Consider the following 67,541-nt stretch of genomic DNA (forward strand, 5'->3'; position numbering starts at 1 on the left):
GAACAATAAATCCCCCTGAAGGCTCCAACAGTTCTGCTGCTGACAACAATCAGAACACCAAATCCCCTCAAAGGCTCAAACAGTTCTCCTATGAGAACACGAAATCCCCTCAAAGGCTCAAACAGTTCTCTTATGAGAACACTAAATCCCCTCGAAGGCTCAAACAGTTCTCTTATGAGAACACTAAATCCCCTCGAAGGCTCAAACAGTTCTACTATGAGAACACCAAATCCCCTTAAAAGCTCAAACAGTTCTTGACGATACCAGCAGAGGTCGCAATCGATCGTTGCGATCGGTTTGACGTTTCAATTTCACGAAAATTCCTGAAACAACAACAACGTCGGTTGCATCTGCGCTTGTTAAAACAAGTGAAAAAACGTTTAAATTAGTGAAAAAGTGTAGTGTAAAATAAGTGAAACAGTAGTGTACCATCGTAGTAAGCTGAGGTAAGTGTAGTTCACCGAAAATACGTGTTTGTTTTTTGTCCGCCGCAGCATCCGCAGCATCGTGATCGTGACGCAGTTACTGATATTATGAAGGAACACCGGATGATAAGAAAGGCTATGGGATGAGGTAAGTACGCCGGTACCGGATCGTATCAATCCACGGTGACACTAACACGGATTCTCCCTTCCCCACAGGATGCCCATAATTCCATATTAAACTTTGACGAGAATGTGTCGTGTCGTGCCGAGTTGCCAAGTACTGTAACCTGCATCTGCCGACCTTTCTGCGCTCGGTGACCCGTACGGGGGGGGGGGGGGGGGGAGAAGAGCTTCGAGCAGGCACTGAAGGATGCGCTTAACTTTCGAACAAAGATGCTCCGTTGCCAGCCCGTACGCCATACGTGAATGGTGCCGGTGGTGTGCCGAAGGAAATCGCCGGTCGTGAGTGGAGTGCGGAGACGATAGAGGACGTCAATGCGACTACAGCGGTGCTTGCCCTGAAGCATGGACCGAAAATTGTCATCGAAAACTCCTTCCGTAATGGGTAAGTGGCGTCGGCGCCAAGGAAGTGCGAACAGGGTTTTTACATACAAAGGATAACAATGATCTCTACCCCGTAATGAATGATAACAATGATCTCTAACCCGTAGCACGCCACCGGCTATCACATCACCGCAGCGCGGGAGACCGATCGGCTACGGCCCTGATCGTCAATGAGGGGTCCCCTCTGCTGATCGGGAATGGTAGCAGCTGCTGCTCGTCATCCGACGAACGGATCCACAATGAATTGCTGCGGCATGCACTGACGCATCCGCCGCAGCATCCGCAGCATCGTGATCGTGACGCAGTTACTGCCCAAGCAACCATAGGCAGCCTTCAGTTCTCATGTGGAGAACAATAAATCCCCCTGAAGGCTCCAACAGTTCTGCTGCTGACAACAATCAGAACACCAAATCCCCTCAAAGGCTCAAACAGTTCTCCTATGAGAACACGAAATCCCCTCAAAGGCTCAAACAGTTCTCTTATGAGAACACTAAATCCCCTCGAAGGCTCAAACAGTTCTCTTATGAGAACACTAAATCCCCTCGAAGGCTCAAACAGTTCTACTATGAGAACACCAAATCCCCTTAAAAGCTCAAACAGTTCTTGACGATACCAGCAGAGGTCGCAATCGATCGTTGCGATCGGTTTGACGTTTCAATTTCACGAAAATTCCTGAAACAACAACAACGTCGGTTGCATCTGCGCTTGTTAAAACAAGTGAAAAAACGTTTAAATTAGTGAAAAAGTGTAGTGTAAAATAAGTGAAACAGTAGTGTACCATCGTAGTAAGCTGAGGTAAGTGTAGTTCACCGAAAATACGTGTTTGTTTTTTGTCCGCCGCAGCATCCGCAGCATCGTGATCGTGACGCAGTTACTGATATTATGAAGGAACACCGGATGATAAGAAAGGCTATGGGATGAGGTAAGTACGCCGGTACCGGATCGTATCAATCCACGGTGACACTAACACGGATTCTCCCTTCCCCACAGGATGCCCATAATTCCATATTAAACTTTGACGAGAATGTGTCGTGTCGTGCCGAGTTGCCAAGTACTGTAACCTGCATCTGCCGACCTTTCTGCGCTCGGTGACCCGTACGGGGGGGGGGGGGGGGGGGGGGGACCCGTACGGGAATCGGGAATGGTAGCAGCTGCTGCTCGTCATCCGACGAACGGATCCACAAAGAATTGCTGCGGCATGCACTGACGCATCATCCGCTCCATCACCACCACCATTCTAATCAGCATCACAGTGAGGTTCAGCAACGGTACCTCATCGGATGCTGCTTACGAAAACAGCGAGTAAAGGTAAGTCTTTATACCGGTGATCTGCTTCATTCTCATTCTCTTTCCCCCTTTCTCTTTTTGACAGCCTCCATCCACATCATGCATCGGCCAAGGATATGTGCTCTCCTCCCCAGCCTCGTTGAACGGTTCGTTAAAGCGATCAGAACTGAACGATTCGTACAGTGGGACCCCGACCGATTACCATCATCACCATCACCACCGTAATCGACAGCAACTCGTTGCATCACCGGATTAACGGACAATGCGGATAGCAAACGGTGCCGGCACTCCTCGACCCTACCATCCGCACAACCTCGGCACGGAGTACGGTGGCCAAGCACCACTGTCACTGCCAGGTACGGGTACCACGGTGACCCCATACTAATACCAAAGCCCGCTCCGGAAAGGGGCGCACGGCATCGCGGAGATAAGAGGGTGATTTTTATGGGTAAATTAGTGTAATTTATTTATAATTTAAAAAAATCATAATTTTTTCAAATAAAATTTGGTGTTATACATATATTTGTAGAAAATAAATATATATATCACATGTACACAATATATACCGTGCCTGCGCACCCTGCGGACAAAATGTGAACTATTTTGGGGGATTCAGCATTCTCATCAGACGTTCTGATGGGCATGCTGAATCCCCCAATTTTGTATGGAGAAATTGCTGCAAATTTTGGGGGATTCAGAATGCTGATGAGACCAGAGTTCTGATCAGAATTCTGAGTTCTGATCAGAATTCTGAATCCCCCAAAATTTGTTCTCCATGGTTGCTTGGGATTGATCTTAAATAGAGAGATGAATCATTTAAACATTCGAAAAAGAGTGAAATCAGGTACTTTCCCTGATAAAACCACCAAACTTGCCCATATCTTCTTTTTCTTCTTCTTGAAACTCACGTGGTTTTGTTGATAAAAAGCGCCCTGCTACCAATGCCAAACAAATTCAAAATGGTGACCTGTCAAAGCGGTTAAGAAGCTACCTGTCTTTTTAAAGTACCTTGGGTACCGGTAAACAGGAGTAAACAAACACAACATGACAGGATAGGCGGCTGCTTGCGGGCCAAAGTACGAGACGTCAGTTAAGCAGCGTCTACATCAAGGTACTTTAAAAAGACAGGTAGCATCTTAACCGCTTTGACAGGTCACCATTTTGAATTTGTTTGACATTCATAGGAGGGCGCTTTTATAAACAAAACCACGTGAGTTTCAAGAAGAAGAAGAAGAAGATGTGGGCAAGTTTGGTGGTTTTATCAGGGAAAGTACTTGATTTCACTCTTTTTCGAATGTTTAAATGATTCATCTCTCGATTTAAGATCATTCGAGCGACCGAGTTGTGTTTTACAGCGAGTGAGCACGGTCCAGGAACGCTAGCTAGCTCTTGTTCTAGGCCGGGTGGCAAGACCTACGGACCGATACCATATTGAAACTATTGAAAGAATTTTGGGAATATTTGCATAAACTTCAACTTTCGTGCCACTTTTCGTGAATTTGAACTGTCGTAATACCACGGAAAAGCGAAAACAGCTCCGAAAAGAGCGTTCCCGAAGTAAACATCCCACCATCCCGTGAATGTCAAACTCTGAAGTTTTTTCTAAAATAAAATCGGTGCGACCTCCGGCAGCACCGCAAGGCTGCACACGCAGAACTTAAGCGCAGTCTTTAAAAAATGATAGGAAATGAGCAGTCCGGCGGTTTCTGGATAGGGATGGCATTGCGTGATAAGAAGAGGTGTGGAAAGCAAGAGGGCGAGCTAGGCAGAGCCTAGGTGGAGAGTAGGGCCTATGCAAAGCCCCACAAAGGGGACTTAAAGGCTCTTATGGGCCTCTAGAAGCCGCCAGGTGGAGGTAATGCCAGGTTAGGAGGGAGGCCTCGAGCGACAACCGTTTTCCTTGTTCTAGTTTAAGTAACAAATGATCTGATTTAGAATAACAAATCGAAGATGTTGCTGGCAACAACCACCATGGTAATCAATTTTGTGAACGCAGTGCCGTCTACGAAGCATTTAAGATCGGAAGGTCTGTCGCATATATGCAGCTTTAGCATCCTGATCGATCGATGTAATCTTTCAGCGTTCAAGGCGTGCAGCGTGCCCTGCTGTGCTGTGGTCAAGCCGTGATAGTAAACTACGTGGTTTTGATTCATGGCATGTGCGATCGCTGCTACCTGCAGCATTGCAAGGTGTGACTGCCTCGAAAAGAACATTTCAGTTAGTGCGTTCCTTGCAAGATCACATACACCACCGCGATTTGCTCCCGATCGCGGCCTTGTCGTAGGCCTAAAGGCGGGCCGGCGCTTTTGTGGTGCTTTTCTCCGCCGCCACTGATGCTGCCGCTGCCGATAGTAATTGCACCTGAGCAGCATGCAGCACGGCCCTTCCTATCGCGGCGACAAGCACGGCAAATTGCGTTGCACGCATCTCTTTGTGGGAGGGAACAGCGTGGAGCGCGAGTTGATGATCGAACTTATTTGTCTGAAAGAGCGCAAAGTGCAAAACAATTGATACGGTGTGCATTGCACTCCCAGTTTTGCATACATTTATTGATAGCCATACTTATTGATTTCAAGTTGGTGAAGTTGTGCATCGTGTTATTGTGCGTTTAAAGTGCTCCGCAACAAAGTTCGCTTCCCATCGCATCGACGAAATACATCCACATCGGTAGGTAAGTATAATTCTCCCAATCAATAAAAGCCATGCATTAATCGTTCTCCTTGATATTCCAGCACCACGAACAGACTTGCAACATCGAACACTACTACCACACACATACCCGACTACGAACTTGACCAAGGAAACAGCTGGAGTTCCCAGCACCCCAGCACTGAGCGAGAGGGAGAAAGGGAGAACAGAACACAGAGAGAAACAGAGGGGAGTGTAAGAGAGATAGAGATCCCCAATACCTCGGTAGAAGATCAGTACCACCAAGAACGATCGAAGACGAGAGAGGAGAGAGAGCGCGAGAACTGCGCATGTCCAATTTTTTTGCTCTCCAGAAACCGACCAATCCTGAGCAAGCTCTAATTGGAATTCCCAAGTAACCAAAATTTCCGCTCTTGTGAGAAGTTGTGAACCTCACTTTCCTTGGTGAGAAGGCTCGCCCTTGTGAGAATTTGTGAACACCACTTTCCTTGGCGAGGTGGCTCTATAGCGGCCCTAAAAGGGTGCCACTATGCAGCCCTATAGTGAGCACATTTCTCACTATGGGGAAAAATCTCAGTATCCCCATAGTGAATGGTCGGGTGGGTCTCCTTGATATTCCAGCACCACGAACAGACTTGCAACATTGAACACTACTACCACACACATACCCGACTACGAACTTGACCAAGAAAACAGCTGGAGTTCCCAGCAGCACCCCAGCACTGAGCGAGAGGGAGAAAGGGAGAACAGAACACAGAGAGAAACAGAGGGGAGTGTAAGAGAGATAGAGATCCCCAATACCTCGGTAGAAGATCAGTACCACCAAGAACGATCGAAGACGAGAGAGGAGAGAGAGCGCGAGAACTGCGCATGTCCAATTTTTTTGCTCTCCAGAAACCGACCAATCCTGAGCAAGCTCTAATTGGAATTCCCAAGTAACCAAAATTTCCGCTCTTGTGAGAAGTTGTGAACACCACTTTCCTTCGTGAGAAGGCTCGCCCTTGTGAGAATTTGTGAACACCACTTTCCTTGGCGAGGTGGCTCTATAGCGGCCCTAAAAGGGTGCCACTATGCAGCCCTATAGTGAGCACATTTCTCACTATGGGGAAAAATCTCAGTATCCCCATAGTGAATGGTCGGGTGGGCAACTCTACTAAAAAGTCAACCTACCAAATGCGCCAGAAAGAGAAAGACCAAACTTTGAAAGAACGGCACAACAATAGCTCACGACAGGCGAATTTAAAGTAGAGGCGAAGATTTTTGAAAACTCAAATTCAAATCCAACGGGCACGCAGCAACATACACGACGTGTAAATTATGATTCTTTTGAAAAATACCCACTATTAACAACTGCTATCACGTGAGTGTTGTTTTGTTCACGGGATTAAGACTTCAAAACATAAATTAAGGTATTATCAGAGGGATGAGGAGGCATTTTATGCAATAGACTTTTGTTTATCATTTCAGAAGTGTTTTCCAATCCCTCCCCGTCCTTCTAAGTATCCTTATTTTCGTTTTAAAGTTTTCCTCACCGTCAACCAAAGCTCTTGTAGAACGGTGTTGCGCTTCAGCATCGAGTATAGCGGAGCTAGCAGCTGCTGGTTGGACGCAGTGTTCCAGCTTAAGCGCATGCTCCCATCGCTTTTCCATTTTGTCGGAATACAATGAATAGAGTTGAAATTATTACAATTAATTCCATGAGAAACGCTCCACATGATCATCGTTGCGCATGCTTTGTTTACCAACAAAGCGACCATGCTGTGAAAGAACGGCAGAGCGTAATATGATTATCTCTCTCACTCCAGTGGTTTAAGCATGCGCTATGTTGTTCATACATTTAGTACGTTTGGGACGAAACAGCTGATCGATAAGTGAGCCCTTTCTCTTTCTTTTCTAGCTACATCTCTTTCTGTCATGTTGAATTTTATCGTTTTAGGAACGTATACAAGGGTGGGTTGAAAAGTCGGCGATAATTAAAATGAACTTTCGCCCGAAAAAAACGATAAAAAGTTCACGGGGGCTATTCTTCCGTTTTGCCGACGGGAATAGGCACCTAAATTTACGCATAAATTTACGCTCCGTCTGGCAGGGCCTAAACACCTTCGAACTGAATCGCTTAATCCACAATCGTAAACGCCATTTAATCAATTTAGCCTTGTTGGCCACGTTCGCCGGTGATTTTCATTGAACTCACTACAACTCAGTTTTCCTGTGTCGTGTCACGCGAGTATTTCTAACACCATCCTTCTGCATCCTTCTAATCCCAACAGCAACAGTGCGTGTGTTCGCTTGTGCGTATATATACAAATGGCCGAAAGGAATACGGTTGCGGCTGCTATCGCCAGTCAGGGAGACCTCGTGCGGAAGCTAAAATCCAGCACGCCACAAGACAAGCCAAAGGTAAGGGTAGCTCGATGCGATAGCGATTTGAAATTCCTTGCACCTCAAATATGTATAAAAAATCACGATTTATGATAGTTTCATGGCTGTGTATATTGCTGACATAGGGTGTCATTCCTAAAGTGACAAGTATCTTCTAACGCGTGTGTTTTGCCATCAACAAAGCGTGCAGAAGAAAGTTACCTCTTCTAATTTGTCCCGGCTGCACTGCCTGAAGGTAAATCGGCTAGTGCTTTGCTTTGTTTTTTCCGCTATTTTCACCAATCAACCAATTCGATTGCAATTTTCAGCCATACTTATGCGAGAGACTTGCCTTACACCCTACATACCACTGTATAATAGCGCTTTTGCATCTCTTTCATTTTCTGCTGGAAGGCAATTCGGGCCGGCTCTTGCCTCTTGCTTCTTACTTCCAGTGAAAGTGAATGGTTTTATTGATCTTTTGTACGATCCGTAAAAAACATCGCAATGCAAATACAAAATAAGTTTGTGACTGCCTTGCTGTTTATGCAACGCGTCCGACAGCACGCTGTACGGAGTATTATAATATCGAAGCCACAAATCTACTACCGGAGATTGTTTGGAAAAAATGCAGCATATGATGCATGCGGTGGGCCACCGATATATGAAAGTCGTCTGTTATACGCAAAGGTCTGAGATCCAGAAAAAGGGATACTACTATAAAATTGAAATATAGGAGCCCCTATTGATCGATTATATTTCATATACTTCCGTCTGGCTAATGGTTTGACTTGATAATTCCACAGATCAACGCTGAGGTGCAGAAACTGCTAGCCCTCAAGGAGCAGCTTAAGCAAATGGAGCTATCGTCTGGAAATGAATGTGAAGCAACACTGGCTCGTGAAGTGGTTAGTGCTGAACCGGTATCGGCGAACCGTAATCTAGCACTGAAAACAGCTAAAGGTACTCGTGATTATGGCCCAGAAGCGATGACGTTGCGGCAGCGCGTACTCGATCATGTAGTAACGGTTTTCCGGCGGCACGGAGCCGAAACGATCGATACACCAGTATTTGAGCTGAAAGAGGTATTGACGGGCAAGTACGGCGATGATTCAAAATTGATATATGATCTGAAGGATCAGGGAGGCGAGCTGCTGGCTCTGCGGTACGATCTCACGGTCCCGTTTGCCCGTTATGTTGGCATGGGTAACGTGTTCAACATAAAGCGCTATCACATAGCGAAGGTATACCGAAGGGATAATCCGCAGATAACGCGAGGACGTTACCGTGAGTTCTACCAATGCGATTTTGATATCGCCGGCACTTACGATCCCATGCTGCCGGACGCGGAGTGTGTGAAGGTGGTCGCCGAAATATTAAGCGAGTTGAACATAGGTGAGTTTACAGTGAAGCTCAACCATCGGAAGTTGCTAGATGGGATGTTCGAGGCGTGTGGCGTGCCAGTAGAAAAGTTTCGTACCGCCTGCTCATCGGTTGACAAGCTGGACAAGACACCGTGGGATGAAGTACGGCAGGAGATGATTCACGAGAAGGGTTTGTCAGAAGCGACCGTAGATCGTATTGGGGAGTACGTGACGCTGAGCGGCGGAATCGAATTGGTGGACCGATTATCAGAGGACCAGCATTTAAAGGGTATAGCGAGTGCCATGGAGGGATTGGCCGATATGCGTCTATTGCTACAATACTGCGAAATTTTTGAGATTGGGCACCTTATTGCGTTTGATCTAAGTTTGGCCCGCGGTTTAGACTACTATACTGGAGTAATTTATGAGGCGGTTTTGGGCGGTTCCAATACGGACGATGATGTTGCGGTCGGTTCTGTTGCGGGTGGTGGCCGATACGATAATTTGGTAGGAATGTTCAACCCCAAGCGAAAGCAGGTACCTTGCGTCGGTGTTTCAATTGGCGTTGAGCGGATTTTCTCTATACTCGAAGCCAAGTCGACGGGCCGAAGTCGTACTAACGAAACTGATATTTACGTGGCTTCTGCGCACAAGGGACTGCACCTAAAGCGGCTAGAAATACTTAACAAGCTGTGGAGTGCTGGACTGAAGGTATTTAGCATGGTTTAGCAGTCTCGTGATGCTAATTTCCATTATTCTGAAGCCTTATCATCCTCTTTCTTCTTTTGTTTCAGGCAGAGCACTCGTATAAACTGAATCCAAAATTGCTAGCCCAGCTACAGCATTGCGAAGAGTATCAGATCCCATATGCCATCATTTTAGGCGATGGTGAATTGTCTCGCGGTGTCGTGAAGCTTCGTGAAATCGCCACTCGGAAAGAGGAAGAACTGCCGCTTGAATCCTTAACTGAACAAATTCGTGCTAAGCTCCAGATACGTAACCCTAGTTCTGCTCAATAGCATGTATCAAATTACATTCGCACACTCAAACTATATAAACCTCTACACTATCAATTGAATTGGGTTTGTTTAGCTGATCATTCAAACATAAGGCAAATGCAATTGTAAAAAATTGTTAATGGTTTCTGTTGCAGCAATTATACGAAACGATATCTTATTGCTATATTTTTATTTTTAGATTTCTTATTACTAAAGGTACTCATGAAAAAAACATTTGGCTGCATACCGCTTGTTTGTCATTACATAACACAAGGCCCTGCTACACGGAGCGTAAACCAAGGTACTTTAAAAAGACAGGTAGCTTTATCCAGAACAAATCCCCGATTTTATTTAAGAAAAAACTTCAGAGTTTGACATTCACGGGATGGTGGGATGTTTACTTCGGGAACGCTCTTTTCGGAGGTGTTTTCGCTTTTCTGTGGTATTACGACAGTTCAAATTCACGAAAAGTGGCACGAAAGTTGAAGTTTATGCAAATATTCTCAAAATTCTTCCTAGTGTTTCAATATGGTATCGGTCCGTAGGTCTTGCCACCCGGCCTAGAACAAGAGCTAGCTAGCGTTCCTGGACCGTGCTCACTCGCTGTAAAACATAACTCGGTTGCTCGATTGATCTTAAGTAGAGAGATGAATCATTTAAACATCCGAAAAAGAGTGAAATCAGGTACTTTCCTTGATAAAACCACCAAACTTGCCCATATCTTCTTCTTCTTCTTCTTGAAACTCACGTGGTTTTGTTTATAAAAGCGCCCTCCTATGAATGTCAAACAAATTCAAAATGGTGACCTGTCAAAGTGGTTAAGAAGCTACCTGTCTTTTTAAAGTACCTTGCCTTCGCTTCAATTTGTTTGACATTCATAGCAGGGCGCTTTTATCAACAAAACCACGTGAGTTTCAAGAAGAAGAAGAAGAAGAAGATATGGGCAAGTTTGGTGGTTTTATCAGGGAAAGTACCTGATTTCACTCTTTTTCGAATGTTTAAATGATTCATCTCTCTATTTAAGATCAATCGAGCAACCGAGTTGTGTTTTACAGCGAGTGAGCACGGTCCAGGAACGCTAGCTAGCTCTTGTTCTAGGCCGGGTGGCAAAACCTACGGACCGATACCATATTGAAACTATTGAAAAAATTTTGGGAATATTTGCATAAACTTCAACTTTCGTGCCACTTTTCGTGAATTTTAACTGTCGTAATACCACGGAAAAGCGAAAACAGCTCCGAAAAGAGCGTTCCCGAAGTAAACATCCCACCATCCCGTGAATGTCAAACTCTGAAGTTTTTTCTTAAATAAAATCGGGGATTTGTTCTGGATAAAGCTACCTGTCTTTTTAAAGTACCTTGGTCCGTGGGGTGTGAAACCTAGCGTAAAAGCTGTTTGCAAACGGGAAGGCTCGCAATATGTTCTGTTTGTGGTTTACATCGATAGTGAGTGATCATTGCTAGTGTGCTCAATCGTTTTCTTCCCCAAAACGATTTTAATTTCCTCAACCCCGCCACGTAAACATATCGAAGCGTAAACGTAAATTAATTTGTAAACTTACGCGAAATTTTACGCTCCGTGTAGCAGGGCCTATATTTTTTTCTTAAAATATTATACTATGCAGTAAACGATTCATCATGCAGTTTAAAAATTGTAAAACTTGAACCTTTTCGTCAAATAAATCTGTATTTATTTACTCTATTTTTAAGAGACATAGAGGATAATAACATAAAGTAGTGCGAAAATGTTGGGAATATTTCACGACTTCCATTAGTATTGTATTACATCTGCCTATAACATAATGATAAAACCTGATTCTCTTGTAAGGTTCATGATTCATTACAATTATGAAACGTGAGACAGTGCAGGAGGTCACGTTACATAATATTTAGTATCTCCGGTAGCCATATGGCATAGAGGACAGTGGTAGCGGTGGTGGTGAATTATCCTTGTATACGAGTCGGCGTCGTTCGCCGAAATCCTCCAGATAATCACCGGAACGTGTATCCTCACGGGGTATCATGTATTGTTGCGTACGATAATAATTCGACGCCACGTACGGTTTGAATTCACGTAAATCATCGTAGATTGTAATCGGCACCGACTGGAGCGGAGTCAATGGAAACGAAGGTCGAGGCTCATAGTAATAAGATTGTCGTTGATAGGGTTGGTAAGTTGCGTGTGGATAGTAATCGTAGGTACCGTAAGACCTCGTGGTACCACGGCGTTGATCATTATGATCGCCTTGCATGTATCCATCTCGATAACCGTACGTGTTGCCTGGTGGAATATTTTACAGAGATAGAAAGGGCTTAGGCATCTCTCTACGGGTCATTAAACTATTAATGAAATTGTTTTTCCACTTACCACGATTAAGAGCCGCAGCTCTATGAATATTGTGGGTACCTTGAAAATCGCTTTCAGCCCGCTTATTATCATAATTATCACGCAGGTAATCTTTACGGTGTTCTTGGTTATAGAGCTTATCTAGATGATCGTTTCTAAAATTGTGTCGGTTATCGTACACCTGCTTGCCGCCTCTATCATCCGAATCCTCATAGTATGAACTTTTACTACCATTTTCATCTTTGTGGTACGTATTAGAGAAACCGGATTTGATGTACTTCCGGTTATGTGATTTGTCTGTTTCGAAGTTCTCACCGGATAGGTGCTTCATTTTATCGACGGCCGAGCCCTTACTTGCGTCGAGCAATCTATGTCCATCTAAATAATTGTCAAGTTGATGGAAGCGGACGGCATCCTTTGCTGAATTGATACTGCCTGCTTCGCCAAACGCCTCATCCTTGCGATTGTCACGCGTATTGCTAGCACTTTCGATACCACTACCTTTGATAGACGAAGTAGAGTCTGAGATTCTTAGCAGCATCTTCTGCTCAGCACTAGGGCCCGATGTAGGTGGTCGGTAGGCATGGTAAGGAAAATCGTCAGCATATGGCAAGCCAGCGACGTTGGGTAATAATGGCGAAAACACCATTGCTACGATCCATAAGGCACTTGCACTTTTGACCAACATGTTATGTCCAAAATGTATTCAAATGGCATACAAACACACAAATTTGTCTCGCTTACACTAACACTTACTACAAGTACTAATTGTCCAGCCCCAGTTCAAGGGTTGTTAGCTTCCGCACGACTTGCCGCAAGAAGAAATACTACCGTGTGGGAAGCATCCACTGCCTCTTAAATATATTTGTCTATGCCTTCTTTATTTGAAATTTTGGTTCTTTGGAGGCGGCATTTGTATGCGTGTTAATCTGATGCGCTTCATGCTTGTACTACTGTAAATTTGTCAAGCGCAACAAATCCGTTCATTGCTTCCTCCCACCGGCTTTGAAATTTCGTTCCAGATGGCAAAGAACTACTTACACTATGTTTTGAGACAGGCGGAGAGGAGAAAAAATAATAATACAAAACTCATCCCTTCCCTATAAAGTCTCGCAAACTAAATTCTATCAATGGCGAATGGCTCTTTTTCGAGATCACGAAGTCCCTGAAGCAAAAGGTAATGATTGTGCAGTTTACTTCGACGTTCTACAAATCATTCGATCGGGTTTTGAACCACATTAAGCACACCTTGAACCCTATTGTTAATTTCATTCGCTTCCTCTTTGCATTTCGCAGCAGGTTTTCAAGCTGAAAGCAACTGGGAGTTTTCTTGGAGCGATTGTTCGTTTGACGATTTTACGGTATCGTCTGTTAGGCGGTTTACAGTTCAGTGCTGTTTACGGAAGAAGAATCGAAATGTGCAGCAACGAATTTTCATTCAGATCATTGGTCATACTGAAGCCACCAGACAGTCTCGCAGGTCTTAGCAACGTTGGTTCGACTCCAAATGTGGGATTGTCGTCAAGTGAATCAATCTAGAAGGTCAATGATTCCAAGGGAGTTTTATTTTTGTTTGCTTTTTTGAGCCATTTATAGTAAAGCATGGAACAGTTCATATTTGGCCGCTAATTTTTAATCATTGCAGCGTGCCTAATGGTCACTTTGCCATTCTGTTTGTTTGTTTTGTTTTAATCATTGTAGTCTGTTTATTTAGTGGAAACTTTTTTGTCAAAATTGATCAACGCCTTCAAAAGTTATCGCCGATGGAACGTAAAGGGTGAAAAAAGGTATGTACAAACCTTTGGCTGTAAAAATTGTATTTGGCTGGAGAGAAAAACTGCGAAAGTCTTGAAATTGTGAAACTCAGCTCAAAATACTTTATGTAAACGTTACTACGGGACTTTTATCTTGATTCTAGTAAAATAAAACAGTCGAAAAAGTTAAACAGAAGTGTATCGAATGCCCGATTCTGCAGAAAAAAGTGAATCGAAAATCCTGGGATATCTCAGCGTGATTTCACTAAAAAAAACTCACGACAGTCGACATAACAGTTTGTCAAATATTTTTAAAAGAATTTTTAAGGTCATAAAAGCCAGAAAATAGCTAAATAGGACCCTAGAGCACAGCTTTATTGCCCAAATTCGAGTGTATTCGTGGAAGCTGTATGAGCAAGTGTTGACCGAATTCAAACCATGCATTTCGATGGACGGTGGAACACTCGTAAAAATGCATTTCGAAAAATACAGGGCAAAATAATTACTTTCTCAATCATAGAGGGAATAGTTTAGGAAAGGTTTGGTTTATTCACGGAGATAAATTTGCCCGTAAGATGACGATTTGGCATAAGATTTGACATTGTGACGACAGATCAAATGTTTTCACCATTGAGCCAACGTTCATTCGAAATTTGTGCAACAAAAGAGTGTCTACGGAGAAGGATTTTATCCTTCATTTGTCCACCAATAATCCTGCGTAATTTTGGCATGATTTAGATAGCTGTTTTTGCGTTAATGTTTTGTATTCAAATACATCGATTACATAGGGAAAGCTATCACTCCAACAAAATGACTGGATTTTCGTTCCATTGATTTCTATTGGACAATTATCACAAGGAAACTTAAATAGTATATCAGAAATGTATATGTATGTAAAGCCTACTTAAGGGGGGCTTTGGTTATTACGGTTCAAAAAAGGGCTTATATTTGATGATTTTTAGTCAACTTTGATTTTTCAAATTAATGTCATATTAAACTACAACTTTTCAAAATTTTTTGGATCTATTTTGGGGATGATTTGATCTAAACTACGTTCTTGACATCCAATCTAGAAAGACAAGTTTGCAAAAATGTACTTTTTGCGGTGCCCATCGTAACCACGTGCTGGGTCATCAGAAGTATTCAAATGAATATTCTTTTGTTAGATTATGAGTTTATCCAGGTAGCCCCGTCAAGTTTTAGTTAAATTTCCCATTATTCGATTTTCGGCAGATTTTTGAAGTTGAAAAAGTGATATTTTTTTCGATATTGGCTCAAAAAATTAGCTTTACATAATTAAAAAAATTGTCCAAAAAAAGGATCAACAATTTTAACAAAAACTTGACGAGGCTACCTGGCAAATAGTGTACAAATTATGTGTTGAAAATTTCAAATCAATCGGTCCAGTAGTTTTTATGCTACGATGGGCACCACCGACTTTGAAAACATGGGTTTTGGGAATCGTGATTCAAAGTCGCGAGATGCATTGAGCCTTGTATGAAACTCTGTTTTTCAAAAATCAATGTCTTTGTCAGTTTTGTTTCGATTGATCCCAAAATTTTACACAATACTCTTGAAAGGATAAGCACTCATAAAAAATTGTAAAAAGTAAATGCGAATAATTAAAATAAAATACCGAAGCCCCCCCCCCCCCCCTGAAATGAGGGTGATATGCAACAAGAGGGCAAATGATGTGTCCTACAGTACTTTTCAAACATTTTGGGTGATGTCAAAGAAAAAGTTAAAAAAAAAGTCATATAAAAAACTAATGAATAATTTGCATCAATATTTCTATTATATTTAATATTGAAAGCAATAAGAAAACCTTCAAAATGACACCTTTTTTTTGCGTCAATTTTTGGCTGAGATATTACCTATTTTGTGCGGCCAAGTATTAACTGTTCCATGCTTTAAGCTATAATGTTAAAGCAGCTAGACAGTTCATAGTTCATATCCGGCTACATTTACGATTAAAGCATTCAAAAGTGCAAAAAATTTATATATCTGTAATTGAATTATTGAACGATATCTTCCGATGATAAATTCGTAAACAAAATTATTTTACTAGAACGATTTCACGTTGGTCTACATCAGAGGTCTCAGACTCATATTAGCATCCGAGTTGCAGTGTAATGTAACACCTACCTATGCGGCCCTCCAGCATCACACACTAAAAAAGGGGTTTTTTATATAAAATTATATTTATCTTATATTTGGCGGACACGACCACGAACCGCACGAAATAGTATTGAGGGCCGCGAGTTTGAGACCGATGGTCTACGTAGTTTGGCATCAAACGGCATTCGCATTAATGGTAACCAGTAATAATCATTTCATTCATTTCGTTTCAAAGTTTATTTTATTCTCTTCACCTGTCTGTACCGAATTAAAGATATACAGCATTACTACAAGAGCTTGCGAATACGTTAATTAGTGATTTTGGGCCAAGTACAAAATATAGAAAAATGGAAAAGAAAGAAATTCACAATTTCCCGTGTCCAATAAAGGAAACACAGGCGTTGGTTTATCTTTTGATGTTTCTTTTACGTTGCAGCATTTTTTCGAATACCTTAATGTATGTTCTATCTGTATTCTGAATGTAATCAATCGCTTAGATTGACATATACTTCACCATCTGAGAGTCCTGCTACAGCAAGAGACAATCAAAACCAATTCAAAAATGACACCCTTGTAAAACGTTTGTAGTAACAAAATCTAAAACTATACTGACTTTGCCTGTCTTTTCCTTTGGATAACTCACATATTCGAATCTTCGTTTTTACGAACGCTGCATTGTATTAAACCCACAAAAATATTCCTTTCATCCATCAAATTTTGCTTTTTTTAACGTATGAGAACCGGCGGTTATATTTTGCTTGTGGTCGGCAATCTGAACGTTAGTGGGTTCATCCATGCAAATCGAACCAAATCAAAATGGACCGCAATGTTGTAACACGTCCATGAATTTGGTCTTTTTTTGCTTTGTTTAGTTTGTTCGAAATGTGAAATGAACGTCTATAGGGAGTTTTATAAAATTAGGTAGGCATGTTTAGGGGTATTATCGAGAAAAATCTATGATCAAGAAATCTAATCTTCGTCTTCCAAATTCTGTGAGACGAGAAATTCAGCCGCCTTGTATTCGTCGCGTTCACATGCTATGTATGCCTGAATGACGAGGTGTTCCGGATAGCCAAGCGCCTTCAACCGATCGATCGCATCCATATCGGAGGGAGTCAGACTGTTCACCATGGCAGCGGCAATGCTCTCCAATTCCTGTGCTTCTCTGTTATCCGGGGCCAACTCAGAATTTTCGTTGATCATTGCGAGAAACTCTTCCTGATTTTCACTGATGATGCGCATTAGGTTAGGGTTACTGTACTGAATTCGCTGCATCAGATACGGTAGCAGACTCGGGTCTTCCTGTAGTAGGCGTTTCATTTCGAAAAAGACTGGATTTCCGCGCAGGAAAGCGAGTGGTCTCTCGTTCCGCGCACCTCCAGCAGCGACTGCCATATCAGGTGCCTGCAATCCGGAAACACCTATCCCTGGTACACTGGCGGCTGGGGTTTCTGCGGATTGCTGTTCAAGCAAATCAACTGCCATGTCGGCTGCATTATCCATCAGATACTCGACCGCAGCCTCTCGATTGTTGCTGCATATTTCTAGCGCGACAATAACGCTAACTTCCGGGTATCCCATCTCTGTACATTCAAACAAAGAAATAATCAGTAAGGCATGAATACAAAGACTCATTGATGTTACCCCAACCATTTAATTACACAGGGGATTTACCTGATATCCTTCGGACATTTTCCATCCACTCGCGGGACATATTTTCGCGGTTGGGTTCATCGCCTGTAGCTGGCCTTTCGCCGGTTGATTGGGGATGGGGTTGATCTGTTTCTGTTTTCTGTTGATTAGGGCTGGGCGCAGAGGCAGAGACAGAGGTAGAAGCTGTTGATTTATTTGGACTGGAGACCTCATTAGCTACGTCTTTCGGTTTAGCCACAGCATCATTCGACTCAGGCTCTTTTTTATCAAGCTTTTCGTTTTCGTTGACTACTGTAATCAGATCTGTGTCAGATCGTTTGCTCGAACTAACTCCGGCTGTCTCTGCGTCGTTAGTGCAAACTGTTGACTTTTTGTTCATAACTACGACGAACTTTTTGTCGTCCAGATTGTACTGGCTGAGAGGATGTGAGTCTTCCATGACTTTGCCAAGATAGATCAACCACTGGCGTTCTACTGGATAAGCTTGACCGCTTTCGCTGAAAATTTTTTCCTTCAACATTCTTACGGTATCCTTCTCGACATCCACCTCAACGTGGAACGTCTGTTGCTTAAGAGTTTTCAGAGTTATCTTCATATTCGTATCTATAATTTTTTATGTTTTTTAGCTCACACTTCGCAGGGAACGGTTCTAAAGTAGAGCCTGATCCAATCAATAGCGGCGACAATAGCAACAGATAGGAATCTCGAATGGGATGCTGTGTACACACCAACTGTGGAAGTTGACGTTGTGACCATATCAGCGAGTGCTGTTCTCAGCAACTAACTCAGCACCGAAATCGTCAGCCGTTGGATTGATGTGATTTTGTTAAGGGTTTCTCTGCAACGGGAGAAACTATTTACCACTATTTGCGAATATACTATCAGCCGTACACACAGTGCAGCAAAAAGAACGAGTCTTTCGATGGTGACTCTAACGAGTAACGAATTGATAATTTTGTTCTGATTTGTGACCTACAAAGCCATGATGATTTTCATTATTACATTTGACGTGTGCCGCTTCCTGCCGAGTTGCCAAAACTCGAGCATGATTTGTGGCTTATTTCGAGCAAATGAAGTACCCATCAGCAAAATCAGAGCTCGAATTTAGTTTTGTCATGAATTTTTCGAGCAGCTTCAACTGGAAGAGCAACCCAAGGCAAGGTACTTTAAAAAGACAGGTAGCTTTATGCAGAACAAATCCCCGATCGTATTTTAGAAAAAACTTCAGAGTTTGACATTCATGGGATGGTGGGATGTTTACTTCGGGAACGCTCTTTTCGGAGCTGTTTTCGCTTTTCTGTGGTATTACGACAGTTCAAATTCACGAAAAGCCGTGGCCACACGGGGCGAAAACTCTAGCGCAAACGAAAAAATTAATAGCCGTGGCCACACGGAGCGAAAATTTGCGCGCAAATTTACAAATTAATGCCAAATCGTTTACGCTTCGATATGTTTACGTGGCCGGGTTGAGGAAATTAAAATCGTTTTGTGGAAGAAAAGGATTGAACACACTAGCAATGATCACTATCTATCAATGTAAACCACAAATAGAACATATTGCGAGCCCTTCCGTTTGCAAACAGCTTTTACTCTAGGTTTTACGCTCCACGGACCTATAATCGTTTGACAGCATGTAAACGGCAAGCGTAAATGTTTTGGCATTAATTTTTTCGTTTGCGCTAGAGTTTTCGCCCCGTGTGGCCACGGCTAATGCCAAAACTTTTGCGCTTCGATATGTTTACATGGCCGGGTTGAGGAAATTAAAATCGTTTTTTTGAAGAAAAGGATTGAATACACTAGCAATGATCACTCACTGTCGATGTAAACCACAAAAAGAACATATTGTGAGCCCTACCGTTTGCAAAAAGCTTTTACGCTAGGTTTTACGCTCCACGGACCAATAATCGTTTGACAGCATGTAAACGGCAAGCGTAAACGTTTTGGCATTAATTTTTTCGTTTGCGCTAGAGTTTTCGCCCCGTGTGGCCACGGCTAAAAGTGGCACGAAAGTTAAAGTTTATGCAAATATTCTCAAAATTCTTCCTAGTGTTACAATATGGTATCGGTCCGTAGGTCTTGCCACCCGGCCTAGAACAAGAGCTAGCTAGCGTTCCTGGACCGTGCTCACTCGCTGTAAAACACAACTCGGTCGCTCGAATGATCTTAAATAGAAAGATGAATCATTTAAACATTCGAAAAAGAGTGAAATCAGGTACTTTCTCTGATAAAACCACTAAACTTGCCCATATCTTCTTCTTCTTCTTCTTGAAACTCACGTGGTTTTGTTGATAAAAGCGCCCTGCTATGAATGTCAAACAAATTCAAAATGGTGACCTGTCAAAGTGGTTAAGAAGCTACCTGTCTTTTTAAAGTACCTTGGTCTTGCCACCCGGCCTAGAACAAGAGCTAGCTAGCGTTCCTGGACCGTGCTCACTCGCTGTAAAACATAACTCGGTTGCTCGATTGATCTTAAATAGTGAGATGAATCATTTAAACATTCGCAAAAGAGTGAAATCAGGTACTTTCCCTGATAAAACCACCAAACTTGCCCATATCTTCTTTTTCTTCTTCTTGAAACTCACGTGGTTTTGTTGATAAAAAGCGCCCTGCCACCAATGTCAAAAAAATTCAAAATGGTGACCTGTCAAAGCGGATAAGAAACCACCTTCCTATTTAATACACCTTGCCTTGAACACGACTGAGGCGTCAAGTATACTTTATAACGCCTGACGGATATACGCACCTCATTCGCCTTCAGGCCCTTGTCAGTGTTTACCAAGGTACTTTAAAAAGACAGGTAGCTTTATGCAGAACAAATCCTCGATCGTATTTAAGAAAAAACTTCAGAGTTTGACATTCATGGGATGGTGGGATATTTACTTCGGGAACGCTCTTTTCGGAGCTGTTTTCGCTTTTCCGTGGTATTACGACAGTTAAAATTCACGAAAAGTGGCACGAAAGTTGAAGTTTATGCAAATATTCCCAAAATTCTTTCAATAGTTTCAATATGCTATCGGTCCGTAGGTTTTGCCACCCGGCCTAGAACAAGAGCTAGCTAGCGTTCCTGGACCGTGCTCACTCGCTGTAAAACACAACTCGGTTGCTCGATTGATCTTAAATAGAAAGATGAATCATTTAAACCTCCGAAAAAGAGTGAAATCAGGTACTTTTCTTGATAAAACCACCAAACTTGTCCATATCTTCTTCTTCTTCTTCTTGAAACTCACGTGGTTTTATTGATAAAAGCCCCCTGCTATGAATGTCAAACAAATTGAAAATGGTGACCTGTCAAAGCGGTTAAGAAGCTACCTGTCTTTTTAAAGTACCTTGGTGTTTACCACGAATTCTTCATTGTTATTCATGTGTCGTGTTTGACAAATGTTGCATTCGGTCTCCGAATTATTGTGTAGTGTAGTTGTTTATCGCGGCGAAACCTGAACTACGCCAGAATACTTTGCGTATTCAACTATATAAGGTGAATTTCATAGTGATCGATAGAATCTGTTTGCGCAACGAACTCCAATCGCATACGTTCATTCCATTTCAATTGAACAGAATTGCTTACTCAACCTCACTATCACAAGCAAATTGCTTGAAGGGGCGCCATTTTGATGATTGTAAATTGTAAATGCAAAGTCTCTAGCATAGGGTTCTTGTTCTTCGGATAATCGCTTTTGGCACGAAGTAACTTAGATCGTCTTTTGCTCTATTAACTTTTCTCCTTTCAGCCATTACCATACTAGTCATTGAATTGCGTTAAGCAAAACGGGCGTGCTAGTATTGCGTGTTCGGCGGCTCGCGAATTGCATTCGGAATACCCTATTCCCTGCCAATTAGCCCAGAGTAATGTGGAAGTGTCATAAATGTGGCAAACCGGTCTTTTTCGGTAAATTATTATATACCTGGTATTTTTACCATTGTTTCGATCAATGCGCGTCATACTATTGGTTGTTTAACCATTTGTTTTCTATTCTTCTGCTCTGGGTGTCTCCCGTTCGTAAAGCGGAACGTAAACAGTCGCTCGGTTACGATTGGCATCCGGAATGTTTGCGATGTGAAGAGTGTGGCAAGCGGCTAAATCCAGGCCAACACGCCGAGGTATGTGTATTTTATCTAGTTGGTTATAGACTAGTGATTTTTGTTTTTTTAAAATCATATTCTTTTGTTTTGTTCCAGCATAAAGGTGTTCCTTATTGCCATGTGCCATGCTATGGAGCTCTCTTTGGTCCTCAGTTGTTCGGCCACGGTACACGCGTTGAATCTCACAAGAGCTATGGTCAACCTGATAAAAAAAAACAGCCAGTTCTGCGCTCCCCAGCTGGGCCTTGTATACCACGAAATCATCTTGAATCAAGATTACGTAGCTACAACCTATTTCATACGAACAAAAGTCTGGAGATACGGAGTCGCGAGGTGAACGGCCGATTAGTGCTTGAAGGTGCGCTGCGCATCTACTGGGGCGTACAGGGTATGATCCACTTAAAAGAGGATGACGACCAGCGTACTGTCGTGACTGTGCGAAAGAGGAACTCTTATCGTCAGAGCAATTCTATATCATTGGTGGACGAGAAAGAAAACATATTTCCGATCGCAGATACGTCGGCACTGTTAGCTAACAAAGAACGAACAACGACGGTAACAGAGACAAACAGCTCATGTAATTATACTGAACCTGATAGTATCAACGATACAACGACCATCTCTGAGAGTATTTCTTACGATACGTTGAGCCTTTCTTCGGAATTAGTTTCAATCGATTCAAAGCCTAATTCGGGCGAATCCTCTAAGGAAGCGTCTCCATGTCACGGCGCCAAAAACAAATTTATCACACTTCCCTCTAAGCTTTCCGAGGTTAAACAGCTCACATGGGATGAGTTCGATGATTTGTTGCAAGTGGAGCGGCGTTTAGATGATAGCGAAAAGCTGTATCGTACGATGCCGTCCCCAATGCCAACACGTAGCGCTGATATAGAATCTGATAGAGAGGCTAGTTTCGCGAGTGAAAGTGTAACTACCGATACTATCACAGACTACAAAACATTAACGCCAAATGTGGCCGATTCCGGCGATAGCAGCGGTGGTTCCGTGACACTGGCAACAAACGACTCTCGGTCGGCAATTGATGATGGTACTGGGGCTGCTGCTGATGTAGAAATCAGGACAGATATATCAATAACTTCCAATGAAGGAGATGACAACTTTCGGACGCCAGAAGCAACGCTACGGTCGCATGACTTCGAAGCTTTCAAAAGGCAGATTAACCGCGATTTTTTGGATGGCACGGCGGATTTGAAAACAACCGACGGTACATTAAAGCTCAATCAACCAATAGACCCAGCACGCATTAACGATTCCCTGAAGTTATACAACGATGGTGTAATGCATCACAGCCTGGCTGATGAACAAATCCGAATTGATAATTCTCCTGTTGGTAACGCAGGTAACCTTGTTTAAAGTTGTTTTTTTTTATTAAAACCAACCAAATTAGTTTAGTTATGATCTCTCAATTTTCTAGATTTTAATTTGTTGAGCAACATTTAACTGATGTGACTGTGGAAGATGAATAATAATACTACACATTATTTTGCCAATATTCTTTCAGCTTGTAGCAATGGGTCAAATGTCAGGAGAGAAAATACAGCTATGGACCGATCTGAACGATATGAAAATATATCACAACAAAAAGCTGCAATACCTTCGCTATCGGAGGCTGGATCATCCGATGGAGGTGGAACTACCGGTAGCGAGGCATTTAGTACCTCTCCTGTCAACACTGACACGGACTCATGGACCGCTGATCGCGGTTTATTGCGTTCTAGGTCTGCTGGACAGCAATATTCCGGCAACAGTTTCGTTGATAGTGACGAAGATGAAAAAGATACCGACGAATCCATTGGAGTTGATTCGGAAACGATGAAACCGTCTGTTCGCACATCCAATTCAATCCAGATTCAGATGGATTGTTACGACGAACTGGAAAGCTCAAGATGGTCAAATCGACAAGCAGGGCGTGAGTGTGTCGTTCACTCAGCCGAACTGTCCGTGGCATCAACAGTGTCGTCTGAGTACAGTACCAAGATCAATGACCAGGCCATTACCGATGACGGTGTTGTGTTGCGGAAACCGCCTAAAACAGGATCAACTGCGATCAAGCGCCGATCAGGCAACAGAAGATCCAGGACGAAATTGAAGCGTCGTTGCTCAATCAATGGTCACTTCTACAATCGAGAAACGTCATTCTTCACTCCTCCTTACGGTTCGCAAATGAATGTCTGGGTCTCCTCGTTGGTGAGCACTCAAGAGGTTGGTTAAATACACTTGAATGGATTGGTTTGGCATTTCAAAGGGTTTTTTTTCTACTCATGCAGGTTATAAATCTACTATTGGAAAAGTATAAAGTGGAATCAAAAGCAGAAAATTTTGCATTGTTTATTGTGCGAGATAATGGAGAACAAAAAAAGCTTCGGGAAGATGATTATCCTCTTGTGACGCGAGTGGTACTTGGACCACATGAGGACATTGCTCGCATTTTTCTTATGGATGGGCAGCAAACGCCAGAAATAAGGTATGTCATTATAAAAAAATAAAAATATAAATTTTGGTGCTCATACTAAAATGCAAACTTATCATTTTTTAAAATGTTTATCATTACTTACTACGGTTTGTCATGAATTATTATTTTTTGATTACTATGCATCTCTTTTTGTTATTACTTTGAGCAGCAGCGAAGTGGCTCAGTTTTTGAATCTCTCCATACCAGAATGTAGAGCTATTCTCGATCGCTATCATGAAGAAGAGTACCGAGAATTGCACCGGATACGATTTAAGTAAATATCAGATACTATATACGAGTTATTCCCATTTCAATAATATTGGCTAAATTATTTCCATCCTAGGTATGCTGAGTTGCGGAAGCGTATTAATCAGCGAATGGAGTCATTGAAAGTTCGGTTGTAGATCGATTTGTAAAATAAATACTGGAAAGTCAGTAGGAACATAGTTTCTTCAGGAAATATTTCCGCTTCTCGATAAGAAAAAATCTGCGTAAGCCCCTTGTTTAAGGTACATATTAGTTAGTCAAGTCAATCAATCAGCTAATAAACATGCGTACAAAACTGTCGTATTTCTCGTTTGGTTGTTGCACTTATTTTTGATGTGCTTTATGCTATACCATGTGCCTATTAAATAGTTTAAAGCGTTTAATAAATATATTTAGATTGAAACTTAATCTCACGTTTGTGAATCTTATCATTTCGTTAGCATGAAAAAAATGTTGGGAATATGGTAAAGAGAGTGTTGAGAAACAGAGGATAAATGAAACAAGTGGAGTAACGTCATGCAGAAAATGCTTGGATGAGGAAATGTAATTCATAAAGGAAATGTAGCGCGGGTTCTGTGGTAACAGGCATACAAATATATGTAATTTTGTCAACCCGTGGTCAATAGCATTATCACATGCGTTTTGAGACCTCTAGGGTTCTGGTGTTTTTTTTTTTTTTTTTTGTAGGTGACACATTAACTCGTTTGCGTGGAATGATGTGTTATATTCTTTCCGAATACCCGATTCTGAAAAAACAGTTTCACATTATTCTAAGCTCAAAACACCTTAGATAGTTAATTGGTTAAGATAAATTACAGAACCTTCTGAATTACTATAACAGGAACCGAAAGAAACGTAGACCACTAGCAACTATATGTGCTGTTGTGGCAAATAGCGATTTTGTTGTGATATGTTTAAATCAGTCTCTTATGTGCTTATGTTCCATATGATATATTTCTAATTACCGCATTGCACCTTAGATGATGCATGCTCTGATGCTCTTGAAATCAAGCCTCGATCATTAAGGCTGAATTGAGTAGTCCTTGATTGATCAGAATGATTTTGGTTTACATAGGCTGTAAGTTCATGTAACAGCATTCAGCCGCAACAAATTGGGCCTGTCTGATTGAGTTGGTTTACACATCAAATGTGCTCGTATATTTATATTTGAAGGAATATCAATAAACTATGATTACAATGCTTGTTTTTACATAAACTCGTTGCAAAAGTCGGCCAATTTTTATTTCTATATCCACTCTTCCAACCAATGGCGTAAAATTAATTTATTTACTTGCTTATCAGACTCTTCAACCGATGAGCGATCCTGACATCCTGAAGAATACCCCGATAGCGATTTCCCGTCTCATAGTATAGTCGTTTGAAGCTATGACGATTTCATTCAGTAGAGATTTACATGCTCTCTTTGATGTTTAACAACAGATGAAATGCCTAGCGTGATGAGGCTATCTAGTATGAAGATGCGCTGGTAATCTGTATGTTTGACGTAGATTTCTAAGCCTCATCCACGATAAGAATGATCCACAAACGAAGGTTTACACAGCTGTGAATGCAGTATCCGATTTGATCATGATGAATGTGAGTATTCAGATTGACGTGAGGTTGATAGTCGTTAGCCATGGTATATCTGCGTCGAATGAAACTCTCAATCTGGAAATGATGGAATCAGATATTTGTTCCACGCTCATGTTTACACCAATGAAGAAATGTCCTCAATAAATTACAATGTATAATAAGTGGCTCGGATTTGCACACCAATCGAGAAAATGATCAAGTTTTTAGTAAAATAGAAGCACGAAAAAAATATTTTATTAACAATGATTTATATAGGCATTTATTCTATCGCGTATTCCACCAGGTATGTTGCGTCTGTCTATTAGTATAAGAACAACGAATGTTTCGAGAACAGTCGCGTCGAAGTAGTATAAATAATGGTTGCCCTATCTCGCCTAACGTATATTCTATTCCTATAGTGAAATAATATACCGTCGGATAAAGGGTGCACCTTCCGTCACAAAGTGCGCAGTCTTACGGAACGCGCGAGCTAAGGGTTCGTACTCTCTTATACTCTCTCAACAAGCGGCCATATCTAGCCTAGCATGTTTCTGGTCTACTCTTCTAGCTAGCTAACCAGCTACTTCTTTTGCAAACTCTCACCAAATGGCCGTTCCTCTATATATGAAAGGAAGTGGTTAGTGATCATAAATATTTCCATTGGGCTATTAAGAACAAATGAAATGCAGACATTGCATTTATTATGACGGGAATTTCGTATTCTAATTCAGCGTGCTCGGTGTTGTATTCATTTTTCAATGTTAGATTATCTGATCGCTTCTTCAGGAGAGCACGCGCTTTTGAGCAAATTATAACAAAGAATACTGTGCTCGCCGGGGATGTGATATCAAATCGCGCTCATCTACGCATCCTACCATACAATAATCGCAAGGTTCAGGGATTAATTCAGTTATAGTATAAACGGAGTGCAACTGCATCATCCCCGATTCTATCATCACAACAGCTTCGATGTGAATAGTTGTTTCATTGAGTTGACTCTGACTAAGTGAGCCGGTTATTGTCGACATCGGTCGTCTTGGTGATACCGCCTCGCGGTGGCTCACTAACGTTGATACTTTTCGTTGATTGCAGCAGTTGATCATTATTCTGCTCACTGACCATTACGTTATTATCAGTTTCAGCAAGGGCTGCCCTATCTTCAGGCTTATTGGAACCATCAACCAGAATGAGGCTGTGCCGAGAGCTTAATATGTTACAATACGTTTTGTACCGCTTCAACTGCAAGAAAACAATGTGAGACGATCCAGTTCTACTTTCCGTGCGTGAAAACATTATTTTCTTTGCTTACCTCGTACTCTAAGTACTGTTCTTTTTCCCGGTAGTTTTGGTGCGCCAAACCTCGAGGGGGTACAGTGCTAGACCGATGTTCAGCAAGTGCTAGCTCTAGTTTACAAACCTGACGTTCGTGCGACGCTAACTGCTGTCCCTGCAAACAAAACCAAAATTAATCAGTAAAAGACGAACAACAAGTCAGTTGCTTGCTGAAACGGAATTATTCATTGAATCGAGGGGAGAGGGAGGGGGGGGGGGGGTTTACCAACGGCAGTGGAGTTTCTTTTGGAGGTAACATTGGTCTCTGGAAGCGCTGCTGGCTTCCCACGCCACCTTCCAGCGGCGGCGACGAATAGGCAGCACAAACATAGTTGATGTTATCAACCCAAGACTGTAGTTCCTTCGAGTCGCCTGTCTGCAATAGAAACTCGGCCTGTTCAGCAGTCTGCAAGCGAAACACGTGCTGTTTCTTGGTATAATCTGTGGCGCACGTTGCTAGCCCGTGATGTATGCGGATACAGTTCTGTACGGTTACCGGAGTTGGAACAGGACTGGTTTCGAAGCTCCGCTCGTTCTTGTGCAGGTAGAGGACTAGTTTGCTCAGGGTGAGGTATACCATCTTCCAGGAGCGGCGTCCAAAGGGTACTATCAGGGATAGAATTGAGCAGCAAGCTGTGTGGTTCAAATTATGGCATTGTTCGGAGAGACTTCAGCAACCATCCTCATAAGTCAGGATTCTTACTCCATCATCTCCCGGTTTTGTTAAAATAAAGACCGTTTACTTACTCTTCTTTCTGTTGTCTTCGAAACACCACTTTCGATATACGTATCCCTTCTTATATACTACGTCAGGCGTCGTCGGTACCTCAAGGAAGGGATTCGGACCAACCGGTGGTCCTTGAAGGCTGCCTCCGCTGGTGCTAGGTTCAGCGCCACCACCGGTATGTGTATTACCAGCACTATCAGTGCTACCGGTTAGATCAGACTCGTCGTCTCTGTTGATATTGATATTAGGTATTCATTCAATCTATTGCTATCCTACCGGTAGCGATATGGTATATGTTCATTCATATGGTTACGATGGCAAATTATAGTTGTTTACTTACATAGCCCACTCGAGCGGTCGGCATTTGATGATGTTGTAGTACTTTCGAAGCTTCTCTTCTCCTATTTGTTCCTTTAAAAATGATAGATTTTGAATGAACTGACCGGCTGTCATGGGACGCCTGGTTTTATTTCCATGCAGGTCCATGTTCAAAATCATCATGGAACATGTAAGCATATGTATAACATCTGAAAGCAGCTATCGTGTTAGACACAAACAGTGAAATTGATAAAGGTGTTATGTGCTTACCTAAATTGGCAAATTCTTGCGGATTGCAATAGTGATAACGGTTGGCGAAATGTTGCAGCACTCGTTCACGCTCCTGCGTTTCGCCGGATAGAGAGAATCGTTCAAGAAAGACGCGTAGAGCGATGTCCAACGGTTGGCCTGTGAAATCAAAGTAATTTAAATACTCCCTAGCGACTACCTCGTTGAAATCATTACTGCAAGCAGAGAAAAGGTATATTACAAACAATGGGACCAAAGAGCCAATAAAACGCTGAAGATATGTGAATATCATAGAATTATCTTACATTTTGTACAGGTGCGGGGATACATCGCTTTTTTTGAAACCATCCAAATGGAAAAGTCGTTTGGCAAGACGTTCAGCTGATGGAATGTCCACTGCTTTAGGTGAATATTGGAACGAGTTTAGCGAGTCAGTATCACTACCATCGTCCGAAACTGGTGGCGAGGCTTCGTGACTAAGACGAATGTTCACCTCGCCTCTACCTGCCGTTTCGCTTCTACCGGCTACTACATCGTCCCTATCCTCCGACGATGAGTTGTTGCTGCCTGTGAAGTCTGTTATTCCCTTATGCTGTGTTTCTGTATCGATGAAATTAGAGGTGTCTTCCTTAGATTTGTCATACGCGTCTGCGTTACCCAGGATACCGAAGGAATGATCTAAGCCTGTATTGATAACCAACCGACTAGCCATTGATATACTGGGACAGCCGCCCAAAAGTGCTCGGTCAGCCGATGCAACGGCTGTTTCACCCCGATTGTCTGAGGCAAGTATAGTTGAATCGGAATCGCTGATATCCGAAATGCCAATTTCAAGATCATCTTTGGCGCTTAGCAGCGCGTTTTCCTGATAATCTGGACTGGATAGGTTCGAAATAGCTTCCGACATGCTAAACTCCCCGGGGCGAATGACGGAATGTTGTGTGAATGATCTCGAAGGTCCCCCACCGACTGCCACATCATCGTTAGCTGCTAATGGCGCGACGTACGACTGGCTACTCGCATCCACGCAGCTCTCTTTTGCAGAATCAGAACGACGATCCTGGTGCTTTTGTTGTTGTTCGTGATGGTGTGAAACATCGTGCGACCCGCCTGAAGAGCCCATAATTGAAGAGGAAACAGAGGTGGGTGAAGCCGGGCTTTCGCTAACGGAATGCTGTTGTGACGAACTGGCGGAGCTTGAAACGGACTTCACAGCTGACATTGAGTAGCGTTCATGAGCAACCTGTAATAAGCCAAAAAGTATAAAGATAGTTGGTTACTATTTATAATTAGCTTTCCGTTCGATTCGTAACCCGCTTCCTTACGGTGTGATAATCTGGGCGTGTGTCAAGCAGCGTGTTCAATGAGCTATTAACATCTTCGTCGAAATCCACGGCAATCACAGATCCCATACTTCCGTCGCGCTGGGACTGTTGTAGATGATCCTCAGAACGACTCGTCCGGAATCCTGTCATATCGCACAAGTGTGCTGTTCTGGCACCCATAAGAGCTCCTTCAGTAGTACCACTTTTGCTCACAGAAGTGTGCTCTTTTGGTGAAGCAGCGATGGTGGCATACGCACCTAAATTATTGTTGGCACTCGAAACACCGTAGAACGGTGAGGCAGTCTTAGGTTTAGCGCCTCCGTAACCAACTTCCGCTACATTGTCAACATCGGTGGGAGAGAGCGACGAAGAAGTGGTCGGTGGTTGTGTTTGATCGTCTTCTATATCCTGGGGGCCATCCATCAACAAACTGCTGCTCACGCTACTTGATTGTTCCTTCGAAACACTGGATGGTCCCGACGACAGATCGTCACATGCTTCGGGATAATTGTTGTTCTTTTGGTGCTGAGATGGAATTGGAAGCTAGAAAACGACACATACGGAAAATAATATTCAGATGATATTGTTATGCTAATATTTGAACGAAATACATACATCTGTTTCAATAAGATGGGCCGTCACCGCCATTAAAAGTTGTTTCGTATCATTCTTATTTCCATCACTGTTGACGCTTTCTTTCGTCTGTAGCAGACGGGGCACTTGGGTAGGTATGTGATGACGCCCTGAGAGTACCTTTTCTGAAGACTTAAGGGAGCTGGGAAGGGCCGTTATGGAATGCGGAATTTTGGATCGCCGAGTAGCTGGTTCCGACTGGCATGTGCGAATAACTGGATCCAACTGCTCAGTGAAGGACGTTTTGGAAGGAGGAATAATTTTCGAAGGACGTGCACTTGACTCCGACTGGTTGGGGCGAGAGACTTTAACCCGATGTCGACTATTATTGTCCTGGAGCGGCATCCAAGACGGCGGGGGCAACAAACGCGATACTTTAACGGGGCTGATGGACTGTCCAACAAAGTTATCTACGATCTTTTGCCGTGGTGTGGGATCCTGGACGAACATACGAGAGGGAACCTTGGAAAGACGGCTAGCGGATTCTGTTTGGTTAAGGCTGCTGACTGATGGCCGTTTCCGTTCTTTGTTGTCCTGAAGTGGCAACCAGGAAGGTGTGGTTTCTTTGGCGTCCTGGCCCGATATTGATCGACGCGAAGGAATTGCAGACGCTCTTTGAGATGTATTCAGGCTTCCGTATGATTTGGCTTCCTCATTACTTAGTTCTTCAGTATCGCTCGTTGATGGTTCGCTCAGATCCTTTTGCGATTGCGACATTCGTTTTATTCTGTGACTATTCTCAATGTGCTGCTTAATGTGACACGTTATGTTTGAAACTGAGTCAAAATAAGCATAATATTAGCCCTAGGAAACATCTTTTCTATTTCGAGTATCTTATACTAACCTCGACCAAATCGTACCTCTATAGGTACTTTAGCCAATCGAAGACATCTGAGAACTGAAATAAGCACACAATTGTTATTGGGTATATTACATTTTAATTAGACTTTCACATACAGCAAAGTCAATAAAACAAAATAATTTTTTAATTAATTTTTGTTAATTCAATACCTAAATTATGGTGTTATTAATCTGTATACAATATATAGAGATCTTTTTTCCTTTTTCTGTATGATTGGATTCTTTTAAATATAAAACCGATGTAGTCAACAAAAACGTTGTTATTAATGAAAACCAACAAAAATATATTGAAACACTTTATTAATATGACATTATGTAAACCCTTACCATGGAAAGGTGCCTTATATCTTACGTCCTGATTGTTGATTTTAATGAAAAAATCACCTATTTCGATCTGAAAGGAGCATATGAAAAGAAATTTGTATGCATCAGAATTCATCCTTTGTTTTCGTCCAATTTCAATTGTAATATTCCATTGCCTTCAAAAAGTACCTGGCCAAAAGCAGCAGCCGGTGAGCCGGGGAGTATTTCATAAATCGCGTGGTCTACTATATCGGTATTGAGGAGATGAAATCCGTAACCGGCTTCGTCGTTTGGTTTACATGCAGTTTCTATAGTGATCGAATATTCTTTAGTTTCAGGGCTCGTTCCGACTAAAGAACGCGGAATCTTTAGCATTCGGTGAACATTTTCTTTAATGTCTGGATCTGCGATGTAGAAACAAACATCAAGTATGATCACAACGGGCTTCCACCCTAGCCATGCTATGCCCACCTACCTCCCTTTTTTCCACCTACCTTTTTTCAGACGTAAATGCATTGTCTTGGGAGAAAGGCGAATTGCTTGATGAGCTGTAAGAAAAAGAAAAACAATAATAATAATATATGAAGAGCCCAAAGCATCACGCTCAGTTGGAGAATGCATGAAAATAACATTTAACAATATGTTCTTAAACTATAGTTATGAAGTGTGGGATTGTAGAAGATTGAATGAAGTACCAAAAGACGGTTTCTGGCCTAACAGGACCGAATTGTTCACAGAAAGAACGACATCGCCGATCTCCATCTGCAAGAAGAAAATTTTAGTTACGCATAGTTAGTTATTAATGTGCAATACAGATTAAAGAAGAGAAATGAAAATAATAATAAGACGAAGCGTGCCAAAATCTACTTTTAAGATCTAATTAAAGCTGATTATCAATCAGCAATTTACTCAGTGATTGCTTTAGGTATTTGTATTTGAGTGTTTTGAAGTAATCACAATGAAACACTTGAAGTAATTGCAATGAAGCAATGGAAAACCATCCCACGCGATTCGGACCAGTTAGCGGCGGATCGATTATTATTTGTCTGAACTTATTAGATAACTGGGTTTTTGAGACACAGAGATTTACCAGAATATTTCGTAGAAACTATTACAAACCTTGGGACATAAAGATGCTGGACTATTTTCAAGGATGTTAGCAATTACGAATTCGCCAGTATTTAGCTGCTGCACCTTCACACCAAAAGAGGTTAGCCCCTTGACCAGCCGGAGTATGACCGTTACTTCCTTCGCCGCAGCAGCCCGACGCGTTGCAATAGAACGGCGAGGCTAAAAAGATAGCATAGCGTATCGTAAGCGTAAAAACATATTTAAATTATAAGTGTGTTAATCCTGAGGTATGCGTTAAAAAAATACAAAATTTAAATTGCCATAAGCATAAAATTAAGACAGATAATCGAGTTTTGTAAATTACATATGGAAGGGAAATGCATCACTTTTCACACAAAGCAGACCGAAAACATATTTGTGCACATTTTTTTTGGTTATTTCTGTGCTTTTTTATTGTCGCAATCTTAACTATTTTTGCCATCTCGTTTAGAGTTCGGCTGGTAGAGGTTTCCATTTTTTTGTAAGTAAACTGTTAAAATTACCTTCCATATTCAGTGTACAGAACTCAATTAACTGCAACAGTTCTTTTTCCTTATAATCATTCAAATTTGTTTTTTTGTAATCATACGTTCTACTTCATCTTCTGATTGGAGGCTTTTTTTTTTCTTCTGACTGTGAAATGAGTCAATTAAAATCAAGCCATTTTAATTTCATCCCAAATAGTTCTCGATTGTTCTAACCACAATAACCACCAAACTTAAACCACTTAACAAATCATGGTTTAATACATATATATATATATATATATATATATATATATATATATATATATATATATATATATATATATATATATATATATATATATATATATATATATATATATATATATATATATATATATATATATATATATATATATATATATGCCTCGATCAAACGACCCCCGATTGACTGAAAGGTATGTCTCTCTCAACGTTTAAGAGACCCGCCGGCAGAACAATTAAACATTAAGAGGGCCGGTTGCATACATTTTGTCAAGGGGGGACTACTTACTAACCTGCTGTTCGGCACGATTGCTGCGGAAGGGCCGCATTTGATTTATCAGCGTTCACAGGCGATGTAGTGGTTTGCGACTGGGTTCTGGCCTTCGATCTGAATGTGTTTTGGAGAAAAACAATTACGCATAATTTTTTAACCTTTGCATCTAAATTTTTCTAGTTTAGTCTGGAAAATTCCTGCTAGTCACAGAGTTACAGTCAGCGGTTAGCGACACTCAGCTCGGCATTATTGTCGGTAGCTGCCACAGCCTACAGCGAATGAAAACGCGCCCTTTCAGATTCTTGCACACTCGACACGTTCCGTTGGCCTAGGATTGATTGCTCGCTTCGATCGTTGATGGACGTTTGTTCGGCAGATAGTTTCACTGCGGTATATACCGGCGGTTCCATTTTGACGGTTGATTTAGCATTCTTTGGATTTAGCTATTGTATTTCGATGTGTCGATGAGCTGTTAACGAAATGCGCGATTGCTTCGGTCGCAAGCCCAAGCCAAAACTGTATAGCACATCGAATGGAAATGTGGCACAGGGAAGGGTATACGATTACAGGCGAGCTAAACATGTGCGGAACAACACCCCGAGACTGCGGCGGGGGATGATGAGATTCTGTGGCACACAAACGCATGTACTCACATAGCCACATCGGGGCTACGGTCTCCGTGTGCAGAGCTCTTGCATCGCCGACTTTCTCCAAACTTCAGGCCGCTAGTGACATATGCTTGCCATATTTGCACACTATAACCTGCGCCCGCTTGCCTCGATCCACTCGGACCCTCAGTCACGGGTACGCTGGCTTTGGCAATCGAATTCGTACCTGCAATCCTTGTGGTTTGTACAGGCAGCACCATGCAATGGAGCCGCGTCCTTATCACAACGGGGACATTTGTCAACCGTACTTGCCGTCTGGGGCTAGTAGTATTCGGGGATTTCAAAAAACGGTACACGGGCGTTCCGATCTTACTAGTGTTTGTTCAACCTACACTCCAATTTGCTAGCAAAGAATGATGTACAGCTATTTCGACATACAACCGCTGTCACACAGGAGTGACATTTCGCTTCGTCCAAAATGTTCTTGGAATAGACAAGCCCGTTAAAACCTACCAATTAGGCCCTGCTACACGCAACGTAAATTTACAAATTAATGCCAAAACGTTTACGCTTCGTGTGGCAGGGGTAAGCAAGGTACTTTAAATAGACAGGTAGCTTTATGCAGAACAAATCCCCGATCGGATTTTAGAAAAACCTTTAGAGTTTGATATTCGGGTAAATGTTTGTAAACATAAATTCGGATTTCCGTTGTGTTCTGAAAAAAGACGGTAGGAAAGTACGTTTGAGCTAAAATAGAAAAATCATCAGATGCTGCCACACGGAGCGAAATTTTGCGCGCAAATTTGCACATTAATGCCAAAATGTTTTCGCTTCGTGTGGCAGGCGTAAAACCCCGAAAATTTATGCCGAAATGTCAAACGTATTGTTTTCATCTGTGTTTTGGCCGCTGAAGTTGATTTCCGAGTAAATTTTGCAGTTTTTAACGATTTTGTTGCTGTTGCTGTTATATTTATATTAAAAATGCAAAAACAATACGAAAAGAACCTACATTTTCGTAAATAAAGCGTTCGATAGCGTCAAGGGTTCAGCGAAAAAGTCCGCGGACGTATAAAAGTTTGACAGCGTGTAAGGGTTAAGCGAAACCGTTTTGGCATTAATTTTTTCGTTTGCGCTAGGGTTTTCGCCCCGTGTGGCCACGGCTTATCGATTTTCTAACGGCAAAATTTTGAAATGGATAACCGCTAAGATTATTTGAATCGGTTGAGGTGTATGTTTTGGTTTTTTACCGAGAGGCGATATGCTCATTTTGTTTGTTTCATTTTAGCGCAAGGTACTTTAAAAAGACAGGTAGCTTCTTAACCGCTTTGACAGGTCACCATTTTCAATTTGTTTGACATTCATAGCAGGGCGCTTTTTATCAACAAAACCACGTGAGTTTCAAGAAGAAGAAGAAGAAGAAGATGTGGGCAAGTTTGGTGGTTTTATCAGGGAAAGTACCTGATTTCACTCTTTTTCGAATGTTTAAATGATTCATCTCTCTATTTAAGATCAATCGAGCAACCGAGTTGTGTTTTACAGCGAGTGAGCACGGTCCAGGAACGCTAGCTAGCTCTTGTTCTAGGCCGGGTGGCAAAACCTACGGACCGATACCATATTGAAACTATTGAAAAAATTTTGGGAATATTTGCATAAACTTTAACTTTCGTGCCCCTTTTCGTGAATTTGAACTGTCGTAATACCACATAAAAGCGAAAACAGCTCCGAAAAGAGCGTTCCCGAAGTAAACATCCCACCATCCCGTGAATGTCAAACTCTGAAGTTTTTTCTAAAATACGATCGAGGATTTGTTCTGGATAAAGCTACCTGTCTTTTTAAAGTACCTTGGTTTGCGCTAGGGTTTTCGCCCCGTCTGGCACCGCCTATCCATTAGGCGGTGCCAGACGGGGCGAAAACGGAGTTTACGCTCCGTGTAGCAGGACCTATACAAAAAAGAACCTACATTTTCGTAAATAAAGCGTTTGATAGCGTCAAGGGTTCAGCAAAAATTTTGAACGTATAAAAATTTGACAGCGTGTAAGGGTTAAACGAAACCGTTTTGGCATTAATTTTTTCGTTTGCGCTAGAGTTTACGCCCCGTCTGGCACCGCCTAATAGTTTCAATATGCTATCGGTCCGCAGGTCTTGCCACCCGGCCTAGAACCAGAGCTAGCTAACGCCCACTGAACAATGAGTAGATCCATCTGCCTGCGACGCAGCGAGAGGAAGGCTGAGGAGGTTGAAAATGAAACCCCCGCGGCCTGCGAGGGGGTCGAGGAAGGGGCAAATGCGACGCTCACTATGGAACTGCTCGTAGGCAGCGGGGGAAAGAGCGGAAGAAACCGCGCGGAGGAGGAGGTTTCGCGCGCGAGTTTGTGGGACGCGACTGCGGAGGGGGAAGGGCGGAATGGGAAGAGAAGAAGGGCGAACGAAAACGAACGCGAGCTTGTGGGTTTCGATTACGAGGGGTGGCAAGGGCGCAAGGGTCGAGGGGCGATTCGAGCGGCAGCGCGCAAGAGAAGGGAGTAGAAAAACGAGACGGAGCAGCCCCGATCGAAATTCGACTAAGTCCCGATCGCGGCAGTCGAAATTTTTCTAAGTCCCGGAAAGCACGCGTTCCGCTGACGATGCAGTGCAAGTGCAGCCAAGTGTTTGTCGACAATGTAGTGGAAAGTGATTGTGAAGCTGTAGGTGTTGACTGCAGTCCACATGCAAGGTAAGATAAAACAACATTACATTACCCCGGAAGTAATCTAATATTTAGATATGTTTTTTTCCTTCTCCGACATGTGCCCGAGCATTCTGCATCGAACGGTCAACCACGCCAACGATCGAAGTACGCGTATGGAACACGCGGTTGGACAGGAACGTTCATGTTCGCAGCCCGGATCACGCCGCCACAGAGACGCCACCACAGCGACGCCACCAAGCCAACGTAGACGACGCCACCAACACCAACAGCACGAACGGCAAACATCACATCATGATGACGTCACACCATGACGACGTCATCACCAAAGTCTTATGGCGTCACGGGGTGGGTTCAAAGCAATTAGGAAAAATAAACACCACCGCCATTGCGCGATGGCTTACGGACCAATCAAAGCGTACTTCATTTTGGGTAGGGAAAGAGTATAGGACAGAAAGAAAGGGGACTAGAGGAGAGAGCGAGAGAAAGGGTCACGTTTGATTGGTTGAAATCGAGACGATTTTGTTCCGGCCCTAGTGGACGAAATCGGGCCGCCAAAATATTTGCCAAATGTATGTATCGTTCCGTTGGCGGCTGGATCTCGGATCGATTTTTCTATAGTGAGAAATCTTCTCACTGCTATGTGGGTGGGTGCTATCTGGGCTTTTTTTTTGTTGGCTTTTGTTCTACGAACAAAAATGTTGCCTGGGGAGCTATCAACATGAGCCGAGCTGAGCCTATTATACGGCAGATTCAATAAACTTCCATCATTTTGTGTTTGGCTGTTAAGAATTAAAGGTGAACAACACAATTGCGGTGTTTAAAAAAATAATAAAGGACAGTTGAAGAAAGTAAGTAGAAGAAATAAAAACAACTAAATATTTATTCAGAATAACCACCATAAAAACGCGTACGATTGTTTTTGCGTCGTTGGTTTGTGTACGCATCGTAAATGTTGTTCTAAAAATTATTATCTTTCTGGCTTATGATTCACTGATGTCGCTGTCAAAGTTTTTTTTTATATCCTTGAAGTTCTAGCCTCTTACTTGCAACGAGATCTAAATAAATTGTTTCTGAAGGAGGCGGTACAATTAGCACGCATCGTATATCGTGCAAATTTAATCGGGTACAAAATGGAAAAGTACCTGTCTACCGTAGTTGGCTGCTTGCTGTTGTTGATGGGTAAGTAAAACTAAAATCGTTTAACCTGCAATTCTTAAGTAGTTGGTATTGTAGCGCGTCATCGCGAGCCTATGGCTTCTGTTCTCAATAGCAGGAAATTTGACGATTTACCAGTGCATATAGAAACGGGATGGAATTGGTTTCTAGTTTTTTTTTAAATATTCTGTAGCACAACATTATCGAGATAGTATGTGGGGTGACTACTGCGTGCGAAGCGTTTTTCCTTTGTTCATGACTGATAAAGTGAATGTTGAAAATGCGCATTCATGGCATCGATGTATGCGTTGCGCTTTGAAGTGAGTCAGCTCAAACCTCCATGCTACAGATAATGGTTCTGATAATACATTAATGATCGTATGCCGAGATCTTGTAGTGGGGAGGGGTTTTTCAGCACAATAAAAAATCTGTTATTAATCTTTTTTCTCTCAAACGGAACATCGTGAACATCAACCAACCATCACGGGTCTCAGGCCTTGTTATCGTAGAAGGCTCACCAGTCAAGCAATCGAACGAATCCGGTACCAAGCATTTGGTGGGTGCCAAAGAGTGCACCTGGGGACCGACCTATTGGTGTGCTAATCTAAGGTAAGTTATAGCGTAACGACATTTCTCATTTCTTAGCATTTCAATGTCCTACCAGTGTCCTTGTCCAAATGGACTTTCACCTTCGACATTGCCGATCGCATCGATGTTATTGTTTGTGTATTGCTTTTCCACTCCCTTAGCTTCCTTCGTTATACCGATGTGGTTTCCATATTGGCTTATTGTGCAAGCACAAATGGGATGACATGGAAGCAGATAGTCCTCAAGTTCAGATTAAATTTTTGCTAAGCGTATTATTGTAAATACTTGCACTTCCTATTGTTTGGCTAGCGGATTTCTTTATTACATAATCATAACCTGGGTGTACTTATGGAATGGACATGGCGACTGTTTTGCTTTTTGTGATGTGAAGATGGTGTGTAGTGAAATGTTGGCACAATGTCGACCTTGTCGACCGGCTTAGAGTAATCTATTATAACTAGCAAAAGGAATGGTTGTGTCAGCAGATTATTAAATGTTACATTATCATTATTATTACTAATGTCATTTTTTGCGTTTGTAGTATTTGATAACTCAATTAATTTCTACTGCTGTTTGCTTGTATTTGCTGTCAAATTCGAGATTTTTATTTTTTATTGTAATATCATTCCGCCTTTTCTCTGTCTATCAGTAACGCGAAATCGTGTGGTGCCGTTTCTCACTGCATCCAAACGGTGTGGGAGACACAACGCTATCCAGTAGATAACGATGAGATCTGCAACATTTGTTTGGATATGGTGCGTCAAGCGCGCGATCAGCTCGAAAGCAACGAAACACAGTCTGACCTGAAGGACGTTTTCGAAGGTTCGTGTAACTTAATACCGGTAAAAGTGGTGAAGAAGGAGTGTCGTAAACTGGCAGATGACTTTGTTCCGGAACTAGTAGAGGCGCTTGCCTCCCAGATGAACCCAAATGTTGTATGCAGCGTAGCTGGGCTGTGCAATAATGCGGCCATAGATAAGTTGCTTGCCGATATGCTTGCTACCAAATCGCCGCAATACAGCGAAATTGACGAGAAAGTTGACCCGTTCACTTGCCAGCAATGTAACAACATATCCACCAGGATTGTACGTCGCTTCCGCGCATCAGATAGGGATAACGTACTGGAGAGTTTTTTGCGCTTCTGTGGTCAAATGTCATCGTACTCTGATGCTTGCTCAAGTATAGTACTAACTTACTTCAGTGAGCTCTACGAACACCTCAACATACACCTGACACCTGATGCAATTTGTCATCTTAGTGGCGTTTGTGCGACCAACTTCCATCGCCATGAAGACGACGTGGATTCGATCGAGGTGCGCCCGCTTAGTGGTGTCGGAGTACTTCGGGTGTCGTCTAAATGCGCTAGCGACGACTGCAACTTAGGAGACGATGTGCCGTGCAAGTTGTGCGAGCAGTTGGTCAATCATTTGCGCGACGTGCTGATTGCAAATACAACCGAACTGGAGTTCAAGCAGGTGCTAGAAGGGCTGTGCAAGCAAACTAAATCATTCGCCGAAGAATGCACCAACCTGGTTGACCAATACTACGCAGAGATCTACGAAACCTTGGTGCACAATTTAAACAGCAACGATGCCTGCTTCATGATTGGCGTATGTCCCAAGAATGTTCCGTTCGATAGTGCATTGATGCCTTTGTTGCCTCTATCAGTCGCTATTCAGCATGAGTCTGACTCACCCGCTTTACGTCGTCCGATACTAGGCATTAACGAGCCGATTATGTCACCAATGGAAATTCAACAAGCCCAATTACCGATTGATCGAATTATGGGTGCCCCAAACGCACTGCAGCTCAAAGAGAATGGCAAGTTCTGTACGCTTTGCGAGTACTTCATGCACTTTGTACAAGAAGCGCTGAGTGAACCAGCGAACGAGGATGAGATCAAGCATGTTGTTGGCACGACATGCGACCGGTTGCCTTCGTCCATTCGTGGCGAGTGTCACAACTTTATCGACGTCTATGGTGATGCTGTGATTGCGTTACTGATACAATCAATGGATCCACGCCAGGTGTGCCCTACACTGAAATTCTGTCCGGTTCAAGCCAGTATCGATGCAGAGGTCTTTGCGCCAGCACAGGTTGATGTAGAGGTTGATGTACACGCTGGCAACGGAAAGCCAACTTGTCCGCTTTGTCTATTTGCTGTTAGCCAGCTTGAAGAATCGGTAAAAACAGATCGTTCGAAGCACAACATCGAATCCGCCTTGGCTCGCCTCTGCATGCACCTCTCGCCGAAGCTGCGACTGGAGTGCACCGATTTCGTGGATACGTATACCTCAGAGCTAGTAGAAATGCTGGCTTCTGATTTTACACCCCAGGAAATATGCGTGTTTCTGAAACTTTGCATCGACCAGCGACCTGATCTGAGCCTATTGAGTCTACAGCTAGAATATGAGCAACGGCCGCGCAAGATGGTAATGGGTGGCAGCGCGGCAATCTCAGGCGACATCGAAACGAATGAAATCCCCGACAACACCGTGAACGGCAAGCCAATGGAAGGCGAGTCTTCTAAAATTGGGTCGACGCAGTGCTTGGTGTGTCAGGAGATGGTTAAACAAGTCGAGAAACGAGTGAAGAACAAGAAGAACAGGGAAGAGATCCAAAATGCCCTCGATCATGTTTGCGAGCGCATGAAAGAGTATCGCGATAGGTGCGAGCAGTACGTCCAAAAGCATGCCGATCAGATTATTGATCTTGTACTGAAGCAACTTTCACCCAAAGAGATCTGCCATGTTCTCGGGTTTTGCATCACGAAAGCATCATTCGAAGAACGTAAGTTTATAATAACCCTGACTTACAACTACTAGCATTTCTCATTGCCGCTCTTTTTTATACCTCGTTTAACAGGGGTTGGCGAGGCGCTGTTAGACTACATCATTGAGCCGGCTATTGTAGAACCGCCGATGGAGGTCCTCAGCACACCGTTCCTGGTCCGTAGCGATGGAAGTGTGCACGGGTCTGAGCCACCGCAATGTGCCCTTTGTGAGTTCGTCATGGTTAAGCTAGAATCGGAACTGGCAGACAAGAAGACACGCGAAACCATCAAGAATGCGGTTCGTAATGTTTGCAGCAAATTACCGGCCACGATCGACAAACAGTGCAGTAAGTTCATCGACCAATACGGCGAAGTTATCATCAAGTTCCTGGAAACTCTGCCACCGCATCAAATGTGTACTAAGCTTGAACTATGTGAACCGCAGGAAATGCATCAGGTTGCTTTATTAGAGCAGGCGAAAAGTAAGTATGAGCATTTATGACAGTATAATGTGTTCAACAAATACGAATTTTTAAATTTCCTGTGTTCGTCTACGGCTAATGCCTGTTATGTATTGTAGAAGAAACAATGGAATGTGCAGTCTGCCAAGGTGCAGTCAAGGGACTCGATGAGCTTTTAACTGAGATCCAAATCGAAGAACAGGTCAGCAAGTACGCCAATCGTATCTGCAAAGAGTTACCTGCTAAAAATTACGCCCAATGCGATCGTCTACTCTCGATATACGGTATCAGCATGATGAAGCAGCTTAAGCATTCGATAGAACGCGAACAGGTTTGTGTGAATATGGATATGTGCAGTAGCATGCAGCCTACAATTAATGCTGGATCGATGCCAGAGTTTGCATCGGAAGACGAAAATGACGATGAAGATCTCGAGGTTGCGACGGGAGATTCGGATTCCGACGACGTAATTTCGAATAATGTACCGAAAAAGAATGCCATTCTGCTTGGTCAGAACCAGTGCAGCTGGGGACCCGCATATTGGTGTAAGGATGAACAGACTGCTAAAGAGTGCAAGGTGAGTTAAATCTCTTTTTTTTATAGCAATTGTAAGCAATGAGATAATGACAATTTTCTAACATATAACGATTTGTATTTTTAGTCCACTGAATATTGCATGAAGCGTAAACTTGGCCTTTGGAAGCAATAAATGCTAGAGGAGTTTGTGAGTAGCAGCTAGAACACAACAAAGCTCGTTCGTGAATGAGTCTACTGTGTTCAGGCATTCTTGCGGTGCGTTCATAGGCAAACAACGGAAAAAACAAAATGAAAATTAATGTGAAAGTTCTTCAAAATAGAACAGAAAAAAAGTGAATTTGTAACTAAATGATACCAAGAGGTGCTTTTTAGTATATAATATAAAAAATCAATCATACGTGCTTTATCATCTAACAGTTTCAGGAGAACAAAATATGTGAGCGTTGAAAGCAAAAATAACTTTCCTAGGAACAAGCAAGAAGCATAACGCATATATAACGGAAGAAACTGAAGGATTTCATGTAATCTCTTTGTGAAGAATTTAGGTTGTTTACAACTTTTATAGCTACTGAAATGGATAAAACTAACGATGGAAGAGTAAAAATGGGTGTTGTGACTAACCGTTTGCCAGACGTTTTATAAATTGCTTCCGTTATGAAAAAAGAAGGATAACTCCCGGTTACCTTAAATAAGATTGATAGAATTCTCTGATCTTTATTGATATTTTTAGAAAAAAAAAAATGAAACCCCAACATTATTTGCTAATAAAACCGGAAGATGATGTGGCACAATTTCGATATGAAAACACTGAAAGATAGCTGATAAGACAACTCATCCAGCGTAAGTACGGCTATCGCCATTTGGGAACCATTTCGCATTATGGTGCCTGCTCTAGTGGGGCGATAGCTAACGTCTGTGGCGTCTTGACGCTTCCTGTCACTGTCGCGCAAGCAGTCGCCTATAGGAACGCTAAAACAAGGTACTTTAAAAAGACAGGTAGCTTTATGCAGAACAAATCCTCGATCGTATTTAAGAAAAAACTTCAGAGTTTGACATTCATGGGATGGTGGGATATTTACTTCGGGAACGCTCTTTTCGGAGCTGTTTTCGCTTTTCCGTGGTATTACGACAGTTAAAATTCACGAAAAGTGGCACGAAAGTTGAAGTTTATGCAAATATTCCCAAAATTCTTTCAATAGTTTCAATATGCTATCGGTCCGTAGGTTTTGCCACCCGGCCTAGAACAAGAGCTAGCTAGCGTTCCTGGACCGTGCTCACTCGCTGTAAAACACAACTCGGTTGCTCGATTGATCTTAAATAGAAAGATGAATCATTTAAACATCCGAAAAAGAGTGAAATCAGGTACTTTTCTTGATAAAACCACCAAACTTGTCCATATCTTCTTCTTCTTCTTCTTGAAACTCACGTGGTTTTATTGATAAAAGCCCCCTGCTATGAATGTCAAACAAATTGAAAATGGTGACCTGTCAAAGCGGTTAAGAAGCTACCTGTCTTTTTAAAGTACCTTGCGCCAAGGTACTTTAAAAAGACAGGTAGCTTCTTAACCGCTTTGACAGGTCACCATTTTCAATTTGTTTGACATTCATAGCAGGGCGCTTTTTATCAACAAAACCACGTAGCCGTGGCCACACGGGGCGAAAACTCTAGCGCAAACGAAAAAATTAATGCCAAAACGTTTACGCTTGCCGTTTACATGCTGTCAAACGATTATTGGTCCGTGGAGCGTAAAACCTAGCGTAAAAGCTTTTTGCAAACGGGAGGGCTCGCAATATGTTCTTTTTGTGGTTTACATCGACAGTGAGTGATCATTGCTAGTGTATTCAATCCTTTTCTTCAAAAAAACGATTTTAATTTCCTCAACCCGGCCATGTAAACATATCGAAGCGCAAAAGTTTTGGCATTAATTTTTTCGTTTGCGCTAGAGTTTTCGCCCCGTGTGGCCACGGCTCGTAAGTTTCAAGAAGAAGAAGAAGAAGATGTGGGCAAGTTTGGTGGTTTTATCAGGGAAAGTACCTGATTTCATTCTTTTTCGAATGTTTAAATGATTCATCTCTCTATTTAAGATCATTCGAGCGACCGAGTTATGTTTTACAGCGAGTGAGCACGGTCCAGGAACGCTAGCTAGCTCTTGTTCTAGGCCGGGTGGCAAGATCTACGGACCGATAGCATATTGAAACTATTGAAAGAATTTTGGGAATATTTGCATAAACTTCAACTTTCGTGCCACTTTTCGTGAATTTGAACTATCGTAATACCACAGAAAAGCGAAAACAGCTCCGAAAAGAGCGTTCCCGAAGTAAACATCCCACCATCCCGTGAATGTCAAACTCTGAAGTTTTTTCTAAAATACGATCGAGGATTTGTTCTGGATAAAGCTACCTGTCTTTTTAAAGTACCTTGCCTTGCGCTAAAATGAAACAAACAAAATGAGCATATCGCCTCTCGGTAAAAAACCAAAACATACACCTCAACCGATTCAAATAATCTTAGCGGTTATCCATTTCAAAATTTTGCCGTTAGAAAATCGATAAGCCGTGGCCACACGGGGCGAAAACCCTAGCGCAAACGAAAAAATTAATGCCAAAACGGGTTCGCTTAACCCTTACTCGCTGTCAAACTTTTATACGTCCGCGGACTTTTTCGCTGAACCCTTGACGCTATCGAACGCTTTATTAACGAAAATGTAGGTTCTTTTCGTATTGTTTTTGCATTTTTAAAATAAATATAACAGCAACAAAATCGTTAAAAACTGCAAAATTTATTCGGAAATCAACTTCAGAGGCCAAAACACAGATGAAAACAATACGTTTGACATTTCGGCATAAATTTTCGGGTTTTTACCCCTGCCACACGAAGCGAAAACATTTTGGCATTAATGTGCAAATTTGCGCGCAAATTTTCGCCCCGTGTGGCCACGGCTATAGAATGAGCCGGACACAGAAATACTTGTGGAAAGTGGAGGAGGGGTGGGGAGGGAGCGAGTACATACCTAGTACATGGCTTGTACCTTCCCCCATTCCTTCCAGATAGATAAAAAGATGATTTAGACATAATAATTGTCCCAAAAACATACACACCTTTTCAGTTAAATATCTTTAAAAGGTAAAAAACCGGTAAAAAACCAATATATACACCTCAACCGATTCGGTAGGCAAACCGATTCTAATTGCATACATTTAGGGGCCGATCATTTCAAAATTTGGCCGTTAAATAACCTGTGGAATGAACAAGAACCTTAAACATGAGATTAAATCAATTTATGGTGCGAAAAACTAAACAAATATTATCTTTCGACAGTGAAAATGTAATGGAATCTCCCTTACCTCTTCCGTAATAGCACTATTTAATGTTTATAATGTATTTTTCAAAGATATTTAACTGAAAATGTGTGTATGTTTTTGGGACAATTATCATGTCTGAATCATCTTTTTATCTATCTGAAAGAGACGGGGGGAGGTACAAGCGATGTACTAGGTATGTACTCGCTCCCTCACCACCCCTCCTCCGTTTTCCATATATTTTTCTGTGTCCGGCTCATTCTATCGGTTAACCAACGGCACAATTTTGAAATGGATAACCGCTTAAATTATTTGATTCGGTTGAGGTGTATGTATTGGTTTTTTACCATAATTAGTATGTAAACTAACTTTCCTGGGTTGTTATTAAGCTTTCCAGAGTTTCTCGAAAATAATTAACTTTATTGTATGTATGTCATATATTATATGTCAAATTGATTGAAATAATACTTATGGAATGTCTAATGCCATACAAAACGAGATTTTTATGCAATTTAGGACTGAAAAGCACCAAAAGTAAAAAGTTTCCATTTTGCCTTAGCAATAATGCGGCACCCTTCCTGTCCATCACCTCGTTCGCAATCTCCGAAGCATAATTAATCCGCAACATTACGATAATCCAATCGAGGCATCGAGAAGTTTCTGCCACCGTGTCGGTACGTTGTGGTATCTACAACCAGACCCGCTTCCACAGCGGCATCGGCCTAGTTTGATCGATCTCTGTTACCGTCCAAAGGCAAAAGTTGCGACGCACAGTAATTCGAGGCCAACTGGCGGCATGTCTCATGGGCAGACAGTAGTGGGTTACGCCCTCATGGAGGCTGCCGGGTGGTAGACGTGGTCCGAAAGGATGTAGAGAGGGGTCGCTTGCGTGACGGTTGATACGATAGCTGGCTGGGATTGTGTTTATAACGATTTTACTGCGGCGCCCACTACCCGGCTGCTTATCCTCATTTTCGTTCTCATCATCGTCATCATGTTCTACCTACTACCACCATACTAGCACCATGTAGCATAAGCACATTTGTATTAATTCTCCCAAAACAGCACGAACTCGATGTTGACTTGGCTTGTATCTGGCCTGTGCCTGCTCCCACGATTTTGCCAGGCTCCGCGGCCGACCCTGTTGAAATAAAGCCCTCAACTATATGTGTTGCCGTGTTTCTGCTTTGTTTGTTTTTTTGTTTGATGGGAAGGTGGAGGAGGGTTCCCAATTCATCATGGCACCGACTCGTAGCTAGCAGTCTGCCATAATCCTGGCATTCTCTCTTTCCCCGCTCATATTTTCGTTGTCGTTTAGTTTCGGGAGAGCCGGTCCTACAGCCTTTCTAGTAGAAGCCCAGGACTGGTAGGGGTTCAAGGTACTCCACGTGTAACCACAAATTCATCCCATTGCGGTGCTCTACTGCCGCATGTGTATGTGTGTATGTGTATGTGTGTGAGAGTACGTGTCTAAAGAAAGTCCACTCGGGTTAGGTGATCTGCGCCCAAGCGACTGCGCACCTCATGTCTCTTAGGAGTGATAGACGATTGCCAAAAATAGGACCGATCCGAACCCGAAAGACAGCGTAAGTGGAGGAGCGGAGGAGGGAACTGGTGTGATCACACCTGCCGCCGAGCCCCGGCCCCTTGAGGAGTACTTGGATCAAAAGGAAGCGAACGGCCGGTGCCGTCGGTCCGATCTGCCTCCTTCAACGGAGTGCCACGGTCATTCGGCCAGACTCGTTGAATGTTCGAGATCGACTAATCCAAACCCTAATAATCCCTTCCGAAACCGCGGCCAGCTTGGAGAGTGAGTAGTTGAGAGAGCGTTAAAGGTAAAGTGAACAAGAGGAGGCGTGGGTGGAGGAGAATGGCACAGAAATCGATTACCACCGATTACGCCCACGGAGCGGAACAGTGAGATAGAGAGGATGAAGAGGTTGTTCTTTGTTAACTTAGCATAGGCCTGGCGCTCTCCTCAGTGGAGAGCAAACTTGCTACCTCTGACTTTAAGATAAGATAAGCCAACGATGATAGCACAAGAAGGGGCTTATAAACCACTCCGGTATCCGTCACCACAGTTGGGCCACTCCGATCAACAAACAGTAAACCTACCACGCATAGCGTAGCTCATCGCACAACTCAAGCAGCAGCTGTTCCACATAGACTGGCAGGCAGGAAGCATTGGCCGAACGCCCACCGCAATCTCCGAACGAGCAGTTATTGAACTAGAGAGAAGGCAATGCGGTGCTGAGTGAGTTTTGCTGCACAGCGACCGCATGCCGTAGCCGCGATAAGTCGTGCTAGTAGTATAGGACATTCGTGCGTGCGCGCCCGTATATGTGTTTGTGTGCGTTCTTATTGTGCGCGAAGATACGACTTGCTCAAATCCTGCCACTATAACAACACTACAATTGCTACAAACTAAACTCTAAACTCTATATTTATCGGCATACAGGGCGCCACAATCCCCTGTAAAACACATCTATTAGGGACCCCCACCTAGTGGCCGTACTAATGGAAGAATGTAACTGATAATGACACAGTCACTGATAATGAGACTCGGTACTAAGGTCATCCTAAGCAGGATTTGATACCCTGGAGTTTCGTGAATCCTACCTAGAACTCGTGCAATGGATCAACGGGGCCGGTGCCCTGAACGCTAGCAAACACACGTGGCAGTAGATGCGCCTGTTCACCATCGCTCGGCATGGCGTTGGAGATCTTTGCTTGGAACGTGCGGATCAGAATTCCCCAGCTCCTCGATGTGTTGAGACCACGCACGCATATGGAATAAACTGTGGCCGAAAGGGAGTTGCTCTGCGGTGGTGGACTCACATGGCGCTAGACATGACATGCATGGAGCTCATCGCTTGAGGTGTCCGGAGTGAACCACGCGCTGCAATTTCGCTTGCATTACCAACACCATAAACTGCAGCATGCTGTTTACGGCGCCGGCTCGAACCCACGATACGGTCATTCATCCGGCCTTCAGAATGCATACGCGATGCAGTCTATTTTCAAGCAAGCCAAGCAAATATCGATGTGGAACAAACACACACACACACACACACACACACACACACACACACACACACACACGCGCGCGCGCACACGCGTGTTGTCTCTCTGTAGGGGAGGAGTGCGGTATACTATTTTTACCCTTGGCACGATCGGGGACAATCGCTGCACAGAGGAAATAACGTTGCACAGCAGAACAGAAAAAGAAGAAGTTGATGGAGTGTGATGGGGAGGAAGTGGGTTGAGTAGTGGCCTACTACTACTACGCTTGTTACTGTTAGTTTTTACGCGCAGCATCCTCCCCCACCCCCCTCCCTCATATTTTTTTGCGCTCCTCGTGTCACGTTCTAACGTTTTTTTTTCTTTTCGCTGACTTAGATCACACACTTGCGGGGAGCGAAGAGCGCAGAGAAAGAAGGCGAGGGGTAATGCACTGTGGGTTGTGCTACTGCTACCTCAGCAGGAGAAAGGGGAGGGACTGCCTGCACGTTGTGTTTATGTTGTACCGATCGTCTTGCCGATCCACCTGGCGATGCCGAAGTGGCTGTGACGCTGGAATGCGGAAGGCTGAATCAGAGGAGCATGCGTGTAAGGATCAGAAGAGCTCCCGAAAGATCGGGACATCCGGAGCGTGCGAGTGTTTTTTCAGCCTGCGCCGATCGACGATGCCTGGTCGGGCCGTCTTGGGCCGTCCATGGCGACACCGATGGCCATCATTATCGAAACACACACACACACACACACGTGGGCGCGCGAGTCGCATCAGACTGAGCCCGAAGCAAAGGAGCCCAGCTAGATGATAAGCGCGCGCGCCCGAGCAAAGCTAAGCCCGGAGCTGAGCAGAGTGCGAGTGCAAGCGATGCACCCGTCGACCGGTCCCCCAGTCGATCATCGGCCTACCAAGCGAACGGGCGAACACCCATTACTGCTGCTGACAGCGTGAAAGGGTCGGTGAAACCGAAAGTTTTGTCGATCGGTTTTGTTGTACCGTGTGCTTCGAGTGTCAAAGGGCGCGTGCGTGTGTGGCACGTGAGCGGAGCGGAGTGCGTGACCGTGCCTTGCTATCGATTACGTCTGATCGATTACCAACCAAACAGAGCAACGCAGTCCCGGCAGTCGAGCGGCAAGCGCTGAATCTGAGGTTGTGGCGTGCAGGGTTAGAACCAGAGGCTACATCACCCATAGGGCTGGTGCGTTATTAAGTTAGGCGATATTACCACACGAACGAACCCAAAACTACCACTCCCCCCCCCCCCCCCCCTACTCCTTCACTGACACGCACACTTACACACCTTCGCTAGGTTGATCTGTCCATTGCCGGAAGTTCAGTCTCTGTTGCTCGAGTGATTCTTTGTGTAGATTACAGGCACCATAAGCATTGCATTCAACCCAGAACAAAGCGGGAACCTAGAGCGGGTTCGTCAGTTGCCCTTGCCCTGACAGGTGCAGGTGGGATTGCCCGCAAAAGGCCCCCGGTTACCTCTTGAGTCACTAGAATGAACGCACTCGGCTCAACCGACTTCCTCGATCGTTTCTACAATCCCGAACGCCTCTTCTAGCTTCTTTCTTTCTTACCTTCTATCTTTGTGTCCAGGACAAATGGCGGCATCAAGCTGAGGCTAAGCTGTTTAGGTCAAACACCAAGTGCGCACCGTTTGGGTGTGCCACTCGCCGCTCCTAGGAAATCCCGGATAGACAATACTGCGACCACGACCCCCTCACCCCCTCCCCACTCCTCTCTCTTTCTATCTCTCTCTCTCTCTGCCCTCTCTTTCATTGCACTCACTCACTCGATCCATAATCGCTACTGGACACTGCTAGCGGAGCAGGATGACTCACGGACCACCAGCCAGCCGCAAGCGCCAACAGCAGCAGCTCAACAGTGACATCGAACAGAACATCCACGATGTGACCCGTGAACTGGAGGAGGAGGGGCTGCCAACGCCACCGGACGGTGGCTGGGGCTGGATGGTGGTGCTGGCCTCCTTTAGCATTCACATTATTAGTAAGTATCAACTACGGCCAGCAAGTGGCCACCTAGTACTCCCCAGCTGGGAAGCAGGTGATCACCTCCCGGATTCCTAATCTCCTGGAGTATCTGCTATTTACTGAGGTACTCTCGACGACATACTCGACGTATTCGAAGTAGCCTGATGTGGCTAATCGATGGCCTTATCTATTTTACCGATTGTGTGAATCGTCACAGGGCCTCGTCTCCTCCTAAAGTCCTACTTTCCCTCTTATGTACGCACCCTCTCTACACCCCTGCTATCGGTCGACCACAATCCAGCCGAACCCTTCAATCAACAGATCAATCAATCGAAGAAAGGCCAGGCATCTCTGTATATCTTGGTGCGTTGGCGAGATAAAGTATGGACCGCGTGCAAACACGCGCGCGCGTATGTGTGTGTGTGTGTGTGTGTGTGTGTGTGTGTGTGTGTGTGGTGATCGATAACGGACTGCCTATTGTTTGTCGATTGCGTTAGTAACTAGCTCTAGTGGTCTAGGCACCCGGCCTTGCCCGCGACGTTACGCCAACCGCGGTACTGTCTCCTGCCCCGCACGGGGTACACCCCATAGTGCAGCTCCTTAGTGAATCGGCCATCGGCCAGTATGCGGTGTGCCAACGGGGCAGTAGCTAACTAAACTGTGCCCACAAGAGCAGCTTCTCGCTATCGCGATCATCGAGCGAATCGAACGCCAGTACTCTGACGCACATTTGATGCGTGCGCGTGCGCTCGCACGCGCGTCTGTGTGTTGTCCTCCTCTTCCTGGGAATTCCGTGTACAGCAACGCAAAGACAAGAGAGATATAGCAACACACCATTACCGCTTACTGATAAGCTAGTCCAGGAAGCTCGGTTGATGCCGGCCATTCTTGGACGAAGGGCCGCTGACTCAAACTTCTTCTTTTTCTTCTTCTTCTTCTTCTTCTTCTGCTGCTGCTGCTGCTGGCGATGCTGTTGTGAAACTTCTTCCCTTCTCCAAAAGGGGTGGGGGGGGGGGGGGGTAGAGGAAAGGGAAAGGAGTGGCGACAAGGAGGTGACGGGGGCATTATCAAGAGCACCGATTGGAAGACACCGAGAATGACGTAACGTGCGCTGATGTAATCTCACTTCTCATCTCTTTCCTTCCCTCTCTATTTGTGCCCTTCACTCCCACCCTTCCCCTCACCATTTCTATCCCATTCGAACCCCCTGTAGCTGATGGTTTGACGTACTCGTTCGGTATCTTCTACTCCGAGTTCTTGACGTACTTCAACGAAGGCAAAGGCTATACGGCATGGATCGCCTCGATCCTGGTTGGAGTAACACTGTGCTCGGGTATGTTGCTCACCCCCCCTCCCCCCTCCCACCCAACACACACACACACACGCGCACAGATCGATGGTTCGGTCTCTGATATAGGATCTCGGATCCTACACACCATCCGCAGGTCCGATTTCGTCGTCGCTGGTCAACCGGTACGGTTGCCGGGCGGTGACGATAGCTGGGGCGCTGCTGGCCAGCGCCTCGCTCGCCGTCAGCATGTTCGCCACCAGCGTGCTCATGCTGTTCATAACGATTGGCGTCGGGACGGGGCTGGGCCTGGGGCTCATCTACCTGCCCGCCATCGTTAGTGTGACGATGTACTTCGAGCGGTTGCGCTCGCTGGCGACCGGTATCGCCGTGTGCGGTTCCGGTCTCGGTACCTCCATCTTTGCCCCGCTCACCGAAACCCTGATCAAGCGCTTCGAGTGGCAGGGAGCGTTGCTGGCCATCGCCGGCATCGTCCTGATCTGCGTCATTTTCGGTTGGATGTTCCGACCGCTGAAGCCATCGACACCGGCGGATCGCCGTGGTCGACTGGAGTCCGCGGTGTCCGCGACCGCGATCGTTACCGATCCAGCCACCGTTCCACTGCAACAACAGCAACAACAGCAGCAACAACAACCACAACATTCCACCGAACGAAGTGCGACCGGATTTAAGACCATCCAAGGCACCAGCGAAACGAGCGGCGGCGGCAACCTGGCGCGCTCGAACAGCCACGGCATTCTTGCCGGCAACAGCCCCCGGATCGACCAGAATGGCCACTCGGTGAGCGGTCACAACCTCGACAAGCGAACGTTGGCTGACGATGAGAAGCACTTTGGCCGCAGCCAACCGCTCCTAGCAGTGCCAGGTGACGATCACCAGCTGCAACAGCAGCAGGGACAGCAGGGCCAATCAGATCAGCAGCATGGGTCGGTCGGTACGCTGAAGCACGCCGAGAGCGGAACGATGTACCGAAAGGACGCTCTGTACACCGGCTCCGTGCACAACATCGCCTCACGACACCCATCCCAGGTCAACCTTGCCACGTACGAGAAGGGTAGCTACGGTTCGGTGCAGGGTGACGGATGCAGCAATGGTCGATTAGTGCCGGGCCGGACTGTCGGAAGTGGTAGGTCATCGGTGGTGGGGGGACGAGCCGCGTCACCGACCAACCAGGAGGAACGCTGCCTCGGTTGCATCCCCTGTTCGCGCGAAACCTGTGACACATTCCGCGAGATGATGAACTTTTCCATCCTGAAGGATCCAGTGTTCATCGTGTTCACCGTGTCCAACTTCCTCACGAGCGTCGGCTTCAATGTACCGTACGTCTACCTCACCGAGCAGGCGCTCGCTACCGGTATCGATACGAAGCAGGCGAGCTACCTGCTCGGCATCATCGGTATCGCCAACACGCTCGGCCGCATCGTCCTCGGCTACCTGTCAGACAAGACGTGGGTCAACCGGCTGGCCGTTTACAACATTTCGCTGTCGGTTTGCGGCGTCGCGACCGCCCTTTCCGTCCTGTGCTACAACTTCGAGACGCTCGCCGTCTACTCGGGCATCTTTGGCTTCACGATCGGGGCGTACGTCGGTCTTACATCGGTTATACTAGTCGATCTGCTCGGGTTGGAGAAGCTCACCAATGCGTTCGGGCTGCTGCTGCTGTTCCAGGGTATTGCCTCGCTCATCGGACCACCGATTGCTGGTAAGCAACCCCCAACCTCTTCCTCGACACTTACTAGTTACTCACTGGAAACCCTCACCTCTTTTCTTCATTGCTTCCTCTGTTCCAGGGTGGCTGTATGACTATACGCTCTCGTACGGTCCCGGGTTCGTAATGGCTGGCACGGCGATTGGCGTCAGCGGTCTCATGCTGTTCGGTATACCCGCGCTCCAGCGATACCTTGTCAGGAGACGCACCCTCACCGACCAGGCTACGATCGGTATTCCGCTGCACTGAGCGCTTGAGTTGTACCAAGCGCTCTCACTCATAAGAACCACCCTTCCGATCTTCCCCACCCCTTTCTCTGGGGGTTGTTGGCCTTTGCTTCCTTCGTCGCGTTCCGCAGATGTACAGCCTGTTAGCCTGTAAGTTAATAAAAGCAATGCGTACGCCCTAAACTGAAAACGACAACAACAACAACACTGCTTCTAAGCTCTAAAGTCGTATCTAAAGCTTTCCTAACACCAGAGGGCGCTATAAGGTACTTATGTACAGGGAGAACGCCTGAACGATCTGATCGAAAGTTAAAGGCGACCTGCATTTTGAGTTTTGCTTTGAGATTCTTTATTAATTAAAAATCGAATTTAGAATAGATGTTGGTTGTAACAGTAACAACACCATGCCGCCACACCACACAGCTATGTGTTCACCGCGGTAAGAGTGATCCTAACTATCTGTCGCGGAGTTTAGTGTGTACGAATTTGTGTGTGTGGAACAGGGGTGTCCCGCGACGTGCCAAGCGGAAGATCACGAGTTCGTACAGGGAGCGCATGATGGGAACCGTCTCGCACAAAGCACGCGTGTGTGAGATTAAGAAGAAGAAAGAGAAAAAAACGGATGGGCAAGCAATGCCGCTACGGGACGGGGACCCTTGATTATCGGCTGTTATATATATATATATATATATATATATATATATATATATATATATATATATATATATATATATATATATATATATATATATATATATGGTAAAAAACCAAAACATACACCTCAACCGATTCAAATAATTTTAACGGTTATCCATTTCAAAATTTTGCCGTTAGATAACCTATACAATGAGCCGGACACAGAAATACATGTGGAAAGTGGAGGAGGGGTGGGGGAGGGAGCGAGTAAATACCTAGTACATCGCTTGTACCTTCCCCCATTCCTTCCAGATAGATAAAAAGATGATTTAGACATAATAATTGTCCCAAAAACATACACACCTTTTCAGTTAAATATCTTTGAAAAATACATTATAAACGTTAAATAGTGCTATTACAGAAGAGGGGAGGGAGATGCCATTACATTTTCACTGTCGAAGGATAATATGTGGGTAGTTTTTCGCACCATAAATTGATTTAATCTCATGTTTAAGGTTCTTGTTCATTCCACTGGTTATTTAACGGCCAAATTTTGAAATGTTCGGCCCCTAAATGTATGCAATTAGAATCGATTAGCCTACCGAATCGGTTGAGGTGTATATATTGGTTTTTATATATATATATATATATATATATATATATATATATATATATATATATATATATATATATATATATATATATATATATATATTTCTATATATCTTATCTATATATATAAAAATGAATGTGTCTGTCCGGATGTCCGGTATAGACTCCGAAACTACTGGACCGATTGACTCCAAATTTGGTATGTGGGGGTTTTTGGGGCCGGTGAGTGCTATAGGCATGGTTAGAAACCCCCCGCTACCTTCCTTCATGCCCTTCTCTAACACTTGATTGTTAAAAACATTCATTACTCCGCAAGTTATGAACCGAATACCATTAAAACTTGCACAATTGTTGATGGTCATCTGAGAAACTATGGGACAAAATTTGGTCTACATCGGATGAGGGGAAAGGGGAGCTTCCATACAACCCCAATCCTTAAAATACGTCCTAGGGCAATATGGGTATCGTTTCCTAGGTTTTGATGGTCTCTAAATAGGTTGGTTTTATTTAATATCCTTTAAATTGCTTCTTTCACCTATCCACCACCACCACCCTCCATTCCGTATATCTTGCAGAGCAGAGTGATGGGTGGGAAAGTTATATAGTTGCGAATAAAAACAATAGAAGAACGAGAGAAAGAGAGAGAGAGAGAGAGAGAGAGAGAGAGAGAGAGAGACAGAGAGAGAGACAGAGAGAGAGAAAGAGAGAGAGGGAGAGAGAGAGAGGGAGAGAGGGAGAGAAAGCGATAGAGAGAGAGAGAGAGAAAGAGAGAGAGAGAGAGAGAGAAAGAAAGAGAGAAAGAGAGAGAGAGAGAAAGAAAGAGAGAGAGAGAGAGAGAGAGAGAGAGAGAGAGAGAGAGAGAAAGAGAGCCTGCGGTGGAATGATAACCATGGGACCGGCAATGCTGCAAATCGTTACCATTTTTTATTGGTGTGTCTACTGTTGGTTTTAATTTTCTTAACAATTTCTTAAGTTCAATCAAGTCATGAGTTAATCAAGAAGTTGCTTTAAGTTTCACAAGTCAATTTACATGAAACAATTATAAAAACTCATTCAGTTGTGTAGTATTTCTACGTAGCGACGATTTTCTACGTAGCGGGTTATGAATGGTAAACGATCGGAATTGCATGCACAAACATATAAAGGAGCAGTAACCGAATAGTAATAGAAAACAATACCAACATATCTATCAGGAACGGCTTGCGATTGGAATGATCACCGAGAATGTCCGAGAGAGAAGAAAGACCCTCGATCTGATCGATTGACGTTTGAATAAATTTGAAGTGCGGTGCTTTTAGTTATGATCTACCATGTGACTATGTAAATCATCGTAAGCTGAATACCGGAAAAATAGATCAAATGTGTCGTATTGTAATGTTGTTGACCCATACCACCATTTGAACTTAACGAGCTATGTGCAAACCGAACACTAAAGTCAAAGTATTTTATAAAAAAAACTTGGGAAAATATAATTCGTGGTCCCAAATGACATCACTTAGCCCGAAAGGCAAAGCCTTTAAACTCAAGCATCATTTTAACTTTCCAGTTCATATTTACAATCACGTCGCATCTCTATTTCCAACATCACTAACAGACCTAACTATTGATTTGGTTCATTGATAAATCGAATACGACCAAATGATGGAATAAATAAAATAATATCTACTGAAATTTTCAAGTTTCTGTTTACGATAAACCCACGACCCATCAAAGACAGTACGAAGTCTGTCGGGGCAGTTAGTATATATATATATATATATATATATATATATATATATATATATATATATATATATATACAGTGTCGGACAAAAGTTAAGCAACTGAGTCAAGGTGTATGAAAAAGTGTTCAAAATTTTAGTTTAACCAAACTGTGCAATTTCCGACTCAGCTACTGAAAAGGGTACCTCTATTTACAATATTTTAGGACGATTTCAGTTATAAATTCTTCTTTGAACAGCACATTAACAAGATAGTTTCAAAAAAGGATTGAATGATGATGCGACATAAGTTAAGCAACTGAATGATATCAATTCATATTTACTGATTGTTTCAGTATTTCGTTGCGAATCCGTTATTTTTAATTACAGCTACACTATTGGGCATAAATTCAATCAATTTCTTGATCGTTTCCTTCGGAATTTCAATCCAAGCCTTGGAAAGAGTCTCAAACAATTCAGTAGAAACATTCGTTCTTACTCGGCGAATTACAAATTTTCACAATTACTCGGCGAATTACAATTTCATGTTCGATTGGGTTTCAATTAGGTGAGTTAGATAGCCACGATAGAACTAAAATTTTGTGATCTTGGATGATTTTTTTTGATTTTGATCAACCCTTTCCAGGTTCCCTTTAGTCAGTGACTTGCCAGGCCATAGTCCGACTGACCGATGCCAGATCGATCAGCGCTTGATCATCCGCCTGTCATCTACCATGTCCAGGTCCATCATGTTCAGGCCATGTCCTGCTTGATCCGCGCTTGATCTTCCGCCTGTCGGCTGATTTTTAATTGGCACGGACGATCTCAAGCAAGAACAGCACCTGCAATGTCACGGTCCATCATGTCCAGGGCATGTCCTGCCATGTCCAAGTCCAGGTGTGATTTCAGGTCCATCAGGAAATGCGGCTCACTACTTTCCCAGGCCCGGTTGCACAGCCTTCGTTTCGCTATGATAAGAATAGAAAATCTGGTACGATGTGTTGCAATGATCGATCCCATTCGGATTCATCATAAGGCTGGGTGTTACCTGCTGTGAGGTGACACTCAAAAACCACTAACAGCGCATGTCATTTGCGGACCATTTCCAGGTTCTGGTGGCCGCTCCTCCACGGTGCCATTAACAGCGATTAAGCCACCATTTTCCGGTGACTTGCCAGGCCACCTGTAGGCTGCACTTCGATTGGCAAGGGCGATCTCAAGCAAGAACAGCTTCTACCATGTCCAGGCGTGATTTCATGTCCACCAAGGGAATGAGACCCGCCACTTTCCTCTCCACAGCCCAGGTTGCATAGCCTTCGTTTCGCTATGACAAAATCTGGCACGATGTGTTGCAATGAGCGATCCCATTCGGATTCATCATAAGGTTGGGTGCTACCTGCTGTGAGGTGACACTCAAAAACCATTAACAGTGGACAAATCATCAGGCATAGAAACTGAACCGGTCTGATATCATTGCCAGTCCGACAGTAAATCATTCTTTTGGCGCGTGTTGATTCTTGCGCATGCATCGACCATTTCCAGGTTGTGTTGGCCGCTCCATTACGCTGCCATTGATAGCGAATTTGCACATCCTTTTTTCGGTGCCAGACTGACCGATGCCAGGGTAGACGCGATCGATCAGCGCTTGATCATCTGCCCGTAAGCTGTAGTTCGATTGCCTAGGGCGATATCGAGCAAGAACATCATCTACCATGTCCAGGTCCATCATGTCCAGGCCATGTCCAAGTCCAGGTGATTTCAGGTCCATCAAGGATATGCGACCCGTCACTTTCCCAGGCCCGGTTGCATAGCCTTTGTTTCGCTATGATAAGAATAGAAAATCTGGCACGATGTGTTGCAATGATCGATCCCATTCGGATTCATCATAAGGTTGGGTGCTACTTGCTGTGAGGTTAAAGCTGCTTTCACATCGAACGCGTTTTTAAAAACGCTAAAGTTGGCGTTTTTTGACGCAAAAGCTTAATTTATTGTTCACACCTAGGTTGCGCGAAGGTTGATTTAAAATACACGAAAAATAGCACCATATCACTACCGCCACCTTATCAAATCATGATAAATAGTTTAATCTTCACGCAAAACAGTTATTACCTGGATTTCAACACATTCCTGCCAAAACAAACTGCAAAACCAAAGAGCAACGCTGGCTTGCTTGCGTAGCCTGCTACAGTCGGCTCAGAACCTGCCACAATCTGTAGATTTTACAGATCCGAAAAAAAAACGCCAACTTTTAAGCTCTTCAAAAGCTCCAAAAAATAGCTTTCGGTGCGTTACGTGAACACTTTCATATATGTTGATATGATACAACCGTGTTTTCTGCGTCAAAAAACCTGCTGCGTCTATTACTGGCGTTTAAACGCGCTCGATGTGAAAGCAGCTTAAACTCAAAAACCACTAACAGTGCATGTCATTTGCGGACCATTTTCAAGTTCTGGTGGCCACTCCTCCATGGTGCCATTGATAGCGATTAAGCCACCATTTTCCGGTGACTTACCAGGCCACCTGTAGGCTGATCTTCGATTGGCAAGGACGATCTCGAACAAGAACAGCTTCTACCATGTCCAGGTGTGATTTCAGGTCCACCAAGGAAATTAATCCCGCCACTTTCCTCTGCATACCCCACGTTGCATAGCCTTCGTTTCGCTATGACAAAATCTGGCACGATGTGTTGCAAGGAGCGATCCTATTTTGATCAGGCATAGATACAGTCGGACAGTTAACCATCTCTCTAACCGCGGATTCATTCTGGCGCATGCAGCGAGGCCAGCGAGTGTTTGCCTGTCCCATTTTGCATCGGCAACCGTGACGCGGTGAGCGGCTTAACGGCTGGATCTATCAGTAAAATAGTTTTTTAAATCCATTTTCGCGCAGCAGATTTGTTTCTCGCTCGAATTTGTTTTCTCGCTCGCGTTTACGTCTGCGGTATGTTGCATCCCTCTCGGGTGGCGGAATTTACTAAAATATGTATATGGATCATCATCACCATCGATCGATTTCATCATCATCATTGCATTACTTTCAGCGTGAGGTTTAGCGTGAGGTTTTAGCGTGAGAATCCTTAGAAACTTTTTTTGCTAGGTTTGCATAGGTTTTTGTGAGAAAAAAAAATCACCATTATGTTTGCCGTCATCAACTTCATCATATATCGTGTTGATGATGATCATCATTCATCATCATCACCATGTTATGGCACTTTTTAGAGCTTTTTACGGCAAAATCATCATCATCCACCATCATCCACCATCATCATCGTCATCCCCGTCACCAGACGCATCATATGCAGTGCTCAGAAGCATCGTGCGATGGCCCGTTTGGCCGCAATGCCGCGTTACACGGAGCGTTACGCGAGCTAAAATTTGTATATACAGTGACCGGCATAAGTAAAAGCCCACCCCTTGATTTTTGTACATTCTTGACTATAAATCCTACATTTTCTATAGTAACCGGCAAGTGTAGTGGTTTTCTTAAAGCTTGAACATTTCTCTTTCAGTTTCACTAGCTTTCATCTCGATTGGATGGATAACAATTTTTTGATAATTGTTTAAATGAGAGATGGTCGATCACAGTTGTGACAAAAGTAAAAGACCACTTTGCAAAAAATATAATTGTGACTCTAATAAAGCCCTCTGGTTACTATATCTTTATTGGGCCTTTAGTTTACATCTGTTTTAAAGTTTTAGGTTCCCTTTCATTATTGTTTACAGTAATTTAATCCATCAATCGTAGCAGTTCCAGTAGTAAGTCGATTGCGCACGGGTTTTCGCAAAAGAAATGGGTGTATGGGAGGAAAAAAAAATCGTTGAATGCCTGAAATCTTCTTATGCAGCATTGATTGAACCATGTGTCTCAACAGATATTAGCAGAAAAAATATTATTAGTAGGGGACGCCTTTATGCCATCATGACTAATCACCAATGTTCATCAGAACAGCAAATGAGATTTTAAAACGGACGTTCTAGGAAGACGAAGACGATAAGAATGATCGAACAAATGATAAAAACCATTCCAGAGATTAGGAAATCGTTAGAATTAACTATCTGTTCCATCATGAAAACCCTGTCACTGTCTATTTTGGAGCAAACTATGTCACATTAGATAAGCTCTACATGAGTACAAGAGTACGTATGCTAAAAGTCTTCCGTTTATAAGCCAAAAATATGGTTAAACGTTAGAACTTCACCCGGAAATGTGCAACCAAGCTAAAAGAAGGCTAGAGCAATGTTCTATAGTCTGACGAATCATAAATGGAAACATTTAATATATACTATCACGAAAGAAATCGGCGGAAAATAAACCATGGCTCGCAAGAACGTAATGTCTCGGTCATAATCATGTACGGAGGTGGTAGTATGAAGTTGAGGGGTGGATTTTCCATGACTCTTGTGGACAATTTAAAGAAAATGATGGTATTATGGCGGGCGAATTTATGTTGACACCCTAAATAACTCTTTGATAGGTTCAGTACGAATAGACCCATTTAAAAGCACTTTTGTTATGCAACAGGGCAGTGATCCTAAACATACTGCTAAAATAACTAATATTTTTTAATGTTCCCGTGTCATTCTCCTTCTCAAATGGCCTTCTCAAAGCCTAGGCTTTTAACGGATTTAGAATTTGTGGGATATTTTGGATAAAAAAATCATTAAGAATTATGTTACTATCAAAAACAATTATTTTTGAAAGTTATTAAACGAGAATGATCCACAACACTCCTGAAATCATGTAAACGGCATGCCAAAACGCCTTTAACTTGATGTCCGGGCTAAGGGTGCATCATATTAATTGTTAAGAAAGTTTCATTGTAAGTGGGCTTTTACTTTTGTCACAACTGTGATCGACCATCTCTCATTTAAACAATTATCAAAAAATTGTTATCCATCCAATCGAGATGAAAGCTAGTGAAACTGAAAGAGAAATGTTCAAGCTTTAAGAAAACCACTACACTTGCCGGTTACTATAGAAAATGTAGGATTTATAGTCAAGAATGTACAAAAATCAAGGGGTGGGCTTTTACTTATGCCGGTCACTGTAGATAACCAGTTACTTAATTTTTTTTAGCATATATAAGGACGGAAGTGCAATTGCTTAACTTATGTCACATGAAAAAAACAATACTTTTTTGAAGCTATCGTGTTAATGTGCTATTCAAAGAAAGAAAAGAACTAAACTCGTCCTAAAATATCGTAAATAGACACCCTTTTCAGTAGCTGAGTCGGAAATTGTACAGTTTAGTTGAAAACTAAAATTTTGAACACTTTTTCATACACCTTGACTCAGTTGCTTAACTTATGTCCGACACTGTACATATATATATATATATATATATATATATATATATATATATATATTGGGTGGTCGAAAAAGTCTTTTCGTATTTCTGATCAAACTTCAAATGACTTTTGATCATTTCTTCTTAATAATTTTATTTTACCAAATATTTTCCATATTAGTTAGCCATCTTTTCCCATTCTTCGGCTGAAGAAATTATTCGTTTCGTGTAAAAAATCCGTGAGTTATCGGTGAAAAACTTTGAAACGTATTTTTTACATGCTTCTCTTGAAGCATTACTCTATCAACGGATTTTTACATCCAACAAAATAAGTAGTTTTCCGATGGTACAAGGTCAGGGCTATATGGTGGATGCATCAAAACTTCCCTATCAAGTACTCTAAGTTCTTGGCGAGTCATTAAAGATGTGTGCGGTTTAGCGTTGTCCTGATGCAAGGCGATGCCCTCTGTTTTGATCAGTTCTAGCCGTTTTTTCTCGATTGCTTGCCTCAATCTCATCACTTGTTGACAGCAAAGAGTATGTTCAATCATTTGGCCAGGCTAGAGGAACTCATAATGGATGATTCCTTTCCAATCCTACCACACAGCATAACCTTTTTCGGCGTCAATCCTGGCTTTGGGGCCGTTTAGCTTCACCTTTTTTGCACCATGATTTTTTTTCGCACATTTTGGTCGTATTTGATCCACTATTCGTCTCCTGTTACCATTTCCTTCATGAATGGTTCGATTTCATTCCATTTCAGTAAACAATCGCAGATGTTAATTCAGTCCAATAAAATTCCACAGACAATTCATGGTTACTTGCGTGGTATTCTTCCCTTTTTTATAAAATAATTAAAGAAACTAGCGAATTTCTTCATTATTGTAATACATTTCTGAACAACTATAACTTTTTTGAAACTTCTCCAAATTTACTTTTGTTTTGACTAAATGACACTTAAAATGTCACCCGAAACGTCCCCGGATTATATGAGATAATGTGATAAACAGCGGTGGAGGTAGACGACTTCAAAGACACCTATTGCCAAAATACGAAAAGACTTTTTCGACGAGCCAATATATATATATATCAATATATATATATATATATATGTATATATATATATATATTGGCGTTTGGCGGGTTTTGGGCGGACAGTCGTACAGTGGCGTGCGAAACGTAGTCCTATACAGTGTGCGTACATCGCATCCACACATACGTGTTTACACAGTGGCACGCCAATGGAACGAATCGAATTGTTTGGTTTGGTTCTGTCTGCGTCTGCGCTCGGTGCGATACCTACTTCTTCTCTGCTACTCTCTCTGTCTCGCTCTCTCTCTCTCTCTCTCTCTCTCTCTTTCTCTTTCTCTCTCTCTCTCTCTCTTATGTTGTCTGCCGTCTGCGTTGAGCTACGGATTCACTTCCGTTTGTTTGAATCCTTTGTCGCATTTCTGTTTGAAATTTGAATCTTCTCTCTTCTCCTCCGGTTTTGTTTTCGTTTACAGATATGTATGCCTATCTATGGTCTTTATCTATATCCTGCCTACCTAGCTGCCCTAGCCATATCACTCCGTAAACTGGCATTGGACCCTGACTCTGGAGGCCCTGACCATTCCTTCACCATTGTCGATGGCGAAATTCATTCGAGGTTTGCAAAAAATCTCTTGGAGTGTACGAAAAAGTGTATGATAAATTCTAGAGACTCTAGTGAATTTTGTGGACTATCAATAAAAGGTTGCTTATTAGCTTGACACTTGATGGGCTTAGGAAATTCACAAACCCACGTTAAAACCAAAAACAAAAAAACACAAAAATTACAAGTTACCAGGCGCCGCCATTTCACACTACCCGAGACCTAACCACCCTAGTCTGGTGCGCGTGCGGTGCATGCGAAACCTATAACCGAAACGTGTCGGGGGCTTCCCTCATGACGCAACTCCCATTCTCAAATGCCACACGGAAACCCTCACCCCCATCGCCATCGGCCGTAATGTGAGCATTTTTGTGAGGTGTCGATATGTTTTGTGCATCGTTATCTTCTTCCGCTTCTTTATAATTCTTTTTCATTTTTTCTTCTTTTTCTTCTTCTTTTTCTTGCTTGTCTGCTTGTCTCTTCTTGGCAGCAGGAGTAAGCAGCCGATTCACTCAATTTCGTAGGTCACTACTAATTTGTGAAGATCCCGAGGCCGATTGCCGCTCGGGCGTAGTATCTGCCAGGCCGTCCGAAGCCACTCGAGATTCGCTTCGTCCATCCAGGCGGGCTGAATGTGGAACCGGGAAAGACGGTGAAGGGGGAGGAGGAGGTAGAAGAAGAAGAGAAAGTTTTTTTATTGTTATGCCAATAAATCAAATCAAATAAGAAGTAAAGAAGAGAAAGAACAGGTGGCGGAGGAGGAGGAGGAGGAGGAGGAGGAGGAGGAGGAGGAGGAGGAGGAGGAGGAGGAGGAGGAGGAAGAGAAGAATAAGGAGGAGGAGGAGGAGGAGGAGGAGGAGGAGGAGGAGGAAGAGAAGAAGGAGGAGGAAGAAATAAATGAAGGACAAGGTCACACTGGCACACTGACCACACTTACGCCATTAGCGTTCATCTGTTGCTGCTGCTGCTGCTTTTGCAGTGCGGCCAGCGTGACGCGCGTGACAAAGAGCTCGTAGCACAGGACACCCTTGATAAAGCACTCGCCATACCGGAGCCGCTCGAGCAGGTCCAGTATCTCCAGACAGTAGCGCTCCTTGGCACGCAGCTCATCCGGATGGCGTCCCTCCCCCCGGATTTTCTTGATCGCTTGCAGCTTCAGCTCAACGGTGAACTGGTTGGTCGGTAGCAGAAACCGCACCAGGTGCTCGCTCAGGTAGGCGATAATGTGGGCCGAATCACGCTTGATCGCATTGTTCAGTACCATCCGGCTCGCGATCTCCTGAATCTTCGATGCTTTGATATTGTCCAGCTTCAGGTCACACCGGTTGCAGCGCCATATCGACGAGATCTTGAGTGGGTTCACCGGCAATAGCCGACCCTCGTCGCATCGCTCCCGCACGCACTTGAGCGCCCCGAGATACGTGCCGAACTCCTGCGAAAAGACGGGTGACGAGACTAGAGACTCTCTGCTAATTCATTGCATGAGCATCAGGCCGTTGAGCCCGCGAAGGACGCGAATGAGCAGAAGGCGTATCAGCGGAAGGAAATATGGTGTGGAGTCATTTGCTCTAAAAACTCCTCATAGAAATATCCAAATATAGAAACATACAAATAGACAGAGAAAGAAAAAGAGAAAGAGAGAGAGAGAGAGAGAAGGAGAGAAAGAGAGAGAGAGAGAAAGAGAGAAACAGATACGAATGCCGTAGGTCGAGTAGGGTTCCTTTGTGTTGTGATCATGAACCCCGTCTGCTGTCTGTCTGCTCCTAAGCTGGCCAATCGGCCACCGTCAATCAAGCGGCCATAAATATATTTGTACCAGACCCTAGAGCCCAGGGTGTCCGGCGATGGTTCGCAGCTCGCATTTCTTGGTTCCGATTTCGATCTGTATCTCGCGGGGTCGCATCATGGTGATGGTGGAGACATTTTACCAGGATTCCAATTTCCTGTCGCAACCCCACCCCCCAAATGACAGCTATCCGGGCAGCACGTTTTGGGACAAGACTGGTCTGGCATGGTCTACGTACCGGCCGCAAATAGCATGCGGGGCAACAGGGAAGTGCGCGACATTATGCCAAAAGAAACAAAAACAAAACACGGCCACTACGACGAAAACGACGAAGACGAATCCACCCGCCCGATTGGTGGGGGTATCAAGTACCAGATGCCGCCGCCGCCACAAAACACATACCGCTCACGTCACTACGCTTCGTCAACGACTCGTCCGCGCAAAACGGCCGCTGCGTCACGTGCGCAGAGCTGTGCCCCTTCCCTTCCGTACAGTAAATAGTGTAGTGGAACCCCTTCTCCCTCCCCACCCACCCTCTTTCCCTTCTCTTTTCTTACCGTTGGATCCTTGCAGCGCTCGCAGATACACAGGAAGTGCTTGGAGAAGCAGAGATGGATGATGCGGTGCTGGGTGCCCCACAGGATATTGGAGTAGTTGTTGAGGATCTGGTCACCGGCCCGGATCGGCCGGGACGCGTACACTCGCATCCGGAGCTGATCGTCGAACACGTAGCGCACGTTTGGCCGGCAGCAGTGGTTCATCATCGCACCGAGCACGTACAGGCCGCGCAGGATGATCTCGTGGTCGTTGTTGTCCTCATCCACCACCACCCGACTGGTCTCGAATGCGTTCGTGTTGAGCACGTCAACCAGCTGGCGCAGGTAGCGCACATCGGTACCGTCGGCCGGTAGGTTCCCGAAGTAGCCGGCCTTCAGCAGCTGTTCGATCTCGGTCGTCATCTCCTTGCGCGGTGGATGGCCCTCCATCTGTAGCACGATCGAGCGATCACGCTCCGACAGCAGAAACCCACGGATCGAGGTAAGTGCGTACAGGATGTGTTTCGCGTAACGGCCCGCATCCTTCGGCTGCCAGCCCTGTATCAGCTCGCACTCGGCGCGGTGTGCCGACGAGGGGCTCGTTGCATAGTCGCACCGGGCGCAGATCGGCAACCGACAACCACCGCTGCACAGCTGCAGCCGCTTCAGGATCCGGTAGCAGCTGGCGCAAAAGATCACCTCGTAGTTGTTGACGCGCGGTCCCAGCAGGATCGGCCGGTCGACGAAGACGAGATCGTGCACGGCAATGTCCCGCGTGGCCACCAGACCCCGGCCATACCCTTCGAACACTCCGATGTCCCACGGTGGTTCCCCTTCCCCGCTCTCCACCCTTGCCCCATCCTCCTGCTGCTGCTGCTGCTCGTTCTCCGCCAAAAACGTCAGAAGCAGTCGTTTGAACGTGGCAATCCGTTCTGGACTGCTGCTGCTGCTGGTGCTGCTATTGTTCTCGGTTGCCTCGGATAACTGATGGGTGCTCGGTTGATCGCTGGTGATCGGTTTTCCCTCATTCAATAATGCACCTACCTGGGCCATCTCGTTACCGTTCTCACTTGTTTGCTCCATCATTGTGTTCTTCTAGAGTCGCGCATATAACCACTAGTCACTCCAACACAACCTCCGCAGAAGAACCCGCTAGGTAGGCGATCCTCTATGATTGTCAATGCCGTCACTGCCACGGGGTTTGGTGCGTGATACG

General features: G+C 43.9%; 8 protein-coding genes and 1 long non-coding RNA gene across 24 annotated transcripts in view; 5 read left to right on the top strand and 4 right to left on the bottom strand.

The window, feature by feature from the left end:
• Positions 1 to 760: 760 nt before the first annotated feature.
• LOC125957180 (uncharacterized) lies at positions 761 to 2,090 on the top strand. The gene is made up of 3 exons (XR_007469230.1): positions 761 to 990; positions 1,097 to 1,911; positions 1,980 to 2,090. It is a non-coding gene; the product is annotated as an uncharacterized LOC125957180 (long non-coding RNA).
• Positions 2,091 to 6,976: 4,886 nt separating this feature from the next.
• On the top strand, positions 6,977 to 15,389 carry LOC125950794 (histidine--tRNA ligase-like). Of its 6 annotated transcripts, XM_049679126.1 has the most exons (6): positions 7,395 to 7,542; positions 7,616 to 7,976; positions 8,093 to 9,361; positions 9,445 to 11,818; positions 13,017 to 13,171; positions 13,291 to 14,221. In XM_049679126.1, the coding sequence occupies exons 2-4, from the start codon at positions 7,794 to 7,796 to the stop codon at positions 9,667 to 9,669; spliced, it is 1,677 nt and encodes a 558-aa protein (XP_049535083.1). In that variant the 5' UTR covers positions 7,395 to 7,542; positions 7,616 to 7,793; the 3' UTR covers positions 9,670 to 11,818; positions 13,017 to 13,171; positions 13,291 to 14,221. The 6 variants fall into 6 exon arrangements, with proteins under 6 accessions (XP_049535104.1, XP_049535099.1, XP_049535083.1 ...); XM_049679147.1 differs by lacking the exons at positions 7,395 to 7,542; positions 7,616 to 7,976 and adding exons at positions 6,977 to 7,099; positions 7,196 to 7,325 and having other exon boundaries at positions 9,445 to 13,171; positions 13,291 to 15,389; XM_049679109.1 differs by having other exon boundaries at positions 9,445 to 13,171; positions 13,291 to 15,389.
• LOC125959504 (uncharacterized) lies at positions 11,537 to 12,643 on the bottom strand. The gene is made up of 2 exons (XM_049692332.1): positions 12,016 to 12,643; positions 11,537 to 11,928 (listed from the first exon to the last, which is right to left on the bottom strand). The coding sequence occupies exons 1-2, from the start codon at positions 12,641 to 12,643 to the stop codon at positions 11,537 to 11,539; spliced, it is 1,020 nt and encodes a 339-aa protein (XP_049548289.1).
• An 840-nt stretch (positions 15,390 to 16,229) lies between the features above and the next one.
• On the bottom strand, positions 16,230 to 18,541 carry LOC125950830 (UV excision repair protein RAD23 homolog A). 2 transcript variants are annotated; one of them, XM_049679169.1, is made up of 3 exons: positions 18,415 to 18,541; positions 17,541 to 18,357; positions 16,230 to 17,449 (listed from the first exon to the last, which is right to left on the bottom strand). In XM_049679169.1, the coding sequence occupies exons 2-3, from the start codon at positions 18,112 to 18,114 to the stop codon at positions 16,836 to 16,838; spliced, it is 1,188 nt and encodes a 395-aa protein (XP_049535126.1). In that variant the 5' UTR covers positions 18,115 to 18,357; positions 18,415 to 18,541; the 3' UTR covers positions 16,230 to 16,835. The 2 variants fall into 2 exon arrangements, with proteins under 2 accessions (XP_049535126.1, XP_049535116.1); XM_049679159.1 differs by having other exon boundaries at positions 17,541 to 18,518.
• A 2,314-nt stretch (positions 18,542 to 20,855) lies between these two features.
• On the top strand, positions 20,856 to 24,760 carry LOC125950838 (uncharacterized). The gene is made up of 8 exons (XM_049679182.1): positions 20,856 to 20,994; positions 21,248 to 21,405; positions 21,523 to 21,617; positions 21,696 to 22,959; positions 23,122 to 23,822; positions 23,888 to 24,084; positions 24,242 to 24,346; positions 24,416 to 24,760. Exons 2-8 carry the CDS (start codon positions 21,366 to 21,368, stop codon positions 24,474 to 24,476), a joined length of 2,463 nt encoding a protein of 820 aa, XP_049535139.1. The 5' UTR covers positions 20,856 to 20,994; positions 21,248 to 21,365; the 3' UTR covers positions 24,477 to 24,760.
• A 1,372-nt stretch (positions 24,761 to 26,132) lies between these two features.
• Positions 26,133 to 34,816, bottom strand: LOC125955286 (PH and SEC7 domain-containing protein). 4 transcript variants are annotated; one of them, XM_049686394.1, is made up of 17 exons: positions 34,606 to 34,816; positions 33,791 to 33,885; positions 32,779 to 32,949; positions 32,355 to 32,421; positions 32,154 to 32,207; positions 31,849 to 32,063; positions 31,684 to 31,750; positions 31,340 to 31,393; positions 30,478 to 31,271; positions 29,863 to 30,405; positions 28,843 to 29,780; positions 28,559 to 28,752; positions 28,311 to 28,497; positions 27,991 to 28,199; positions 27,470 to 27,849; positions 27,221 to 27,358; positions 26,133 to 27,150 (listed from the first exon to the last, which is right to left on the bottom strand). In XM_049686394.1, exons 2-17 carry the CDS (start codon positions 33,824 to 33,826, stop codon positions 26,914 to 26,916), a joined length of 4,284 nt encoding a protein of 1,427 aa, XP_049542351.1. In that variant the 5' UTR covers positions 33,827 to 33,885; positions 34,606 to 34,816; the 3' UTR covers positions 26,133 to 26,913. The 4 variants fall into 4 exon arrangements, with proteins under 4 accessions (XP_049542351.1, XP_049542343.1, XP_049542359.1 ...); XM_049686386.1 differs by having other exon boundaries at positions 27,470 to 27,876; XM_049686402.1 differs by lacking the exons at positions 32,355 to 32,421; positions 33,791 to 33,885; positions 34,606 to 34,816 and having other exon boundaries at positions 27,470 to 27,876; positions 32,779 to 32,884.
• A 2,946-nt stretch (positions 34,817 to 37,762) lies between these two features.
• Positions 37,763 to 43,387, top strand: LOC125948644 (uncharacterized). Of its 2 annotated transcripts, none has more exons than XM_049674920.1 (7): positions 37,763 to 37,916; positions 38,098 to 38,247; positions 38,718 to 38,832; positions 39,461 to 41,601; positions 41,677 to 42,066; positions 42,165 to 42,622; positions 42,707 to 43,387. In XM_049674920.1, exons 2-7 carry the CDS (start codon positions 38,199 to 38,201, stop codon positions 42,752 to 42,754), a joined length of 3,201 nt encoding a protein of 1,066 aa, XP_049530877.1. In that variant the 5' UTR covers positions 37,763 to 37,916; positions 38,098 to 38,198; the 3' UTR covers positions 42,755 to 43,387. The 2 variants fall into 2 exon arrangements, with proteins under 2 accessions (XP_049530877.1, XP_049530870.1); XM_049674913.1 differs by having other exon boundaries at positions 37,767 to 37,916; positions 38,077 to 38,247.
• A 4,179-nt stretch (positions 43,388 to 47,566) lies between these two features.
• LOC125948787 (monocarboxylate transporter 12) lies at positions 47,567 to 54,819 on the top strand. 4 transcript variants are annotated; one of them, XM_049675202.1, is made up of 5 exons: positions 47,567 to 47,691; positions 50,497 to 50,907; positions 52,105 to 52,224; positions 52,337 to 53,902; positions 53,991 to 54,819. In XM_049675202.1, exons 2-5 carry the CDS (start codon positions 50,733 to 50,735, stop codon positions 54,155 to 54,157), a joined length of 2,028 nt encoding a protein of 675 aa, XP_049531159.1. In that variant the 5' UTR covers positions 47,567 to 47,691; positions 50,497 to 50,732; the 3' UTR covers positions 54,158 to 54,819. The 4 variants fall into 4 exon arrangements, with proteins under 4 accessions (XP_049531159.1, XP_049531152.1, XP_049531142.1 ...); XM_049675195.1 differs by lacking the exon at positions 47,567 to 47,691 and adding an exon at positions 47,966 to 48,135; XM_049675185.1 differs by lacking the exon at positions 47,567 to 47,691 and adding an exon at positions 48,187 to 50,092.
• Positions 54,820 to 62,053: 7,234 nt separating this feature from the next.
• The window catches only part of LOC125948816 (SET domain-containing protein SmydA-8), a 6,505-nt gene continuing 1,017 nt past the window's right edge, over positions 62,054 to 67,541 (bottom strand). For 2 of the 3 annotated variants that reach the window (XM_049675281.1, XM_049675272.1), the window contains 3 exons: positions 66,347 to 67,541; positions 64,932 to 65,435; positions 62,054 to 64,631 (listed from right to left, as the gene is read on the bottom strand). The exon at positions 66,347 to 67,541 is cut by the window's right edge. In XM_049675281.1, coding sequence (XP_049531238.1) covers positions 64,512 to 64,631; positions 64,932 to 65,435; positions 66,347 to 67,411 — 1,689 coding nt within the window. In that variant the 5' untranslated portion in view covers positions 67,412 to 67,541 and the 3' untranslated portion in view covers positions 62,054 to 64,511. The remainder of the gene's footprint in view (positions 64,632 to 64,931; positions 65,436 to 66,346) is intronic. The other variant, XM_049675290.1, reaches the window with a different exon arrangement.

The sequence above is a fragment of the Anopheles darlingi genome, chromosome X (assembly GCF_943734745.1).
Source record: "Anopheles darlingi chromosome X, idAnoDarlMG_H_01, whole genome shotgun sequence".
Lineage (NCBI taxonomy): Eukaryota > Metazoa > Arthropoda > Insecta > Diptera > Culicidae > Anopheles > Anopheles darlingi.

What these genes read in the sequence shown, in the direction of transcription:
- LOC125950794 (XM_049679109.1), top strand. Translation starts at nt 7,794, where the DNA reads ATGCAAATACAAAATAAGTTTGTGACTGCCTTGCTGTTTATGCAACGC. An exon ending in GTCGTCTGTTATACGCAAAG is followed by an intron (nt 7,977 to 8,092) that starts GTCTGAGATCCA and finishes ATAATTCCACAG; the next exon opens with ATCAACGCTGAGGTGCAGAA. An exon ending in TGTGGAGTGCTGGACTGAAG is followed by an intron (nt 9,362 to 9,444) that starts GTATTTAGCATG and finishes CTTTTGTTTCAG; the next exon opens with GCAGAGCACTCGTATAAACT.
- LOC125955286 (XM_049686386.1), bottom strand. Translation starts at nt 33,826, where the DNA reads ATGCGGCCCTTCCGCAGCAATCGTGCCGAACAGCAG. An exon ending in AGAGGTACGATTTGGTCGAG is followed by an intron (nt 31,272 to 31,339) that starts GTTAGTATAAGA and finishes ATTTTGACTCAG; the next exon opens with TTTCAAACATAACGTGTCAC. An exon ending in CGACCGCTCGAGTGGGCTAT is followed by an intron (nt 28,200 to 28,310) that starts GTAAGTAAACAA and finishes CAATATCAACAG; the next exon opens with AGACGACGAGTCTGATCTAA.
- LOC125950838 (XM_049679182.1), top strand. Translation starts at nt 21,366, where the DNA reads ATGTGGAAGTGTCATAAATGTGGCAAACCGGTCTTTTTCG. An exon ending in ATCCAGGCCAACACGCCGAG is followed by an intron (nt 21,618 to 21,695) that starts GTATGTGTATTT and finishes GTTTTGTTCCAG; the next exon opens with CATAAAGGTGTTCCTTATTG. An exon ending in CAGCAAACGCCAGAAATAAG is followed by an intron (nt 24,085 to 24,241) that starts GTATGTCATTAT and finishes TACTTTGAGCAG; the next exon opens with CAGCGAAGTGGCTCAGTTTT.
- LOC125950830 (XM_049679169.1), bottom strand. Translation starts at nt 18,114, where the DNA reads ATGAAGATAACTCTGAAAACTCTTAAGCAACAGACGTTCCACGTTGAG. An exon ending in AAATGTCCGAAGGATATCAG is followed by an intron (nt 17,450 to 17,540) that starts GTAAATCCCCTG and finishes TTGAATGTACAG; the next exon opens with AGATGGGATACCCGGAAGTT.
- LOC125948644 (XM_049674920.1), top strand. Translation starts at nt 38,199, where the DNA reads ATGGAAAAGTACCTGTCTACCGTAGTTGGCTGCTTGCTGTTGTTGATG. An exon ending in CTGCTTGCTGTTGTTGATGG is followed by an intron (nt 38,248 to 38,717) that starts GTAAGTAAAACT and finishes CACGGGTCTCAG; the next exon opens with GCCTTGTTATCGTAGAAGGC. An exon ending in GAAAGCATCATTCGAAGAAC is followed by an intron (nt 41,602 to 41,676) that starts GTAAGTTTATAA and finishes CTCGTTTAACAG; the next exon opens with GGGTTGGCGAGGCGCTGTTA.
- LOC125959504 (XM_049692332.1), bottom strand. Translation starts at nt 12,643, where the DNA reads ATGGTGTTTTCGCCATTATTACCCAACGTCGCTGGCTTGCCATATGCT. An exon ending in AGCTGCGGCTCTTAATCGTG is followed by an intron (nt 11,929 to 12,015) that starts GTAAGTGGAAAA and finishes ATATTCCACCAG; the next exon opens with GCAACACGTACGGTTATCGA.
- LOC125948787 (XM_049675202.1), top strand. Translation starts at nt 50,733, where the DNA reads ATGACTCACGGACCACCAGCCAGCCGCAAGCGCCAACAGCAGCAGCTC. An exon ending in CTTTAGCATTCACATTATTA is followed by an intron (nt 50,908 to 52,104) that starts GTAAGTATCAAC and finishes AACCCCCTGTAG; the next exon opens with CTGATGGTTTGACGTACTCG. An exon ending in TGGAGTAACACTGTGCTCGG is followed by an intron (nt 52,225 to 52,336) that starts GTATGTTGCTCA and finishes CACCATCCGCAG; the next exon opens with GTCCGATTTCGTCGTCGCTG.